The sequence below is a fragment of the Elgaria multicarinata genome, chromosome 4 (assembly GCF_023053635.1).
Source record: "Elgaria multicarinata webbii isolate HBS135686 ecotype San Diego chromosome 4, rElgMul1.1.pri, whole genome shotgun sequence".
Taxonomy (NCBI): domain Eukaryota; kingdom Metazoa; phylum Chordata; class Lepidosauria; order Squamata; family Anguidae; genus Elgaria; species Elgaria multicarinata.
The window spans coordinates 127,940,396-127,998,029 of record NC_086174.1 but is presented as its reverse complement, the minus strand read 5'-3'; the positions used below and the strand labels follow the sequence as shown (position 1 = coordinate 127,998,029).

Sequence of the window (57,634 nt, the reverse complement as noted above, 5' to 3'; positions counted from 1 at the left end):
CAGGGGTTTGGAATAGATAACCTCCAAGAACTCTCCAAATCTAAAATTTTATTATTCTAATGGTTCCAGTTATTTTCATATTGTACTAGTGAACATGAGAAGTAATAGGGAGTCTGAGTAGCAGTGACTAGGAACAGGAGAGTATACAAAGATGTCTTACCTCTTGGCTGCTATTACTAGGTATTCAAGCAGAGACTGGGCAGCCATCTTTCAGGGATGCGTCAAACTGGATTCCTGCAATGAGCAGGGGATTGGATTCAACAGCCTAAATGCCCCCTTCGAATCTTTTGATGCAACCCTCATACAGTGACCTCTGGATTCTAAGCAGGAACTATTTCCACATCTTTCATAATGCCCCCCTTTGCCCCCACAACTATGTGAACTTAGAAACATTTTAACAACAACAACAACAAAAAAGCTGAAATTGTTCAGGACTTCATAGAAGCATTAACTATTCCATCGTCCTAAGATTGTTTAGTCACATCTCTGTTGATTTTTGGACCCTGGTAACGAAAATTCTACAGATCAAAGTTAAGCAAGCACTGTTCTTTGAGACCAAAGTTTTTGCAGGACAGTTCAAACTAGACCACTTATTTTGCTTGGCAACAATCTTTTAAAACTCACAGTTCTCAAAAGTGACAGTGATATTTCATTTTTATTTTAAGCATTAGCATGAAGACGTCTTTAAAAAAAAAAGTGTTTCAACGAGACTATAATCAGAAAAAAATGTGGAGGTGGGGGAATACACACAGTAGAAATTAGAACTATCACTAAAGTATATCCTGTCTACCAGGTCACATGGCAGAAGTTTTAATGCCAGTCAACCCATTAGAAGAATGCAAACATAGTCAAATGAGCTACAGCTCTCTGCCTCATGATATGTTTCCAGAGTATCTCTTGATGCTGAACAAATTCCCTCTCCTCATACTTCAAGTATGAAGCTTTCTTTGGCATCTTGAGCCAAGAGATGTTCTTTATTAAAAGTGCAGAAGGTTGTAAAAGAGTTCCCTTAAATGTTGTGCAGGTGGGGATTATTGCTGATGAAGCAGTATGTGCCTTCCTTCCATTTCAGTTGCTTGCGCTCTTGAGCTGACACATTTATGAGAATTATTTATTGGTATTTATTAGAGACACTCAGTACCGGGGTGCCCCTGTAAGACACCTCTGACCTCAGGAGTGAGGTTGCGAACGGCAAGGTGGAACACATAACATGTGATGCACACCCTCCTGTTAGGCAAATTGTAGCTGTAAAACTTTCATGTAAAATTTAAAATGAGCCTCTTGGGGGGGGAAAAAACCCTTTGATATTGAAGGCATGTTATGTTGCTATGACTTCTGAAGGGGCTGTCAGTCCCTGTATGTATTGGCACACTTGCTTAAGACTAGGGATTGGCCACTTATGCCCCCTGCTGCCCCACCAAATTGGAGGGGAGGATTAGTGGTTTTAGCACTTCAGAGCACTAAAAGGGTCAAATTTATATTGAGTATGTCTTAAATTTGACCCTTTTAGCATACAGTAATGATTTGCCACTGAATGTGTGCAGCAGGCAGGGGAGACGTGGAAATGGCTCCGGAGGTTGGTACGGTTTTGACGCCTCCAGGCTATTCCTGCCATAGTGCAGAGTGAAGCGACCTGCTTCAGGGATGGCAGTGTGAGACAGGAAGGAGATGAAGGCAGGATCTAGTGTCTGAACCATGCAGCATTACTTCCTAATGTAAAGACTGAGCACGGTTTTCCGTGAGCTGTTAACACCCGATTTAGCATAAAAACCACAGTAACGTATAAAACAAAACCTTAACTGTTGCTACCTACCTACTCGCAGGTAGGGCCTCATGCCCTTCATCGTGGTTCTCTCTGCATCCTTTTGCCAAAAGATCAGAACTGGCGGGTTGGGGGTGGGTTCTCAATTATAAACCTGTTTTCCCGCCTTTCCTTTCACCCTCCCTCTTCCTTCTTGGTGCCAGGGCCTTTGTGATGCAGACTTGGTGCATATCAATGCTAAACAGGATTACCCTTCTGACCTCCGTTTCACCCCTCCCTTGACTTCCAGTTGGCCAGCCAAGGTTCTTTGACATTCAGAATTTGTATTCACTGATATCAGGCTAACTACATAACTCATTGGTCTTCTGCTCAGCGCAGTCTATCTGTTTTCCTATGGACCCAAGAGGGCAAGACGCTGGTGGGGTTGAAGGGAAGAATTAGACTAGGGGTGAAAGGAAGCTAAGAAGGGTAATCCTGTTTAGCATTGATATGCACCAAGTCTGCATCACAAAGGCCCTGGCCGAGCCACCTGGGGGGGAAGGAAGGGCAGACAGCGTTTTTTTTTTTAAAAAAAAAAAGGCGGCAAACCTTGGCATCAAGAAGGAAAGGGGAGGGCGAAAGGAAAGGCAGGAAAACAAGTTTATAACTGAGAACCCGCCCCCAACCCTCCAGTTCTGATCTTTTGGGGTTGGCACAACTGAATCTCATCAGACATTACTTCGTCAGTCTGGTGTGAGCTGCTGTGCAAACGTCAAGGTGGTTAAGAAAACCAAGTGCTACAAGACCAAGCGTCTTTGCAACTATGTCAGGGGGTGGACAAGTTCTGGCTCACCAGATGTTGTTCAAGTCCCATGATCGATCGCCATTGGCTATGCTGGCTAGGGCTGATGGGAGTTGCAGCCCGACAACATTTGGAGAAACACCAGTTGCCCATCCCTGCTCAGCACATGTCCTACCTGAAGTTAATGGTGTGGAAACCACCACTGATCCCTACTGCAACTGTATTAGATGTATTCTAAAAGAAGTAGTGTCACTGAATACATTTACAAGCTGATGGATTTTCGTCCATTATATGTCGGAATGAAAAAGTACAGGACAATGTACAGCTGCAAGTTTTGTTTTTACTGCTGTCGCTGTGTGTGTGTTGTACTGTGTATAATAATAATAATAATAATAATAATAATAATAATAATAATAATAATAATAATAAAAAATAATATAAATAAGGACATCATAGTGGTTAGCTTAACCACAGATAATGCGAACCAGGCTTCCCTCTTTACAATGTCCTCATTTATTTATTTTTAGCAAATCATGGTGAATGGACAACCTGCTTAGTATTACTCAGAATTTTATGGGTTGGTAGAAACTCATACAAATCAACCTAGCTCCATTATGGACTATGATAGGAAGGTTTTGTCCCTTGAAAATAAGCCTTATTTAGTTAAAATAGGGTGACCATATTTTGGAAACCAAAAAGGAGGACAACATGGTCGCCCCCAAGGGGGCGTGTCCAGTACCAAGGGGGCGTGCCCATCCGAACATAGCCTTGGTCACATGTCTGATTTTACAGCACACATTTAAGACAAATCTGTTCTACGTAACATCTTAATCTTAAAATCACTGAAATAAAGAACAAGTGAGAGATTCAATGTATCTGAAATTAACTTCACTCACTCCTACTTTTGTAGGTTTTGCTGTACTTTGAAGCTTTTGCTATACTCTGTGTGTTACATTCTACCCTTCCCTCAAATATCTTTTCTGACTGTATCTTCACTCATTGCAAGCTGCTGTTGTTGTAGGGTTTGCTACTGGCCCCAGATCTGTTTCAAATTTGGTATGGCTAAAGCTCTCCCTAAAAGCTATCATGGTGCCAACTTTCAGCTCTTTATCTTTAAAAATGACAGCTTAAAAAATAATAATTTTAAAATCTCATTTTTTAAAAAAAAATCCTAAAAAAATCAATGGATGAACAGATCTGTTTCGAATTTGGTGTGGCTAAAGCTCTACCTAAATCCTATCATGGTACAAAGTTTCATCTCTTTAACTTTAAAAATGATGATTTTAAAAATAATAATTTTAAAACCTCAATTTTTAAAAAATTCCTAAAAAATCAATGGATGAACGGATCTGTTTCAAATTTGGTGTGGCTAAAGCTCTACCTAAATCCTTTCATGGTGCAAAGTTTCATCTCTTTATCTTTAAAAATGATGATTTAAAAAATAATATGTTTTAACTGGCCAGATGATGAACAGTCCCGCTCTTCACAATGTCAGTGCAGCCAGACGCTGCAACCAAATAGGATGACTTTGAATTATTCCTTATATACAATTGGATAAATGGGACATAAAGGCCTAATAACCATCATAGCCCTTTATTGTCATATAGATCAATTTCCGTTTTAAGAGTTGTGTTGTGCCTGCTATTTTTTTAAAAAAAGAGCTGAGCACATGTGTGCGCCAATGAAACGTGAGGTTTTTTTTTAAAAAAGGCCTGATGCCGCTCCCCCACACCCCGGTTTCCTCCCGGCCTGGTTCCTTCCCTCTCCTGATCCCCGCTACTCACAGGGAGGAGGGAAGAAGCTTGGATGGGTGGCCACACCTCCCACAGTCTCGGGACGATCCTGAGACCGTGGGAAGAATTGGATTTTCCCAGGGAGTAGTTATCCCTGGGAAAAACCCTCCTTCCTCCTGGGAGTCCCTGTGCATCATTTGGACGCACAGGGACTCGGCCGTGACCAGCCTGCATTTTCGGGCTATTGTAGAAATGGCCTATGTTGGCTAGGGCTGATGGGAGTTACAGGCCAAATATCAGGACAGCTATATGTTGCACATTCCTGCAGTAAAATGGGTTGCCTTGCTATTTAAAAATTGTGGTTTTATGGATGTGTATATCAAAGGGCTCTGATGGTGTTCCTTTATATATATATATGACTCTTTCCAGAACATTAGCTTTTACCCAGCAGCATGCTTATCAAACAGTGAGCAGGATGCCGCTTTGTAGTTCCTGATCTTGTGCATGCTGTCGGATACTTGGAGCTTTGTGCTTAAGACATTTCTTCCCCCCAAACCCTCAAGCCATGCGCCTTCAGATCTACATGCAAGGCGAAGGAAAGGCACCACTTCTCTTTCCCTGACATTTGCTAACTTCTCTTTAGCTGCCTCTTTTCCTTTTCTAATCGTTTCCTTGGTGTGGATTATCACCCATTATCTGCTTTAATCCAGGTCATGATTAATTGGTCACAGTGGTTCTGTAACCCAGAAAAGCACGGGGCTGGTGGACCATGTGATGTTCCATGCACCACGTGAGGCTGTTGTCCAGTGGCACACCCGCCGCTCGCTTGCCCCACTTAGATACGGTTTGGCCACCTTGCACTTTGGTCTCTCCTTGGTATGGTGACTAATTTAAGCAGCTTAGGGTAGGAGGCCAGGAAGAAGCTATCAGGGGAGAGAGACAGAGAGAGTTTTTTTGTGAACTGTTTGTAAGAAGAACACAATCTCAGATGAACCTTTCATTTATATTTTTTATTAAGATTTTTCAGACAACAGATTTCTTGGTTTTAAAATACTTTGATTTCTTGAATATTGATCTATCAGTGATGGTGAATCCCCCCCACCCCAGCATTCAAGTTAAATTCTTAAGTGTTTATGGGCAGTATCTAATGCTACCAGGACGCAAGCAGGGCCCACTGCTACGTCTGTTCCATGAATGGCCAGAATTCCCTTCTGCAAAGGATGCCCATTGCTTACAGAACAGAGATTTAGTGCTTCTAGGGGCAAGCCCCCAAACGAGTATTTCTGGAACAGGGTAGGTCGGTGGAGTTCCGCCAGCTTGCCTTATTCCAGAAATGAGGTTGCCCCTGGAAGTGCCAAATCTCCACTCCACAAGCAGTGGGCACCGCTTGCAGAAGGGATTTGTTGGGCCCTCCACTAGTTGGTGGTCTCCACTGGATATTGCTCTATGCGATGCCTTCAGCTGTGGTGAAAGGATGCTATAGCAAGGTGCCCTAGGAGCAGCAAGTGTGTTGAAAATGCCCACATCAGACCAAGAATTCGGTGTATTACCTTCTGAAATATCCTCTGCTTAGTGGCATCAGAGTTAAACTTCTACTTGGCATTCTAAGATCTCATGAGTTTGCTTCTGGTGTAGAAACAGTCTGTTGTTTGCTGTCAAGCATGGATGTGACAAGTACCTATAGTAGTTTGCACTAAAAGAAAAGAAAATCAAGCAAAATTTTGTTAGTAAGTTGGAGATATCTGAGGCCTAGAATCCACAGTGTCCTCTATGCATATTTTTCTTAAAAAACGTTTTTCCAGTTACTTGTATTTTTTGAGGTGATATTAATTTTATCATGGTCTGTGTTGTCTTGTAGTCTTCCCCTCACTGCTAAACATGTATTTTTGGGTGTCAACAATTCTCAGGTCTGCGGCAGCCCTTTCTGCATATCCAGTGTCCTGCTCTGAACTCTGCCTTAGTTCTGGATGACTAGGGTGACCATATTTGGGAAAGCAAAAAAGAGGACACCTAGTGTGTGTGTGGGGAAGCAGCTTTCTGAGTCCTGCAGAAAGTACGTTATTCCCCCGCCACCTTAAAGAGCCCGATTGGAGTGGAGGAGGGGAAAGGATTTCATTCTGCACCACCACCATCCACTCCAATTGGGGCCTTTTCTATATTGTCCACGAATGACCCACTTTCCCCTTTAAGACCTCAATTGGAGCTCGGGGTGGGGGAATGACGTGCCTCAAGAAAGCATGTCATTCCCTCCTGCCATGCTAATGGCAGCCTTAAAGAGGAAGGTGTGTCATTCCAGGACATTATTGAAAATTATAGAAAATCCCCCCTGACACCACGGAAAGAACAAAAACCAGGACAAATCTGGGGAAATCCTGACAGTTGGTCACCCTATGGATGACCATGTTGATCTACAAACTTTTATACAGGTTCCTGAGTTCTGTTAGATGTCTGTCCTCTTGTTCAGTCTGTTTGGATTATTGGGTACACTTGTCTTTCCCCTCTGCATAGCATCCTTTTGCATTCAGGAGACACTGGTCTGGTGTGCACAATCACTGCAGCCCACCCTGGCTTGTTAACTATATGTGGCACCCCCAGGTGCTAGGTTGGCGGTCCAACCTAGCACCTGGGGGTGCCACATGCCACAGCTTCTTGTTATGTGTGAACCCAGTGAGGGTGGATTGTTGGGGTGGTTGACAAGCCACTCATAACCAATGGGCTGTTTTAGGGTTGCGGGTGGCTCTTCAACCATGCCGCAACCCACTCTTGCCAGGTTCCTACGTAACAAGAAGCTACAGTGTGCTCCCACCATGCCTCAGATATTCCAAATAGTTGGGGAGAAGCCTTGTGAAGAAACTCACCCATGATGTCTTCTCATTATGTGCGAACCGAGCCACTATTTGCAAGCTATTAAGGAGCTAATATTATTTAAACCTGTCACTTGAAGCTCTGTCAGGGCTTAAAAAATTTTTTAAATCAAGTGCAGGAGGGATTGGGGCCACAGCACATGGGGGAGGGGAGGCTTAGCCAGAATCCTAAAAAAAAAAAAAAAGCCCAAAACATGTACCCCCCGCCCCACGCAGCAAATAGCAATAGTTTTAACAAACCCACAAACACCTCCCTTTGTTGCAGTGGGAAAGTGGTTTTTCTTTTGCTATTGCTGTTTGCTGGGCAGGATCATGCTTGGTTTTTATTAGGGGGTGGGGAACACCCCGGACGTTGCTTCAGGCAACGCATGTGAATTAACGTGTAGTTGGGCCCAGTATCCAGGTAGCTTTCCTATTGTGAGTAAGTCAATCGATATCGCAAGAGCGTGAGGTACCACTGAGGTCTAGTGAAAAGCTAAGCTTGTTAAACTTAGCGAAGTTATTAAACATCATTGATTTTTCTGCTTGTTAGTTCTGAGTGTATTTTGAGTTCCGAAAGTTCAAAATAGCCCTGAGGCCTGGCTGCTTCCTTCCTCGTGGTACGCTATCACAGTTAGACCCATATCATAGTCACTTGAGCTGGAATCTGTGAAACCAACCCTAGGTAAAAATAAGTTTGTTAGCTGCCAGGCAATGTTTTGCAATGTGATGAATAAGCTGTATCCTGACAAAACGCTCCATCACATCTAGTCAAACGCGCGGCTCCCGTTGCTTCTTCTGACGCCACTCCCACGTCACTTCCTGAAAACAGGAAGTAATTAGCCCTATTCAGTCCGGCAGGAGAGAGCAGCAACCGGACCTAATGAGGGGTGGGTTTTTTGCAGTGCAATAATGGCCAGAAGGAGCAGAAGATGGGCGAGAGGCAGATGACGTCATGTGAGCAATCTGTGAGGGCCCAGTAACGAGTGTCCAGTAAAACGCTCATCAGATGGAGCTTAAAGATTCCAAGCATACATTGTTGTCCCAGAACTACAATTTTTAATTTTTTAAAATGTTAAGTGCCCATCATGGTTTGAACATGAAGAGTAAACCCAATAATTCTCCATTCCCTACATTGCTGCAAACTGAGTGTAAGCCAAATAGCTTCTCCCTCCCCTGTATCTAGCGTACATCTGAAGATGTTCAGGATAAAATGAGAGAAGGAAATATTCCTCTCCAGCCATCACTCAGGTCTCTGTTTAAACTAGCTTACCTTTGAATAAACCCCATTGAACAGAGACAAACTTACTAAAACGGGGTTTACTCAAAGGTAAGCATGCATGGGATTTTAGTATGAATTGGATGTAAATGCTGTTTAAATCAATGGGATTTACTCTTGAGTAAGGGAACCAACAGATCGCTATTTTTTAAACTTGGAAATGCACAGCTTAGCATGATCGAAGGATCGATCCTTCGCACTTGCGGACTACGAGGAAAAGGGTTCAAGGGGGGAATTTAAAAAATCCTAAAATATCAATGGATGGACTGACCTCATTCAAACTTGGCATGCTGAAAATGCTACTTAAGAGCTATCACTGTGCCAATTTTTATATCTTTATCTTTAAAAATGAGGGAGCTGTGGGCAAGAAGGGTGCATTTTCCACATTTCTTTTAAGGTAAAAATGTACTCCTGGTCATGCCTACTCAGGAATAAGAACATAGAGTTAAAAGGGACCTCTCTCCCTCCCCCTTCATGGTTGAGTGGAGAATCGCACTGCCCTCCTCTTTTGTTAGCGAGACCGCCTTTAGACACACGCCCCCAACAAAGAACGGGATGGTCGATAGAACGCAACCACAGAAATATGCAAGAGGGAGGAGAGCATTTATTTCACAGAGCGGGAAAATAATCCGGACTTTCTGCACTCCAAAAAGAAATGAAACACGGTGGGCAAGAGTTGAAATGAGTACAGGATGTGGATGACGTCATGTGGGTATCGGGCTGCTAAACTGCATACCAGGCATGGGGAGTGTGTGATAAATCGTTGGTGTGATGGAGCCCCAAGTCTCCCTGTTTTATTACCAGCACAGATTGTCCACTAGCCTAAACCAGGAGTGAGATTGTAATGAATCTAAATAAGCTATACACATTTCTTCCAAAATAAAAACAAAACAATTTCTTAAGTGCAAAGTTCTGTCCAGCCTCCCCTCCGTATTGCCATTTGGGATTTCTGGCATTACATTGGACTTACTGTATAACTTTGCATGTGAGAATCCACCATTAAATCTACATAATTGCAAAATCAATCTTTGAAGACAAGCAATTCTGCCTCTTGGCAAGGAAGGAAGTAAAAACCGCAAGCATAAAGACCATACCCATGTATGAACTTTAGAGCTCCCACCATAATTCACTGTGTGATATTCCAGTGAAGTCACACTTTAACTTGTGGTGGTTGCTCAGTCATACTTGGTAATAGGTTATAGTTTTGTAAATTAACCAGTTGACCAAGGATGGACTGCCTCCTTTCATCCTTTCCATTTTTATTAAGGATGGGAGTCAGTCTTGGTAATTCCGTCCACTCCTCTCTGGGAAAAGTACGCTGCTTTTTTTTAAATAAAAAATCCTTTGGAGAGGTGTCTGTGCACTGAGCTCAAATAACTTTTCATTTTATTTTATTTTATTTTATTTTATTTTATTGGTTAGATCCCATGAGGTAAAGTGGTGGCAGATATCTTATTTACTAGGGATGTGCTCCGCTTCTAATCGGACCGGAGAAGCAGGAGCAGAGCGGGGGGCTTCGCCTGCCCTTAAGGCGGAGGTGAAGAGGATTGAGGTGAAGGCGGATCCTTCGCCTCGATCCGGAGCTCCGCCGGAAAGGTAAGTGGGGTTTACCAGGCCCTGCCGCTGTCGCTGTTGCCCATGCGGCGACAGCAGCAGGGCCCAGTAACCCCCCCGCCCTCCTCTCCCTTACCTGCCTCCGTCCGCGGTCCGTCAGCGTCTTCAATTGAGCCCGCGGGCTCAATTGAAGACGGCGACGGACCGCGGACGGAGGCAGGTAAGGTCCCCCTCTCCCTTGGTCCCTTACTGGGCTCTGCTGCCGTCGCCGCATGGGCGGTGATGGCGGCAGGGCCCGGTAACCCCCCCTATGGGGGGGGAACGGAGCTCCGATCCGGATCCGGAGCTCCGAGCGGAGCAGAGTGGGCACAGGCAGAGTGGGGGCCGGGCGGAGCGGCCCGATCTGAAAATGGCGGATCTGAAAGTGAAGCGGAGTGGGGGGTCCGTGCACACCCCTATTATTTACCTTGTGTTGATTTCAAATCTTTCCTAATAGAACAATATTTGAAACAATGACTATATGAATCATTTTTTTTAAAAAAAATAATAATCAGCTCCCACCATGGAAATAGGTAGGCTAGAATTTCACCTGTCAGGCTAGGATTTCATTATGCAGACAAAAATGGGCAATTCAGGATGATTTAGAGCTAAAATTAAGTAGGAAATGTTTTCAGATTTTTCTTCTGTGATGTGGATTCCCTCCCCACCCCCCTGCCCCCACCATGCAAAATATCAAGAGAAGAAGAAAAATATATGAATGCATGTGGCCTATGTTTTGGGGTACTTATTAGGAAACTAACCCAGGCTTAGGCAAAAAGTAAGAAGCACTGGGGAAATTGGCAATTTTGGTGGTATCAGGTTTGCTCGGTTGTCCTGAGTTTCAAACTAGACATGTCATTAGGAGAGCTCTGAATTTGTTTTTAAAAAATAACTGTAGATGCCCCAAGTTGGGTCAAGGTTACTGCAAACAGCACCTTCAGGGGAAATAGCAGCAGAGGGGAATTTATTTATTTATTGCATTTCTATATCACCCAATAGCAGAAGCTCTCTGGACAGTTCATAAAACCATCAAATACAGTTCAAAGTATAAACAAACAACAGTATAAAAACACAACCAGAATAAAAACGAGCAGCAATGCAGAGATTCATACAGATTTAAAATGCAGATTTAAAACAGCAAAGTGAAAAGACTAACACACTGGGGGGGGGGGAAGGTCTTCACCTAGCATAGAAAGGGTATAACATTGGGGCCAGGCAAACTTCTTTAGGGAGCTCATTCCACAGCTGGGGTGCCACAGCAGAGAAGGCCCTTCTCCTGGTAGCCACCTGCCTCACTTCCTTTGGCAGGGGCTCACAGAGAAGGACCCCAGAAGATGATTTTAGGGTCTGGATGGGTACATATGGGAGGTGGCCTTCCTTCAGATAACCTGGTCCCAAGCCATTTAGGGCTTTGAATTGGGCCCAGTCCAGGACTGGCAGCCAGTGAAGCTGGTAAAGGAGTGGCATAATGTGGTCTCATTGGCCAGTCCCTGTTAATAGTTTTTGTGTGAAACTGGTGCAGAACTCTGATCCAGATTAGGAACATGTTCTGGGTTTGGAGCCCTGTGGCTGCTTTTTCTTCCAAATCCAAGTTGTCACTTTCATCATACTTTTTATAAGGAGTGAATAATAAAGGATGTGGGTAATTCTTCCTGCCTTTTTTCTTAACAAACTTGTTTAGTTCTACCTGCTTTGATGCACTCTCCACATCCTATTTTTGGCCTTTCATAACCCTTTTCTTATATGGACAACATACTGTTTTGGTTTTTGGTATGGTAGTGCATTTGATAATTTGATCATTCTAAATTGGCACACCTCTGAGACAGGCTTACTACCTATATAGAACTTTGCCTATGGGTTGTATTCAACAATGACCTTCCACCAACAGAATGAATGCCATTGGCAGATCGAATTTCTCCTCCCCACTGCAGTTCCCTGTACATCCCTCAAATCTGTTCCAGAGGATTGGAGGACCCTCCAGAGCAGAAGTCCTACTGTGCCAGCTGGTCCACTTGCATAGAATTAGATTTAGCCCTAGGTCAGCTATCATTGATGTAAAGAAAAAAGACTTGCTTTTTGTTCAGGTAAATGTTTCTCGTTTCCTTTAGAAATAATGCCAAAGGCGTAATAGTTGGAAGGGAATTTCAAGGAGACACATCTGCAGGATGTACAAATCGGGGAAGAACCTTAAACTTTGGCAATCCTATCGGAAAGGATGATGGTGATGGAGTGCATGTGTGTGTATGTTTTAATTAGGTAAGGAGGGAGTCATTTCTCAGTTCAGCTGGGATTGTTCTTCCTTTCTCAAGATGTTTCCACATACCAAGTGTGCAGGGAAGATAAGTGCATTCCATGATTTGATGGTGGTGATTTCCAGCAAGAGGTCAGAGACAAACAGCATTTCTTAAAAACTGGTTCTTAAAACTGAAGCTGAATTAACACACCTGCCTGTGGTGATGTGCAGACAGAGGAATAGTAGCGCCATCAGGAATCAACATAGAATCTGTACTTCATAATGACCACATGAGTCCCAGATCCTCACAAGTATCTTTAGCCTGGACACTGAACTAGGGTATTGCTTGCCACCATCAGAAATGTCATAGACATTACATGTTACATTGCATGGTCTTTTGGCCTCTGTATTTCATACATCTGATAAAATGGCCTCTATGGACGTTTACACCACAATAGACATGCCAGGCTAGGGCTCCATCACACCAGCAATTTATCTCACTCTTGTCATTTAGGAGAACATTTTGGGGTCACATTCCAAGGGTGGGATGGGACCCAAATCCAAAATGGGAGGGGCCAAAAGCAAAAGGGGTAGGGCCCAAATACCAACAATATCAGCATATTGTAGCGTAAAGCTCTTACCGCCAGGAACGAAGCCTTAGGGGTGGGAGGCATGGGCATCTGAGGAATCCTGGATGCATGGATTGCAACTCCAGGCAGGCTGGATTTCTGCACCCCATGTCTGTCAGGGACTTCGACCTGAGTAGGTTTAGCACAGAGACAGATGTACTTTACTACAGTGACCCTATGGAAAGGAGGCCAGGGCGCCTGCATCTTTAACAGTTGCATGGAAAAGGGAATTTCAGCAGGTGTCATTTGTATGCATGCAGCACCTGGTGAAATTCCTGCTTCCTCACAACAGTGAAAGATGCAAGAGCTATACTAGAGTGACCAGATACAAAAGAGGGCAACGCAAAAGGAGGAGGCAGTAGTACATTATCCCCTGGCCTGTTACTGACTTCCAGACTATAGTTTGGAGGATTTGGAACCTGATGCCCATAGCTGAGTTGCTGTGAGATAAAACATACATGTCCAGTTTATATGAAAAGGATGTGGATGACATAGCCCATGTGAATGTGCCAGCATTATATTTTGAGCACATACTGGTATTATATATTGTCTGTGTCTGTGTTGTTTTTTGCATTATTGCACTTTGCATTTTTAAGAGCTTTTCTGCAGGAGGCTATTAACCGGCTGTTAATCAGTAGTATCTACTTTTCTTTTTGTCACAGAATTGAGATCTGAGTACTACATGAGGCGCATTTCCTTTCCTGCTTTTCTGCCACATAACCTCTAGGTGGCACTGTGGTATGGTGGGGTAGTGCAAATATGTAAGTGAAAACACATTTTCTTTCACTTTCACAATTAAATACTCCATTTTCTCTGCTCTAAAAAAAACAACTTGCCAAAAGTCCTGGTTAGACACAGAAGCGAAACTGGATGGTCAGGATGTCTAAAGAACACATAAACAACCATGAGTACAGAATGAGGAGCACATGATAAATGCCTCCTGTAGAAAAGCCCTAGTTTGTTTATTTATTTATTTATTTATTGCACTTATATACCGCTCCCATAGCCAGGGCTCTCTGGGCGGTTTACAGAAATTCTAAAATTAAGATTAAAACGAGTATACAAAATTTGAAATTCTAAAACACAGAACATACACACATAAAGCATTAAAAACCGTTAAAAAACTAAACATGTGTGTGATTAAAATGTATCGCCATAGGCCTGGGCAAAGAGGTAAGTCTTAACCTGGCGCCGGAAAGACAGCAGCGTTGGCGCCAGGTGAGCCTCATCAGGGAGATCATTCCATAGTCTGGGGCCACCACCGAAAAGGCCCTGTCCCTCGTTGCCACACTCCGAACCTCTCTCGGAGTAGGCACCCGGAGGAGGACCTTAGATGTTGAATATAGTGACCTGGTATATTCACGTCGGGATAGGCGTTCCATCAGGTATTGTGGTCCCAAGCTGTGTAAGGCTTTATAATTCTGTGGCTACATGTCATGAATCTGAATACATTTTAGATTTCTCCATTCTAAAATCTTGAGATTTTGTAGCCTTTTTTACTTTCTCCTGAAAGCTCATTTTTCTAGTGAGACCCTTCTCTTTTATTCCCCCCACCACAGGTTGAGTAACCTTCAAGACTTTTCTTGGTCTTATTTTATTTCATCCTACAAACATACAGTGTGTTTTACATAAGGTAAAACCATGCCTGTAGCCCAAAATGGGGTGATGATGGCAGGTCCTAAAAATACAAAGCGTGCATCATATGTCAGTACAAAACTACAAGCATTAAATATGTGTAGGCTTCAATTTTTTTGAACTCACTGGGAGTTATGGTTTGAATAGAAATGTATAGGTTTACCCTGTTAATTGACTTAAATTAAAGTAATAAAATTAAGTTATTATAAAGTTTTAAAATAACTTTCTATTGCTTGTCAGTTATTCTCCAGGACACTGGATGGCGGAAGCTGGTTTACTTCTTACTGAGCAGAATAATGCCTTCATTGTTTTCCTTTTATCACTATAAATACATAGTTAGTGATGGGTTGGCATTTGTTTAAAATGAAACCTGAACATTTCAGGGAGAGGCTTGGAATGAATTTGTCTGTCTATAAATGATCAGCCAACCTTAAATGAAGCATAGTTTAATGTTCTAATTTAAACCTTAAAAAATATGGTCGATGAAAATTAAAGAAGAGAACAAATATTTAGGAACAGAAAATGAAAATGAAGTAGTTCCTTTAAAAAGAAGATTGAAAGAGCAATATTTTGAGGAAAGGCATTGCAGGTATGCAAAAGTAAGAGAACCAAAGATATTTAACAAAAGACAAAAGTACCTTGAGCCTATAAAAAGCAATTGTCCATACTGGAATACAGCAAGACATCAGATGGTAGTCTAAAGGCCTTTGGCAACCTTAAACAAGTATGGCATAGCGTGTCATGTGAACCATGATTTAGTGTGTTATGTGAACTATTCCAAACCATGGTGGCTACATAACCACAGTTTAAACATGCATTTGTTGCATGTTTTGTTGCAAAAGGGTTAGCAGCCTAACCATGGCTTAGTGTGTTGTTTGAACAGGCCCATTATGGCTTAGCGTGTCGTGTGAACCATTCCTAACCATGGTAACTATATAACCACGGTTTGAACATGCTCACTAACCATTTGCTGCAAAGGGGTTAGAGGCCTAACTATGGCTTAGCATGTTGTCTCAACAGGCCCACTAGGTCTAATGGGAGCACATTAATTTTGCACACTGACATTCTTGGTAGACACATCCCATGGAACAGACGTGTGTGTGTGTTTTAGCCCAACTATTTCCTTATGCAAGAACCTGAAGAGCCAATCAAACAATTGATGCAAGCTCCCTCCTAGTGCTCTTCACTGTCACTTTCCTGCAAGTGGCTTGATCAGCTGTTTTGTATTGTTCCAGTTATTCTTTCATATGAAACACTGTTATGCTTTAGGACAAAATACAGTGGCGCCTCCAGTCTGACTGCATTTATGCTACTAAAAACAGGACCGACCTTAAAATTCAGCTCCAGCAGAAGTCTTTTGAAAAATATAGCGAATTTGCTGTCTACTTCTGGTTAATGCTTGATTTGCACTGTTGTTACTGCGCCCCATAAAAAGAGCTTTCTCTATCACAACATTTCTAGATACATAAACAATCACGACTCACTTGTCTGAAAGTTCCTTGCGCTTGAGACCCAAAATACCCTTTAGCCCTTTTTGCTTTGATCTCATGCCTGGAAAAAAATCTTTTCCTTGAAATGGGTGAAAGTTATTACAATTCTAATAATGCATCAAAGCCAATACAGTATGTAGTTGAGCCAAACTTCAGGATCTCTTTCTCCTTTTCAGTTTCAATTTCTTGTTTTCTTTTCGGCAAATTTGGTGAGAGACTTTTTATGTCTTTTGATGCTCATGAAAGCGAAAGATTAGGAACTCTTTATAGGAGCATTCAGCAGCCATGGATGCTTCCTTGCGTGAGTTTGCCAGGGCTTGTCACCCATGGCGTGGAGAATTTTGGGACTTCTCCCAAGTACTGATGACTTCTCCCTTTTGGTTGATGGAAGAGCCTTAGGGCTATGGCTCTGACTGAGGCTCTTGAGCATGGATTGATCTTCCCCAGGGGGCTGTCTAAACGCTTGGGAAGCCCCAGGGTGGGTGCACGGTGGTGTGGCGCCGATTATACACCGCCGCTGCAATCATGCACCCACCCCGGGGCTTTCTGCTGAGGCTGTGGAGAAAACAAGTCGGGGACTTAGCCCGACTTTTTTCTCTGGAGTGAGGACGCCCAAAACAGCCCTTCGCCTCACTCCAGAATCATAGCGGAGGCATGGCTGGCCAGTACCTGGTGGAAGGCGACTTGCGAGTGCTCCAGCAGGAGGCTGTACAGGAGCGGCCCAGGCACTTGCCCTCCCCACTTAATTGGGCCTACTCAGGCTTGAAAAAGAAACCACTGCCATGATTTCCCTTGTCCTTGCAGAAAAACGAAAACTACAACTCCTGGCATGCCTTTAGCCAGGTCAAGACTTTTCTGTTCTCCCAGGCATTTAGCAATATGTAATGAGCCTGGGTCTGTTTTTTTGGCTCATCGTTTGTAAAGTTGTTATAGTGGTTTTAAATGTATATGCATTTTGCATGTTTTTGTGGTTTTAAATTTTTGTACATTGTTTTTAAGTGTTTTTATCTTATGTGAACCACCCAGAGAGCTTCGGCTATGGGGCAGTAAACAAATGCAATAAAATAAAATAATAAAAATAAGAGGTGCTTTGTGTGATGATGCAGGGACGTGTGCTCCTCACCATGAGTTCATTGGCTCTTTCCAAGTTGTGCGCACTACGTGGTTATTGTTGCCAGGATAGCACAGGGTCTGATTGGTGGCCTTTAGAGGGGTTTCCAGGGATGTTCTGTTTGTGTGTGTGTGTGTGTGTGACATTTTTACACTGAATTCTGATTTTCTGTGATGTGTGCTTTCCACTTACAGGCTGAGATTAGGATACGGTACACATTCCCACCCCCTTCAGTGTAGCAGCAATTTCCCCACCCCCTCCCCAGCATCATCGGTGCATTCAAAGATTGTTCAGCAAATGTATTATTGACCCAAGAATGGTATTAGTATTACTTACTAACACAGAGTGAAGTGAGAAAAGCATAGCAAGAAATGAAAATGATAAAGGAGATGGCAAATATTCATTCAGTTATGAGTTATGGAAAAACAGAACGAAAGAACAGTGCAAATGACACGACCAGTCTTTGGCTGAATATGATGCCGCTTGAGTTTTGTAAATTGGTGTTCTTGAGCTGCTCTTGTCTCATTGTTATGCTGGGATATCTGTGGTGCCTGTTGAATCGTGGACTGTGGGTCTAGTGGAGCAGAGAGATGATTAAGGATGTGAGTCGCTGTAAGGCCAAACAGTGTCCCACTGGCTCCAATTGCTGACCTGGGGACTATACTTTGCCTTGTATTTTCTGAGGGTTTAGTAACACACTAGACAGTGACCCTGATCTCTTCAAGCTGGCTCCTGATCTAATCTGTGTGCAAATAGCTTTCTCGTAAGTGGTACAAACAGGCTTATGTTGCACTGGAGCCTGCTGTTTCTGGAAAAAACAGGCTGGATTTGGTGGGTCACAAGAGAGCCAGTCAGCTCAAGATGGGGAGGGGGGTTCTTAGGAATCGGCCAAGTGACTCACCACCACCAGGCTCACAGAAGGCATTTGGGAAGGTATCAGATCATATTGATTCCTGCCGTGTGAAACACATTTTAGTCCATCAGGGGGGAAAAGTTGAGCAATACTTTTATTAAGACCAACCAATATGTCTCAAAAGAGTATTCAAGTTTTCGGGTTTTCTGGAACACTTCATCAGGCTTCATGAGGGATGGGGAAAGAAACAAAGGGGTCCCCAAATTAGGCTAGGTGCTGCATCCATGACATTATTATTATTATTATTATTATTATTATTATTAATAATAATAATAATAATAATAATAATAATAATATAGTACCATCAATGTACATGGTGCTGTACATAGTAAAAGAATAAAACAGCAATATCCTGCCACATAGGCTTACATTCTAATAAAATCATAATAAAACAATAAGAAAGGGAAGAGAATGCACCAAATTAGCACAGGGGACAATAAAACTAACAGTCTGAAAGTAAGAACAAAGTCAAGGTCTAAAAGTTGTAGGAAAAAAAGAAAAGTTTTCAATTGAGCTTTAAAAACAGTAATTGAACTTGTGATCTGCAAATGCTCTGGAAGAGAATTCCAGGCATAAGGGGCAGCGAGAGAAAATGGATGAAGCTGAGCAAGAGAAGTAGAGACCCTTGGGCGGGTAAGAAACATGGCATTCGAGGACCGAAGAGCACGAGCGGGGCAATAATGTGAGATGAGAGAAGAAAGATAAGAAGGAGCTAGATTGTGACAAGCTTTGAAAGTCAACAGGAGAAGCTTATTTTGGATTCTGAGGTGAATTGGAAGCCAATGAAGGGATTTCAGAAGTGGAGTAACATGATCAGAGCAATGAACCAAGAAGATGATCTTAGCAGCAGAGTGGTGAATAGAAACCAACGAACTGATGTGAGAAGAAGGAAGGCCAGTCAGAAGAAGGTTACAATAGTCCAGCTGAGAAATAACCAAAGCATGAACAAGAGTCTTGGTGGAAGAGTCAGACAAAAACGATCGAACCCTGGCAATATTATATAAGAAAAAACGACATCTGCAGTTTAGTTTCAGGGTGGTTCTAGATGAGGCTTTTATTGTGCAATTGTCCTGCCTTCACAGAATTTTATGGGTGTCCAGACAACAACATCTTCTATTCATAAGCCTCTGCGTTTTGCCACTGGTTTTTCCAGCTTTTCTCTTACCACAGAAAATCCATTAAGGAAGAGAAGACAGAATAGCTGCACAATGCCTTCTCGTGGGTAGTGCTCTGAGCCCCACATCGGGAAGCATCCCAATTTCATAATGGAGCTTGTAGACTGAATTAATTAAACACTAGTAGAGCCTGTAGGTATCAATGTACATCTAGTAGTGTGGGACAAAGAAGCAATGACTGACTCCCATTCCTGAAAACATAAAAGGCTGGCGGTAACCCAGATCTGTCTCTTCCTTTGAGTGAAACATACCTAACGAAACATGGCATTAAATATGTATTTGAAAAAAGTGGGTTAGCACTACTACTTTTTATTTTATTTTTTTGGTGTGGGGGTGGGGAGCACAAAGCAGCTAGGGTGAGGAGAGGCAATCAAACCGAAAACAGTAAATAGCAACCTTTCTTCATTTCCCTTGCCCAGTCAGCAGAGAGCCAGTGTGGTGTAGTGGCTAAAGTGTTGGAAGATCCGGGTTCTAGTCCCCACTCGGCCATGGAAACCCACTGGGTGACTTTGGGACAGTCACAAACTCTCAGCTCAACCTACCTCACAGGGTTGTTGTTGTGAGAATAAATCAGAGAGGATGAGGTTTATGTATGCCGCCTTGGGTTCCTTGGAGGAAAAAAGGCGGGATATAAATGCAATAATAATAAATAAGGCAGCATTACATTAACCCTGTAAAGTAGGTCAGGCTAAGATAGTACGACTGGCCCAAGATTATCCAGTAGCAGTGTTGACAATACTGGGCTAGATGGACCAAGGCCCTTTGCTCCTATGTTCCTATCCCACCAAGGAGCCCAAGGCAGGATACATGGTTTTGTGTTCACAGCAACCCTGTAAAGTAGATCAGGCTGAGATAGTGTGACTGGACCAAAATCACCCAGTAGCATTGTGGCTGAGCAGAGATTTGAAACTGTGCCTTCCCAATCCTTGTCCAACACTCTATCCACTATACTACACTGTTTCTAAAGTTTTTTTCTTCTTAAATGAACTTTAAAAGAAAAATACACAAAATGGCATGGCCATTGAAGCCACTCATCATCAATGGCACCATGATAGTTACTCAAATGTGCCTGTGACACACAGACAACTATGTTTTATATGGTGCTCACTGTCGCTACATAAAAGCAAAAGAAAAATCTGAATATCCATGCAAGGAAGGTGAAACACCGATTGGAAGAGCTCCAGACAGTGGCTTGGTTAAGACCCCGATTATGTCACTGGCAGGGGCCCGCCTTGGGGCTCCAGCTGGGGGTATTCTAACATCTGGACCAAGTATGGTCCCCCACCCCTGCTTTGAGAGTGTGTGGTGAGTAGGCCCATCTTCCACATCACCCAGTGAGATAGGGTGAGTGAGCAGGCCAAATCCCTGCTTATATTTTGCCTCACCTTCCTGTTTTTTTGTTTCCTGCTCCCCTCCTTGTCTTGCTTCCTGAAATGGCACTTTCTGGCAAATGAGGTGGCAGTGCAAAGCATGGGGTGCAACAGGGGAGAGGGGCAGACACTACCCTACATGGATTTGGTCCATGGCTTGCTAGTTGCTGATCTTTTGATTAAAACTATCCTGTAATTTTGCCATCCAAAATCCCCCAGTTCCAAAAAAAAGTAATTATTGGGTCCTGTATGAGGTGCTGAGGAAAACATGAATATCTGTTTAATTGGGTAGTGTCTCATCTTTTCTTCTCCTCTAAACAAATCAGGCTGCATCATAACTTTATAAGGATGAAGACAGAGTCATTGAATACATGCAAATAGCAAATGGTACAACATTTAAATTTTATTATTTTTGTATTATTATCAGGCTAGATGGATGGATGAGTCAAATCAATTTCCTATCTGGGCTTGTCTTCTAGGTTAGGCAAGGTACAAAATATATACCGCCCATGCTTTGTACTTCATTAAGAATGTAATTACATATTTTGGGAGGTTCTCTGGCCTCAGGGGCTAAAATCATATGAACTTTACAACATCATCCCAGTCTGCTTTCATAACTAAGTAGTAATACCGTTCTAGACAGTGGGCACAAGGCAACCAAAATCAAACTTTTTAAAGCCCCATTAAGTTTGGCAGAAGCATTAAGCACATGCATAAATTCCTCTCACAAAAATCAATGGGATTTACAGCACAATCCCATAGATTTTTACTTAGATGTAAGTTCCACTGAGCTCCATGGGGCTTACTCCGAGGTAAATGGGCACAGGATTGTTGCTTTAAAAGTGACTGGATCATGTCACAGGGTGACCAACTGTCAGGATTTTCTCAGATTTGTCCAGGTTTTTGTTCTATTCTGGGTGTCAGGAGGGATTTTCTATAATGCCTGGAATGACACACTTTCCCACTTAAGGCTGGCATTAGCATCGGGTGGGTGGGATGATGCCCTTTTTTATATAGAAAAGGCCCCAACTGTGGGGAGTGTGGGGAGATGACATGCTTTCCTGTCCAATTGAGACCTTTATGGCCCTGAATGGCGCGGAGAGCACACTTTCCAGGAGCTCCACCAACATGGCGGGGTGGGGAATGATTTACTTTCTGGAGGCCCCAAAATGCATGCTTTCCTGCCGCCCCCACACGGCTTCAATCAGAGCCTTTAAGGTCCCAGTCGGAGCAGGGCCCCCAGGAAAGTACATCATTCCCACCACCACTTGGTGGTGGTGGTGGGAATGATGTGCTTTCCGGAGGCCACAAAAAACCGCTTTCCCGCTCCCACTGGGTGTCCTTTTTTTGGTTCCCCCCCAAAAAAATATGGTCACCCTAGTGTCCAATATTTTTACATACAGTAGTTGCACAGTTGTTACACTTTTGCTGCACGTGTTCTAGATGTGTGGGAACAGGGGCTGCATTTTTGTAGTGCTCAAACTGCATTTTATTTATTTGTTTCTGGAATAATCCCCGCCCACAGTTTTTTTTTAGCTGGTATAATAGCGATGATGAGCGCCATATGAAACATAGTTGTCTGTGTGTCACAGGCACATTGGAATAGTTACCATGATGCTACTGATGATGAGCAACACAACTCCACATCAATGGTCATGCCACTTCATGTATTTATTTATTTTAAAAAGGTTGTTTTTTTTACGTGGAAAAGCCAGGAATTGAACCTGAGACCATCTGCATGCAAAGCATCTGCTCCATAACCCTTTGAGAAATAAGTTACAAGGGAACACCAGCAAGGCTTCTCCCTCTCCCACATCAACGCCTTGCTGGTCAGGACTGGCCCTGCCTTTGGCCAGGATGAGGCAGTCCATCTTGAGTAGCCGTTTTGCAGGTTCCGTCAAAGGGCAGCAAATGATTAATTGTTTAGTTTATTATATTTTTCCAAGGTCTAATGTCATTTGGCTTTTCTGCTTCAGGCATTAAAATGCCTTGAACTATATCTCCGTTGTCACTTTATGACTCCTCTGCTTTCTTAAAATGTAGGTATTTGAATGTTGTGGTGCACACAACTCCCTTGATTTAAAAACAAACAAATTGGGACTTCCATTTTTTTTTGTCATTGTTATATAATCAAAGTTAATCAAAGCTAAAGCTTTAACTCACTGATGAATGGAGATGAGATTAAGGTTGCATTCCTATACATCAAGTGTGGCAACTTGTGACCATCCAGATGTTTTGGCTTACAACTGTCATCAGCCCTAGCCGACATGACCAATGTTGTGAGACAATGGGAGTTATAGGGCAACACATCTGGAAGCCCTCAAGTTGCTCATCCTTGGTATACATCACTTTACCTGGGAATAAGTCCCATGAAATTCAGGGGGACTTACCTCTGAGTGGACATGCATAGGATTGCTCTGTAAATTCCCTGGTGGGGAGAAGATAGATCTCCAAATGTGTTAGCCTTCAACTCCCAGAAGCCTCTGCCAGCATGAGCAATGGTCAGGAATGCTGGGAATTGGTCCCAAACATCTGGAGATCTACCTCCTGCCCTCCCTTGCACTAGGAAGGACCATATACAGTAGCAGCCACTAGCAGAGTCGGAGGGGGGGGGCATTATCAGCGTGCCAAAATCAACAGCTTCCTACATCTGATGTAGGATGGAAAAGAGAGGTGTGCATCGTTGCCTGGAGTAAAAAAAGAAAAAGAAAAAAAGTAAGGGATGATAACATGAACCATGTCTGCACATCTACAAGTATGCATCTACATCAAATATTCCATGATACTTCAGAAACACAATGTGGAAGGGAGCCCTTGTCCACATGCCCTCATCCACGTTTACTGGACCCTTCTTTATTTTATTGTTCTATTTATGTTACATATTTATTAGTAGCTCTTTAGCTAAATAAGCTCTTAAAGTGACTTACAAAAACAAAGCAAAAACAAAACCAGAAAATACCTTTATTAACGAACGTAAGTTAAAATTACTAATTCTCAGCAGCATCAGATAGCCTGTTGTTGTGTACATATGAGAGATGCTGTTGTAGTAGCGCTTTGAGTGTTGGTTCTAGTCCCCACTTAGCCATGAAGCTAACTGGGTGACTTTGGGCCAGTCACTGACTCTCAGGCCAGCCTACATCATGGGGTTGTCGGAGAGGAGGTCCATGTGAAAGACCCTGGGTTCCTTTCAAGAGGAAAAATGGCAGGATATAAATGTAACAAACAAACATGATTGCAGGTGTGCAGACCCTGTTCACGTGATCATTCCTGACCCCCCCCCCTTCTCTCTTCTGAAAGAGAACTATAATGCAAATTGAAACTATGTGCAGTGCCCAAGTCACACACACTGACCCTGTTCAGACAACACACCAAGCCATGGTAGTTAAGAATTTTGGGCTAAGCATTATGGCTTAGCGTGTTGTCTTAACAGGCTCACTACTTCACATCTGTCAGCAGGAAATAGGGGTGATTATATGCACTCATGCATCGTGAATGCTTGGGCAAGTGATTGTGTGAACCAGCCAGTTTTCAGCACACACAGTTCTTATAGATTCCCTACAGACATCTCAAGCTATAGGACCTTGTGCTTATCCTCAGGACTAAATCAAAGGCCTTTGGTTTTACTCAACAATAGATTGGGCTACCAGTGTTCATCTGGAAAACTGGTGACACGTCTCCAGCACGCAGCCAGACAAGTGCCTGCGAAATTGATAGTGTTTCAATTTAAGCTGTGTGCTGTGCTTAAGTACCATTCTGTTATAAAGGACTTGAGCTAATTTAATTGTCTCTGGAATGTTTAGTGTTTTTAGTGTATCAGTAAAGCATTGCTTTTAGTAAAGCTATAGCATAGGATCTGTTTCCCTCTAATTTTTCATTCCATGTCCCCCGCAAAAAGAAAAAAAGGCTGATCTTGAATATAATAAATCGTGCTCAAAATGGATAGTCCACGTTTTTCAGCTATTTCTGTCATGCCTTAGCACTCTGGCATTTGGAAGCTTTTGATGCCCGTTTTCTAATACAAATTGCAGCACATCAAAGAGGCGCCTACAGTACACAGAAACCATCTTTTGTGATCCAAATGGTGGAGATGTCGGCCAGACAGACTGGCAAGCAAGCAGGGAGTGACAGCTTTTTTGTTCTATTAAATTCTGTTGTTACAACACTCTCCCTGCTCACAATCAAGCCTTATTTTTAGTTTTATAATTTTTACCCACCTTTGAATGTGTTCTGTGTGACTTGTGTATGCAGGGGTGGTATATATAGAATTGCCCTTAGTTCTAGGAACCACAGGCTGGGTTCTTCGTCATTCATTGTAAAGAAAGGAGTGATTAAGGGTTTAACTAGAAGTTGGCTCCAGACTGGGCTGGTGGGGGAGAACCACGTGACAGGGCTTGGGCAGTATGCCCTATGTGGACCCACCTCCTTGCCACTTTCACCACTGCCTGACTTCTTGCTCTCTCCTGCTGGTCCCAATCCACAGCACCACTGTCCAGAAGGAGAGTGCAAGACAGACAGTGTGGTTTAGCAATTAGTGTTGGACTGGGACTTAGAAGACCCGGGCTCTGGTCCCCTTTCGGCCATGAAGCTGACTGGGTGACTTCAGGCCAGTCATTGACTCTCAACCTCACCTACCTCACAGGGCTGTTGTGGGGATAAAATGGAGTGGAGGAGGGCCATGTAACCCACCTTGAGCTCCTTGGAGGAAAGACGGGATATTAAGGTAGCAAATAAAATAAATACTAAAGGTAACTGGAGACTGCTCCTCCTTCTCCTTGCTCTTGTCATTGTTTGTAAATTTGAAGAGGGAAGGTCACAGGCAGCCACAGGAAGGAGACAGAGTGGCAGGATCAGGGAGTTCAGTAGTGGACCCCCTGCTCGGGTGTGGGTCTCAACAGATGCCCTTTGATGCCAAGCCCCTCTAGCTACATTTTACAAGTGGCACAGAGCTGTGCCCCCCTGTGTCTCTTTCCCCCTCTATCTAGTAACATCTAGGTAAACATCAGACATTGCATCCAGTTCTGGGCACCACACTTCAAGAAGGACGCAGACAAGCTAGAGGGGGGATCTACACTACTGCTTTTAAAGCGCTTTGAAAATGTTTTGAAACCTGTATATGCAGTGTGTCCTGGGCCCCAACAGTTGTCAAAACTGTTATAAAGCGCTTTAAAGCGCTTTAAAGCAGTAGTGTAGATCCCGCCCTAGTTCAGAGGAGGGCAACCAGGATGATGAGGGGTCTTGAAACAAAGCCTATGAGGAGAGACTGAGAACTGGGCATTTTTAGCCTTGAGAAGACTGAGGGGAGACATGATAGCACTCTTCAAATACTTGAAAGGTTGTCACACAGAGGAGGGCCAGGTTCTCTTCTCAATCATCCCAGAGTACAGGACACTCTGGGATCAAGTTACAGGAAGCCTGACAGGAAGCTGGACATCAGGAAAAACTTCCTGACTGTTAGAGCAGTACAACAATGGAACCAGTTACCTAGGGAGGTTGTGGGCTCTCCCACACTAGAGGCATTCAAGAGGCAGCTGGACAACCATCTGTCAGGTATGCTTTAAGGTTAATTCCTGCACTGGGCAGGGGTTGGACTCGACGGCCTTGTAGGCCCCTCCCAACTCTACTATTCTATGATTCTATGCTGCCAACAGTGGATGATGTGAGGCAGATAATGATACCAGAACACACACTGCATTTATTCTACAGCAGCCTCCCCCCAACTTGATATCCTCCAGATGTGTTGGACTACATCTTCCATCATCCCACAGTCTGGGTGATTTTGTGTTTGAGGGAGGTTGTAGTCCAACAGATTTGGAGAGCACTAGGTTGGAAAAGGCTAGAGTATACAAAGCCATGATGGGAAGAGTGCCGAAAACTCTGTATCTCTTCTGACCTCTCTAGTTAAGCCCTTAGACATCTTGATAAGTGAGGGAACACACACACACAACTGAGAAGGTGGAAATTTAAGCTTCCACAGTAATAGGAAGTTGTAGATACAATGACTCAGAAGCCAGTGTAAGCCATAATGAATTAAACCCAGTTAGAGGTAGGATTGCAGCAGCCCTTGGGTATAGAATTAAACTCACCCACCCACACACCAGCAGATAACACTATGAATGGATGAAATGAATGGATGGCATGGGTACTTGAAAATAATAATGACTGGGGTAACAGATGACTGAAAAACCTGATAGCAATATTAGATCATGAATCAGTTTCTGGAATAGATTAGAGACCCAGTTTAATAATAAATGATTTAACACATTTTCATAGTACCTGAAAATTCCTATTTTTCATATAGCCACCAATGTCTGCCTCTATGCTGGAATATCTTCTTATTCAAATGCTAGACGTCCTCAAGTAGCCAGCAGATGTGGCAGTGTAAGATCTCTCTGTGACACCCAATGAATACACTGCCTGCCTGCCAGGCACAGAGAACTCGGGAGTTACATAATGTATGATGGTAAAGAGTGAGTCATGGTCACAATCATGGAGAAACCACAACTGATAAGAAATCATTTAAAACTAGATCGCACAATGAGGTACCATACCTCAGCCTTAGGAGAACCACACCCACATTCAGACGTACTCCCCACCCACAACCATGCAGTTGCTAGAAGAGTATTCTTTGTCTAAGTTTGCTTACAGTTTCCCTTCCGTCAGACTGATCAGTCCCAGCAAATTCAGCTCTTTTTACAAGAGGTCTAAGTGCCTTTACGTCTAATCAACAAAGCATTTCCGGTTTGGCAGATGTGTTCAAAACAAGGGCTGTTTTCTTGCGTTGTTAGTAGTTAATGCAGAGAGTGACCTGCTCTTGATCCTTTCATTTGTTCTTTTGTTTATCTTGCGCATATAATTCAAAATTGAGAGTTTAGTTGGTCATCCCTTTTTGACTGCCTTCCCATTGACTGAGACCACAGCTAGACCTAAGGTTTTTCCTGGGATCATCCAGGGTTCACCCCTGCCTGAGTACTGGATCCCCTGTGTGTCACCTAGATGAACAGGTTTGACTCCTGGACGATCCAGGGATAAACCTTAGGTCTAGCTATGGCCTGATTCTCCTGAAACACACTTCGTTGGAAAGCTCTTGACACAGATTCCATGAATAACAACAGTTTCTAGTATAATTCACATTAGGGAGTTTATGTCCATGAAGCTTTTTTTTTTTTAAGAATTAGGTATCTTCTGTAACAATGTACTATAATCTTTTGTTTTTAATATAAAAAATGGCAGGTATAATAATTAAATATTCTTTCTTGAAGGGGCTTCCAGACGAGGCTCTTAATGTGCAATCCCACTGCCTCACTGAGGTCCAGACATTGTTATCCCCAGTGTGTAGCCTTCCTGTGTTTTTCTGGCGCTTCTTCCATCTTTTTCCTTACTGCAGAAAATCTGTTTAGCGCTGGGTGCCCTCCATTTGGAAGCACCCTTAGCAGCTCTCGCAGCAATGGAACTGCAATGAGTAGCCCTGTGGTCAGCATCCTCCCGAGTGCCTCTGTTTGAAACTTGCACATCCCATTTTTCCAGAGGTATTGCTTGAGAAAAAATATGGCCCAGCTTTAGTTCAAACATCCAGTGTAATGTCAAGAAAATTAGCAGCAATTAACTGTTCACTTAAATCTCATAAACGTAAGAGCCATGTTGGAACGGACCAAAGGCTTATCAATTCCACATTCTATTTGCACAGTGGCCAACCAGATGCCTACGGGAAGCCCACCAACAGAACAAGAGTGAAACAATACCCGCTTGCTTATGAGCTCCATCACACCTACACATTTGCCCTCGAATTATGTGCCTTCATTTCCATAGCATTTGAAAGCCTGAGCACTTACACCTTTGCGCTTTTACGTTTCATTCATCTTTACACCTCTCTTCTCCTGCGCACCAGCGTATCGCTGTTGTTCCATTGAGATGCACTCTCAGATCTCCTTTGTACCTCCCCCTACAGTTCATTGGTTGGTGGTAGTTGGACACTCGCCCTCCCTAGTAATCAACATGGGGAACTCCTGGTCTTGCACTGCTTTTTCCTACGAAGTAGCTTCTCTTGTTACTGATGTACTATCGTGGTTATTCCCTGTTGCCTAGCCTACGGCAGTTCCCCTCACCCTACCTGGAGGCTTTGAAGCGTGAACTGGAGAGGGCTGCACGGTTGTGTAAATCCCATTGATTTCAACTGCATTTACATCCAATTCATACTAAAATCCCATGCATGCTTACCTTTGAGTAAACCCCATTGAACAGAGACACTTACTAAAATGGGGTTTACTCAAAGGTAAGCATGCATGGGATTTTAGTATGAATTGGATGTAAATGCAGTTGAAATAAATGAGATTTACTCTTGAGTAATGGAACCAGCAGATCGCTATTTTATAAACTTGGAAATGCACAGCTTTGATCCTGCAGACTACCAGGAAAAGGGTTTAAGGGGGAGAACTTTTAAAAATCCTAAAAAACCAAGGGATGAACCAATCTCATTCAAACTTGGCGTGCTGAAAACTCTACTTAAGAGCTATCACTGTGCCAATTTTGATCTCCTTATCTTTAAAAATGAAGGAGCTGTGGGCAAGGTGGGTGCATTTTCCACATTTCTTTTAAGGTGAAAATGTACCCCTGGTCATGCCTACTCAGGAGTAAGAACATAGAGTTAAATGGGATCTCTCTGTCTTCACAGTTGAGTGGAGAATCGCACCACCCTCCTCTTTTGTTAGTGAGACTGCCCTTAGACACACACGCCCCCAACAAAGAATGGGATGGTTGATAGAACGCAACCACAGAAATACACAGGAGGGAGGAGAGCATTTATTTCGCAGGGAGGGAAAATAATCCGGACTTTCTGCACTACAAAGAGAAATGAAACATGGAGGATAAGAGCTGAAATGAGTGCAGGATGCGTACAACATCATGTGGGTATCGGGCTGCAAAATTGCATACCTGGCATGGGGAGTGTGTGATAAATTGCTGGTGTGTTGGAGCCCTATATTCCCCAGCAACTGGTATTCAGAAGCATACAGCCTCTCTTACTTGAGGAATATATAGCCATCAGGACTAGTAACCATTGATAGACTTACCCTCCCCAAATTGATCTAATCCCCTCACAAAACCATGCAAGCTAATGGACATCACTACCACTTGTGATAATGAATTGCATAGTTTAACTATCTGCTTTGTGAAGAAATATGTCTGTCCTGAATCTTAAACGTTCACCTGGATCACCCTGAGCTTTAGTATCATGAGATATATCCACTAGTATCTCCTTTCTCCACACCACGCATAATCTAATAACCTCTATCATGTCCCCCTAACTCTCCTTTTTTCTATGCCATAAAGCCCCAAGTGTTGAAATTTTCCTTATAGGGGACTTGCTCCAGCCCCTTTATCATTTTGGTTGCCTTTTTCTTCACATATTTCCAACTCTACAGTACTATTATTTTAGGTGCAGTGAACAGAACTATACACAGTATTCCAAGTGTAGTCGCACCATAGATTTGTAGAAAGGCATTATGAAATTGGTGGGTTTGATTTTTGGTTCCTTTCCTAATGCTTCACAACAGCAGCCACATACAGGGTTGGCATTTTCATTGAGCTATCCACCAAGATACCTTTTGTGGTCAGTCACTGCTAACAATGGGCCAGTCAGGCCCCATCATCATATATGTGAAATTAGGAATTTTTTTTGCCCTAATGTGCATCGCTTTACACTTGCATATGTTAAACCATATTTGCCATAGCATGTAATGGGGAAGGCCTCACTTCCACATTCATGAATGCCTCACTGGAGTGTAGTTACATCTATTAAATTAGCTTATGCAACTGTTATTTATGCCTTACTTGTGGGTTACTGGAAGCATCTGGCTGACCACTGCTGGACACAGGATACTGGGCTAGAAAAGGGCTGATCTTCCAAGTAAAAGTAGGTGTCTACAGAAAGGAGAAACCTAATCCCCTGAGCTCAAGCTCAGATTTCACCATTATTTCAGTCTTTATTATTTATGAGTTCATTTGAATTTAATTACAGCACTTTTATATTTATATGCTGTTTTATTTTATTACTATTTGCTTGAATGAATTAATCACCTATTAATGTCTTATATTTTCAAAGGTTACTTGCCCCATTAAACAAGTTAATAAGCTGCATTTGATTCCCTGAGGTATGTGCCATTCAGCAGTCTGTGGACACCTTGGGTGTGTTACTTTCCAGACACATGCATGCTGAAGGGCATTTGTGCCGACAAGGTATATTTTTCACCTTTCCGTACCATCAGGTTCTTTTTATCTTGGGAGAGGTGAAACCTTTTTTGCAATCCACTGTGATAAGCAGCCATGTGTGATTCTGTGCGGTATCACCATAATTAAGGGTCCGCTCCTATGCATGTTTAGACAGAAAAAGGCCCTACAACTTCCAGAAAAACCCAGCCAGCACTCCAGTATATGTAGATTAATCTGGAGCTTCCTCATTCTCTTCCATTTAAGGTATAGTTCTCCTCAGGACAAGCCCAAGACCTTTTGCTACCTGAGACAAAGAACACGAGGATGCCATCAGTTTACAAAAGCTGACAGGAATCGTGGTTAAATGTTCCTTCAACATTGGCATATTAAGAGGTTGGGAAATCCAAGCTAGTCTGCTTTAGGGGTGCAGAAGGCATTGTGCCACTATTCCATCTTTTTCTCCTTAAAAAAAAATCTTCAGTAAGAAAAAGGTAGAAGAGTCAAGAGAAAAATACAGGAGGGTTACAAATGGAAGATATTGTTGTCTGGGTTCCACATAAAATTCTGTGAATGAGGCAGGGCAATGTTGTCATAAGAGCCTGGTCTATTGGAACCATTTCATACCCACTGGGCCTTTTTGCATGATCATGGCAGGCTAAACAAGCCACGGTGGTTTGTTTAAGCAGCGGGACATGGTGGCATGTGCTGAGCGTCACTTACCTAATCACCTGCCCTGGTGCAGCTTGTCTTGTCATCTGAACCTGGGCAGCGTGCGTTGTTTGAGGGGGAAACAATCTTCAAATAACCCAACAACAACTCATTGGTTATTTGAGACTTGTTTCCCCCTCAAACAAGCTGGGCTACCCTGGTTTGGATGACACAATAAGACACGCTTGGGCAGGTGATTAGGCAAACGTTGCCTTGCATGAGCCACCATGGCTGGCTTAGCCTATGATGATTGTCCAAACATGGTCAATGTCTCCATCCTCTTGGATCAAGTTGCCCCATTTTGTCCATCAGGTGTACAAACATTTCCTGGATATAAAGGGTGTTGCTTCCTCGCACTACCGATTAAAAGGCTTTGTGCAGGTATTCTTTTTTTCTATTTAGGCTTCGAAAATAAAAACATGGAGGTGACATGATGACACGTGCGCTGGTTCCACCCCCTCCACTCTGACCTCCCCGATGTTCATGAGGAACATTGGAAGAGACACTGTGACTGGGGGTGGAGGGGACAGGGCCAACACGCATCGCCATGTCCCCTCCAAGCTGACAAGCTTTCAAATGCCTAAGTAAGGCTCTTTATGCCATTTGATATTCCATTGGAGTAGGTGCACTCAGTCAGTCTCTGATGCTTCCCATTCAGACAAGCAAGCTTTGCTGTAGACATATATATATAACAGTGAACAGAGTTTGTTGTCCGCTAAGGCTAATTGATGGACACAAAGAGCTAATGGCCTAAATCTGTTGTCATCTGTAGAATGGAACTACTGAATGTGATCTCATTCTGAGATGAATATTATAAATACATATCTCATTGCATCATCACAGAGAGTTCATGATCAGTAAATGACTAAACTACAGTGCACTGGCTCCCTGGCAAACCCATTGTTGGATGTCTCCACCACATACCTGGATCACTGTATGGAAGATGAATTTCTGGGGACACAGCCCTTCCTTTAAAGCAAGTTCTACTGAAACTAGTGGTATTTGCTGTGTCGTAGATCACCTTGTTTGAGAAGAACCTGTTGTGGGAGCAGTAAAGGAACACCATGTGCTAACTTGTTGCTTTCCCTTTAATTTTCACCTCAGCTGCTCCCGCTGCTGAACCACTGACCTGCTTTTTAAAGGAAAAGTGATTTGACATGTCAGCTCCAGGTAGTGCTTTAGGGAAATTCAGAACAAAACTTGGCTGCGCACATGCAAATGTGATGTACGCAAGCAATGTTTACACTTGTGGTTATATCCTTGGCTCATACAAGCTGTATGAGCTAGTACAAACTTTATTTTTCATATTTTCTAGCAGAACAAGGAATAGGATTTTTAAAAATAAAATAAAATGGGAATCTGCTTCTAAAAATGTGATGTTCCCAAGAAATTATTTACGAAAACAGGCATTTCAAAAACTAGCAGATCTTTAAAGGAGAAAAGGGGGAAAGAACTAGCTGTTATTTTTATATATATATATATATATATATATATATATATATATATATATATATATATATATATATTTAAAAACCTCAACATGTATCGGCCATTGCAATAAATTCTACCTCGTTATGCAATATAATCTTAGAAATTCTTTCACTTTAATGCTTGGAATTCCTCTCACCTACATTCTAGGGGTGAATCTTCTTGTTCCACTGTTGGGCTCTTGGGAAATCAAATCACTGTGAATTTAATGCTTTTTAAAAGTTTTAAATTCTTTCTCCCCCTATTATTGTTAGCAGTAATAGTTTACATAGCTTTCAGTATATTAAAGCTATTATTTCTATTATTATTATTATCACTATTATTTCTTAGAATTTCATCCTGTTTTTCTGTTGAGGGGTGGTCTGAGCCTAGTTTTCCCAGTACAAAACCCTCAATGACACCACACTGGTTCTCTGGCCTTACTCTGTTTATCTTCACAGCAACTCTGTGAAGGGAGAGATAACAAGCATCATCACATGGGGGAAATCATGTTTCCTTACCATCGCTTCTCCACCCCTGCTTTTGTCCCTCATTACTTCCTCTTTCTGCCCAGAGGGGAAAGAGGAATTAAACAAAGACCACGTGGTTCATTCAGGGGCCGTTTGTATTGTACCACTTTTCCTGCACACAGCAGGAGATCGTGGCACATTCCATTTTTAAAGAAGTCAGATTGCAAAAAAACAATCATTCAAATAGTCCCTTAGTAGAGGCTACCACAACAATTATTTGATGCCTTCCTCAGAAGGCTTACCTGGTGCTTACTTTTTGTCTTTTCGGCTTACAGTGACAACCTTTTTATTTTCCCAGGCCTATTAAATTTGCTGCAGTCTTTAAAAATGTATTATTCTCCACTCTTTTATTTTTATACTGTGCCACATTGTATTGAATTACTCATTTTATTGTTATTGATTTTATCCTGCAAACCACCCAAAGAACATCTTGTTATAGGTTGGCCTAAAAAGATTGCAAATAAATCAATAAACTGTTGCAGCTCTTAACCCTTAATTATATCACAGCTAAACCTTAAAATCCAAAGGTAAAGCTTTACTGAATGACATTATGAAGAAATGTTAAGATAAAAGGCAACAGATTAATAAATGCTCCTGTCCTGAGCATCAAGAAAATCCTGTTTTATAAGTAGAGACAAAATGGATACTAGTGGGGGAACTCCTATGTGCAAAATACCACATAGGGCTCCATCACACCTATTTTTCCCCTCTGGTTTGTCTCCGAGTTTTGTTTTGCCTCTGTTTCACAAACGCTGCAAGGGCTCCCTACACACGGTCCCTTTCACTGGGTTTTCACTTGTTTGCTCTTCCATTCTATTCCACCCCACTCCTTCTCCTTCCTCCTCCAGTTCATTGGTTATGGTACTCTGATGGGCTTGGGCGCTCCCCACTCCCTGCTCTGGGTTTGTCATCTAGCAATTAAAGGTTTCATCTGGGCTCCATTTCTGCGGGCAATAAGGGAGGGTGGTGGTTGGAGCACTAAGAAGTTCATTCAACTGACTAACAAGTCCCTATGATGACCTTGCTGAAGGAGGAGAACCACCCTGCCCTCCCCTGGGGGACTCCTGTTCGACTCCTTGGCTGTTGGCCTGTGGAGTCCCTCAGTGCTCTGTTTTGTCCCCCATGTTGTTTAATATATACATGAAACCGTTGGGAGAGGTTGTCTGGAGTTTTGGGGTGCGGTGCCACCAGTACACTGATAACACCCAACTCCTTTCCACCCAATTCCAAGGAAGCTGTTTCTGTGCTAAACCGGTGTCTGTTGGCAGTAATGGATTGGATGAGAGTGTACAAATTGAAGCTTAATCCAGACAAGACAGAGGTGCTCCTGGTCAGTCGAAAGGCAGATCAGCTTGTGCTGGATGGGGTTACACTCCCCCTGAAGATACAAGTTCGCAGCTTGGGTGCATTCCTGGATTCAGCCCTGAGCCTGGATGCCCAGGTTTCAGCGGTGGCCAGAAGTGCATTTGCACAGTTAAAGCTAGTGTGCCAACTGCGCCTGTTCTTTGAGATGTCGGATTGGATTACTGTAATGCACTCTTCGTGGGGCTGCCTTTGATGACTGTTCAGAAACTTCAGCTGGTTCAAAGAGCTGCAGCCAGATTGTTGACCAGGGCTCGTTACAGGGAGCATACAACTCCAGTTAAAACAGCTGCACTGGCTTCCTCTCTGTTTCTGGGCACAATTCAAAGTGCTGGTTATCACCTATATAGCCCTCTACAACTCAGGTCCAGGTTATCTGAAAGACTGTATTCTCCCTTATGAGCCTGTCCATGCTCTGAGATCTTCTGGAGAGGCCTTTCTCTCACTCCCACCAACATCCCAGGCATGCCTGAGGAGAGGGCCTTCTCGGTGGCTGCTCCAGGGCTCTGGAACTCCCTTCCCAGGGAGGCCAGGTTGGCTCCCTCTGTGCTACAGTTTCGGAGGCAGGCAAAAAATTTTTTGTTTCAGCAGGCTTTTGGAACTATACTGGACTTGTGTTAATGTATTGGATCCCCATCTTTTAACCTGTTAGTTTAAAAAAAAAACATGTTTTTAATTTTACTGTAGGTTTAATTGTTTTAACTTTCGCAATTTATATTTATATGTTTTAATTGTACATGTTTTAATTTTGTAAACTGCCTTGAGTCCCAGTACTGAGGAAAAGGTGGGATATAATAATAATAATAATAATAATAATAATAATAATAATAATAATAATGTTTCCATTAGTACAAGCCCCCAACAAAGGAAAAAACAAGAGGGGAAAATAATCCACTTTCCCCGCACCAAAATAAACCGCAACAAGGGGGGGACGGGGCAAGATGAGTGCAGGACAGGGATAAAGTCATGTGAGTACCACGCTGCAAATCCACATACCAGGATTTGCAGGAATGGCGATTGTGTTATAAATTGCACCCATTGGAAGGAACGTAACTGTTCTAGCTCGTGGAAAAATCCTCTCTGAAAAAAATAACGTTGGGACAAAATTTCAGAACCTTTAAATCCATGATGAAACCTGAAGAAGGCCCAAAGCATTCAACATAGCACCAAACCCCTAATCCCTAACACACCTAATCCAGATCAAAAGCTGAACCATATGTTCTTCTGTGGTTTCTAGACACAAAAGATACCTGTTGGCTTTAGACAGTTAAGACTTCAAGATGCAAACAACATGCAATGGATTCACTATCATTTAAGCTGAGCTTATGAGTTGTATTGTATTCTATGCCAGGAAATACTGTTCTATTTGGTTATTTCTCATGTATTTTGTTTTAAGAGATATTGTGATATCTTTCTACAAGGCTGAAGGATTCTCAGAGATAAAAGTGCATCATATGGCACAGCAGTTGCCATGGCAAAGACTTTGTGCTATTACGGGACCTTATTCTGCCAGAGGATTAGAGGAAATGATGTCAGCGGTGTGCCTACCTAGAGCTCCTGTATCATCAGTGTGTGCTGCCTGTTTAGTTCAGCTGAATGTAGCACTCTCTAGCTTGCTTTAAAATTAATAGAAAGAGCCTACTTTTTTACGAGTCTGTACATGTGAAATCTGAAGTGCTGAATGAATCTTGGCAAACAGCAGGACAGGTAAATGCACAGCTAAGAAAGGTAGCTCCAAGCATCTCTCCATAATAATACTTGCTTTTTATTTTTTAATTATTTTTATTTGGGGGCAGATGTGTGGGAGTTTAACTAATATTCATCAGTTATATAAGTTCTCTGAACTCCTAAGATAAAAAGGTTCTATAGAGATGCAAATTTCCATTAGTAGTTAATGAACCACCAAAGAAGAGCAGTTAGGTTTTGCTTCAAGGCATACTATAATCTTGTGCTGTGCACAATTGCATGAGAAAATGACCAACAATCAGGGTTAGGGAAGGTGCTTGTCATCCCACTCACAAAAGCTCCAGTGATTTAACACAAGAGAAGTACACGGTTTGGGCAAATAAATACATGTGGTCAAACTGGCGCCAGTCCAGTTAAGAGAATCCTCTGTGGAAAGCTTTTTTTTTTAATCAACAGTGATAGACATATCCTGATGCCTGAATACCTCTGCATAACATAACGTATGTCAATGGTGAGCCCTCAAGATTTTTGGCCTTCAGCTCCCATTAGCCCTAGTCAGCATAGGCAATGGTGAGAGATTACGGGAGTCGTAGGCCAACCCTTCTGGCCACATTGCCCACCCTTGACATATCTCCGACTTTATAAGGCCTGTCTACCCCCTCCTCCTTACCCACATGTACAGGCCAACCCCATCCATTTTTGTTCTGAAGATACAGGTACTTGTATCTTTTCCACATGGAAGAAATAAAACAAAAAACAAAAACAGTTGTGGAGAGGGGGGAAGTTCTGAATGAAAAGGCAGCCAGAAGTGGTCAAGTTAAGCTGCTGATCCCCCCCTTCTATCATCCCCAGAACAACAATACTCACAATCTTCCAATGAAATTTGTGGCCTTAAGAAAGTACCTTTGGTTTTTAAAAAATGTTGCTTCCTTACAGATGCTCCTAACGTTACCAATCAAAAGACATTCTGCTGTTGTTTATTCCTTAACTTTTTTTTTTTTTTGGTGGAAAGAAAAAAGGCTGAAGAACCAGTATTTATTTATTTATTTAAATATATTTCAGGACAGAAGTCTTCACAAGGCGGCTTACAACAATAAAATACATAAAAACAGTTAAAAGCAGTAAAACCATAATCACAATAAAATAGCAATTAAAAACAATAAAATCAACAATAAAACCAGCAAGAACAACAATCACAGCAAGAACAGAACTCACCATGGAAAATCCATGGTAAAATAAAATGTTTTCAAGGCCTTCTTAAAAGCCTGCAAGGGTAGTGCATAGTGGACCTGCGATGGGAGTTTGTTCCACAAGTGTGTGAGGCCACTGCTGAGAAGGACCTCTCCCATGTGATTACCGACCTACTAATACTCCCCTACCAATACTTGGGCGATCATCCCTACCAATACTCAGGTGGCCACATTCTGCACCAGTTGTAGTTTCTGAACCGATTTCAAAGGCATCCCCACAGACAGCGCATTACAGTAGTCCAGCCTCTCCAGATAGGGCTGCAACAGACAGATTGCACTCCTGGACACTGCAGCCACCTGGACTTCCCCAATTCAGAGGAAAACATGGGAGAGTTAGAAGTGGAAGATGTCATGTCCCCCCCCCCCCAACCCGCCACTTGCCTTCAACCCCCCTGTAAAATTCCATGAATGAGGAAGGGTATGATTAAAGTCTCGTCTGGAAAAATCCAAAAGATACACGTTGCTGCATGTCATGTGGAGTTTGGCCCTAAATGCCTCAGAGCAGCAGCCTCAAATTATTGCTATAACCTGAAGGGAAGATTCTTTAGCTTCTCGTGTGGCTCAGTATGGTGTTGCCAATCTGAATCAAAACGGAGCCTTTCTCAGAAAAGCTAGTTCAAGAATAAAAAAAAAAAATACCTGTAAGCTTCGCTGCTACTGAAGTGTTTTAAGTAGAGGTTTCAGTTACCTCTCAGTTGTTTGATCTGCAGGCTTCCAGTCACCCACTGGCAACTATTGCAGTTTTGACAAATTGCATTTGTTTCACAGTGAGTGTGTGTGTGGGGTGGGGACAGTTCAAACATGTTAATGTGATGGGAAATGGGAGAAAAGTTTGGCTCTAGAGCAGCCTTCCTCAACCTGGGGCGCTCCAGATGTGTTGGACTGCATCTCCCAGAATGCCCCAGCCAGCTGGCTGGGGCATTCTGGGAGTTGTAGTCCAACACATCTGGAGCGCCCCAGGTTGAGGAAGGCTGCTCTAGAGGGATTTGCGTATTTTAAAGACTGACAGGGTAATCCTGTACGTTATGGGGTGGGGTGGGGTGGAAGCTCTTTCAGCCGGAGAGCCAAACTCCATTTTGGAGAAGCTCTGCAGGAAGCAGGAACATTCCAGTGATGGGTGGGGCCAAAGACAAAAGGGGTGGAGCCAAATATACTGTCAGTATATTAGCTTTAGGGGAGGCATTTCAACCATTTTAGAATGGAGGGGAAATGCCACAAAACTAAGCCAGGAACACACTAAACAGTCAGTGGTTGAGGAAAGTGGTGAGGCCAGGACTTAGCTATCTGGAGAATGTCAGCTAGGCTGGATTCAGAACCTAGGCATGAGCTTCTGCATGCCTGCTATACATGTTTAGTCAGAACCAAGCCCAACCAAGTTCAATGGGGTTACTCCATAGTAAGTGGGTTTAGGCTTGCAGCCTGAATATTCTCATTGCTGTATGGGCAGCACAAGGAATTTCCTTTCTAAAAAAGCCAAAAATCCCAGTAACTAAGTAATAACAGGCACTATAGTAATATAAGACAATATAATATACTATAATATCTAAGATAATAATAACAACAACAACAATATAACAGGCTAAGTAATTATGGATAGCTCTTAGCGCCACCGATCAAAAATGATGGTGTAGCTACTCTCTTTTTCCCTTCATAAAGGATTTTCTGTGGTAAGAAAAAGGATGGAAGAAGCAGTGGGGTAACGTTGGAGGATTATAAATGGAAGACGATTCTGGAGGTACCTTCAATAAAATTCCATGAATGAAGGAGGGAAATTCCATGCTAAAAGCATCATCTGGAAGCATCCAGAATCTCTCAGCATAATTACTTCACGGGGTTGATATGGGTATATAAGGCATGTGTGTGTGCATGTGCGTATCTATGTATGTATGTGTGATGGAAAAGAACCATGCATTGTGTGGCATACTTTGACACTATGATGTACTTTGAGGAAGGTACAGATAAACATGAAATAAATAAATAAGTTTATGAAAAAGGCTTTTGCAATGGTCTTCAGGCAAACTGAATTCTTGTACTGATTGCCCTACATGAGAATGTTTGACCCAATTTCCTCCAGAGAAACTGGCCCAGTTATAATGTGTCACCTCACCTACTGGGTTGTGTCTTCTGTGACAAAGAGGCAGTCTGTCCTCTGAAACTCTTCTATAATGAAGGGAAGATCAAGTAACAGTGTAAATGCAGACAAAAGGCAAGTGACGGTCAGGACCCACTGACCCGCATTTTAATTTTACATCAAGAAAATCCAAATAATACAAATCGCAAAACAGTGTGGAAGCTAAGCACACATTGATGTATTTTATATTGTTTAGCCCACTTCTAAAAGCCAGAAATTGACAGGAAACAGAACTCCATCAAATTAGGCTCTATCTCTAAGCCAATTTTCTCCTTAGCTGGACTCCCTTATTGCCTTAAGACAATAGTGAAGACATCCTTTTTTAATCTGATACCCCAGACCTCCATGTCCAGTATGTATGCTTTGGGAGCATCTACATGGAGACACTTTCTGAAGCGATTTTGTTTAAATCTGAATTTAAAAACAAAAACAAAACACTTTCCCGGGGCAAATGGCACCTGCACCTGCATTAAAGGATAACAAAGAAACAAGTGATTTGCCGGAATATGTTAAGAACGGGCATAGGGTCTGGATGGTTTGTCTTAGATATGGACAATATTTCAACCATGAGTTTCCTTTGGAAAATGTTTTATCACCCTTGTCCTGATGAAATAATACAAAGTATTGAATACTGGAAGTCAATCTAAAGATGCCAGCAAAACTTTTGAGGAGCAGATCCTCATAGAATATCTGAGATCGTCATGGATTTTACCTTTATCCTGATGGAGACCCCCCCCCCCACACACACACAAGCTACTATCTAAACACAGCTCTTATCCATGTGCTCAGACTGCATTATAAAATCACGGACACTGCCCTTTGTGGCCCCACTGTGGTGCAAAAACATAATTGCAAGCCATGGGTCCTCATGATTTTATGTGTAGATACTTCATTCCCACCGTCTACTCATATAAGAAATATGTGCTAATGATAGTACTGCAGCAGTTATGGCTACTGTGCTTCATGGGACCCTTCTGTAAAAATCCTGAATCCTGATGATCTACATAGGTCACAAAAATCCAGTCTTATAATTGTTAACAGCTGCTTCCACAGATGTAATTATTAAAAAATCATCTCATGGTGCAAACTCACATATACAAAGCATGGATCCTCAGGATTTTTATATGGGGATACTCATCAGTTGATCACAGACCCTACCTGTAAACATGAAAATCACGGAATCACTTGCCTTGAGACCTGCCATGGGACAACGTAGAGTATTTTGTATTAGCCAGGTCCTAGATCTAAGATAAGGAAGCCTTGTCGATGCATCAAATCCGTCATCTAATCATAGCTTACATCCATGCCCACAGACTGCACTGTGGCGCAAAAGCCGACATCCAATGTGTTCTATTATTAGAAACTGGATTTATGTAGCTTGCCTGTAATAACCATGAGGATCTGTGCTTCACATCTAGCTTTTTGCTCCGTGGCAACACCTTGAAAAACTGAATCTGTGATTTTCATGCAGACCTATAAAACATCTGGATCTTTCTCTTTGTGCTAGGGCAGTACTATGAAGTGTTGGGGCCATGATTTTTTTTACTTTGCATTTCACAAGAGCTATGAATAGACAGTAGATTTTTGCAGACTCTGTCAGAAATTGCAAAAATTCAGAAGGATCTGCAAATCCAACTAGCCCCGGCTCTGTGACTGCTTTACCCAGGGGAAGTGGTTTGAGGCAATCCAAGGCCCAAAACCAGATTTCTGTCCAGCAGTTCAGATGAAAGTTTATATTTGACAAATATTATGTTAGTTGCCTTGTGAGCTTTCAAGTTACACAAAAGCTCTTTTACTTTCTTATCTGAAAAAAGTGGTTTGCAAAGTGTGGTAGCAAGTATTCATCTTGCAAAAAACTGGTTCCTTTGTAAGCTTCCAGACACACCGCTCCCGGTGCTACCAATCAAAACGTATTGTGCTGTTATTCCATCTTTCCCTCCATAACAGATTTTTTGTGGTAAGAAAACACACGGAAAAAGAGGTGGAAAAGCAAGGAAGGGTTATTTATGTATGTATGTATTATACCTCACTTTTACACAAAGGAAATAGTGTTCAAGGCATCTAAGAATAATAACATTTAAGATAAAAATATTTTAAATTCTAATATTTATAAATACAAATAGAAGGTAACAACAGTTGGAGCTCCCCCCATCTGCAAAATTCCACAATTTTTCACTCAAGGTCAAAGTGGAGAAAAGACTTCTGTATAATTTGTGTAGTTTACAAATTGCAGATGTGGTCAATTAAAGGTGCCTTCCCAAAAGTTTTGGATTCCGCTTTTTTAAAAAAACTAAAATAAAATTGATTGTTTGGCGAATAATCACGGGCCAAGGAGCAAATCCTTCAAGGCTCATGGCCTGCTTGTGCCAATTTGAGGTTGACTTGGCTGGCTTTGCTTTAGGTCCAAACCAATGACCCTATTTCCTGCCTTTGGAACTTATGGCATGACTAGCATCTTAGCTGAAGAAGTTGAAAAGAGGCTGTTGTGCAAGGAGCACATTAAAAGTTACCCTGAAGTGCTGCTGCTTGCATCCTTCCTGTCATGCCTTATTTCCATTCTGGGGGTCTGGGTGGTCTCAGTAAAAAAAGACATAGGAAGAGCAGCAGTTTGAGACATTGCTATGGGATAGGAGGTGTGGGGTGTATAGCCTGCGGGGGTGGGGAGAAGAGAAATAAAACAAAGCGGCCTAAGGGTTCTCTAGGACTTCCGGTTCCCAATTAGAGTTGGTAGAATCATCCATGTGCGGGGCAAAAGCAGTGGCATTACCTAGGAATGCATGTGAAAACTCAAATAAAAAAGCAGGCAGGGCCAGACGTTTTTTCTTTTTAGTACTTTGAATTTAGTCCACTCTGCCCCCATCCCCAAAATAGCAATTAGCTACCTAGGCATTGAACCTGGGAGAGGAGGGCAGCTTCTGTGCCTGTAGGCTGTGTGATGATTAGCAGAAAATCCTACACATGCAACACACACACACACATATCAGGGCATGGGAGGAATGTTGCACTATTTGAATGTCTTCAGTATTCTGCATCCAGAGTGAAATGTTGCTTTAATAATAATAATAATTTTTAAAATGCCACTCACTACCTGGACAGCATCACCGCACAGAGGCCACTAGTCTTGCTCTATAGTGATCCTTCCAACACACTTGTTGCGCATGTGGAAAATGCTAACGGCAACTGGAAGTGAGGGCTGTGTAAAACTCTTTCTTCGAATACGTCTCTTCGGGGAGGGGAGGGGAGGGGAGGGGCGGATCCGATCGCCTGACGCCCGGCACGCCGCACTCGCGTTCGCCACCTCTGCCTGACGTCATAATAGCGGTTGGCGAAGGCTGCGGCCCGGTCGGAGCCGATCGGGGCTGGTTTGAGCTGGTGCGTTGTCATGGTGACGCGGCCGGGACCTATAAATAGAGGCGCTGCGGCGTTTGCAAGGCTTTGTCAGGCGAAGACGCTGAGACGGACACAGCAGCAGCGGCCGCTTACCTGCGCGGCGTCGGCGGTCGACGAGCTCCGGCTCTCTCTCCGACAGTAGCCGGTTCTTTTCCAAGCGAGGCGTGAGGGGACGGACCGATCCGCTCGTCGACCCCCACCGGCTGCCGCGCAGGGTAGGAGAGGCTGCTGCTGCTGCTGCTGAAGAAGAAGAAGAAGAAGAAGCCGCCGCCGCCACTGCTACAGCGATCTGAGGTAAGAGGAAGACTGGGCCAAGTAGCCGGCCGGCCACGTGGATCAATTGATCGGGTGGGGTGGCAGGGAGAGAAGCGAGCGAGCCAAGCCGATGGCAAAAGGAGTGAGGCGGCTTCGAAGGCGGCAAAAAAATTTTTTAAGGCGAATGCAGAGTTCAAGGTGGAAGTAATTATTACGAAACGCCTGAAATAATTAACATGACACTCGATCTCTCTTTTAACTAGTGGCTTTTAGTCATTTATTTTTAAAATTGCTATGTGTATATTTTTATTTTTTTTTAAAAAAAGAAAACAACACCTCCCATTAAAATCGACCCTTTCCTGAATGACTTCACCAGCAGACGTGTCCCGTTGTGTTGGTGCTCTAGTGACAAAACTCGTCAGAAATACCTTTCTTCCCCCCACCCCGCCCGCCAAAAAAAAGTCACGTTTCAGGGTCTGATTGACTCGACCTAATGATCTTCAACGCGACGAAGGCTTTTTCTTAATCGGGTGTTGGAAGTCCAGCTTTTAACCCCCATTCCCACCCCCCTCTTCTTCAGTTGCCACCATGCGGCAAAGAGGATGAGGTTTCGGTGACGGCCATTCCAGCTGATCTGGGAGGAGGCAGCCTGTTAGCTTCCCCCGACCTGGCGCCTTCCAGATGTGTTGGGAGTACAACTCCCAGCACCCCCAGCCGACTGGTTGGGTTTTGTAACTTAACACATCCGGAAGGCTTAACATACTGTCTTTGAAGGGGCTAACGGCTCTTCCTTCATTTTGAGGCAGAGAGAGGGAAAACCTACAATGGTTGCGTTTTTCAGTTTTCAATGCAGCAAATATGGGGGCGGGTCTATTGAGGGGCGAAAACGGCTGGTAGCCTGACCAGCTGGTGATCAGATGAGGTCTCAGATCGAGAATGAAACGTTGGCTAGTTGTGTATAAAAGGTATTTCTGCCCTAAAAATTGCCACTCTTAATGGCATTACATCAGAAGCTGGTTGGAACTGGGTTACTGAGCGCCAGGGTTGGCTTGTCCTTCTCTCTCTCTCTCACACACACACACACACATGCGTGCGCACGCACACACACACAGGAGGATGCGGATGCATTCTTCTTGATCTCTCTGCCCCACCCCTTACCACGTTGGAACTGATGTGCTACACCCTGCCATAGACATCTGTGTCAAGTTGGCAAGGTGGGGGGGAGGGACGCGGTTGGGCGCCTTTGGCAAAAGGGAGAGGAAGAAAACACTGAGCTTCCTGAACAGCCTTTGCTGCACAATCGGGTGATGTGGTGACAAGACACACATATGCCAGTGAGGCCCTTGTTAGTTTGCATGAGTTGTGTGTGTCTAGTATGCTGCTGACATAGTTGCTTGCTGGAAAGGAGATGGCTAGTTATGCGTATGTAAATAACATGATTTAACTGTGAATGCCCTAAGCTTATTGTTGGCTTTACTCCTTCAGTCTGAATAGGGCCTCTTTGCTATCTTTATTCCTGTGAACGTATATCAATTTAATTGTGATATATTCTAGTTACAGTTAATGGTTTAACAACATAGGGGCTGCTGTTATTTAAAGCTTCCAAACAAGTATAAATGACACTACTTGGCTGATTAGGAGAATCTATTTTACTTTGGCTACTTTAAGGAATGCATCTTAATCTTACAGGATGGATTTGCTTGAAATATTTTATCTAAAGCACTTGCTTCTGTCCATATTTGGTGTATACACACATATTAATTTCTGTTGCTGTAGCACAGCAAAAAACCTAGAGCTGAATTTACCTTTAAGAACCCAAGATCTATAACAAGCAGTGATGTGTTCAGCTTACTTTGGATTTTCCCACTATGGGAATTTTATCGGAGTTCAATCTATTGCGATGATGATAATTTATTACAAGCTCTCTAGGTGATTTACAAAGATTAAAAACATATTATACTTGCTTTCACATTTGCCTAGGATCAGCAGTTTAAGAGTAAAACTTTAAAGAGGCTTTATAATTGATGCAAAGTTAGCAACAGTAGTAATGTAGAGGCATGTTTAAAATTCTGCTTACCTTGCCTTTTTGGTGAAATTATTGGTTGTTTTTTAGTATTCTTGGTTGCTATGAAACACTTTCAAGATATGGATCAAGTGTTGGAAAAGTCCTGTGCATTTTATAATTTTAGCTACTTCTGTTTGGCTCCAGAGAGATGACAGGAAATATGTTGTAAAATCATTTGCACATATGTTGTAATGTTACTCGGGTCTATCTGCAGTGCTTTTTATTCCCATCTCATACGTAGTCTTACATGTTCTCCCCACCTGCTAATGAGGGTTTCAAATGTGATTTTGGGCCAAGCAATAGACTGAACAGCCTGAAAATAAGGAATTCAAGCACAAGTAACAATCATTCAAATAGTAATCACCACCTTGCTGGTCTTTGATAATAGATGAGAATTAAAGTGTCATATTTTAGGCATGCACACATTCTTGTAGTCTCCTTGAGGCTCATCTCATACAGCCACGACCCTTTCATAAATGGTGTGGTGGATTCTAACATTAACTTGATCCTTGTCCAGTGGGCTGAACTGCACGGCTGCACTAATTGGTGATGCTGGTGCAAACAGGTGGTGATCTCTGTATTGCATTAGCTTCCTTGTCCCTAGTTGACTTGTGTATGCCCCTGGGATCTCTACCTCTGCCACTTGTTTTATTGTTAAGGGCCTGGAGATGTTGGGATGGGGGGACTTAGACATTCTGTTATTATGCCCTGCAGGCTTTGAGGGAGGAAGAGTGTTCTTGCCTCAAGCTAGCCCAAAGGTTTGGGCTATTTAATGCTATCTCATAGTTTTGCTCTTTACCAGCAAGCTGTGTGAAAATATGTACTGTTACTCAGCATGACAGAAGGATTGCACCATGTACAGCCTGCTCCTTTGCATATTTACTCAAAATAAATCCCACGTTTCAATGTGGGGGTGTACTCCCAAGTATGCATAGAATTGCAACATTAAGTTTGTAGTGCTTTGTCACCTCTAGTGGTATACAAAATTAGTGCATATGGTTGCTGCTTCTTGATCTTCATCCTGTAACGTCTACCAAGTGCAAGTGCCTGCCAGACAGTTCTTTTCCTTCTTGCCTGGGTGTCTGCCAGGAGTATATTTAAACTCCTTCAGAGTGACCATTGTATGTAGTCTGTATAGTTCGCAGTTGTATTCTCAATGTTTTACATATATTTATGCATTATCCATACTCTTGACTTCCCCTTTTATTGAATCAAATTGCATCTTAATTGAACTGTGAGAATTGGCTTGTTAAGCTCCTGTATTTTCCATTTTGCTTGCCAGTCTGTGATAGAAGGGAGAACTAAAACTTTTTCCTATGTCCCCACAGTCTGAAACACTGGAAATTATCTTGGTGGAATAACTGAACTCCGAGCAAGATGAACGGCTTCAATGGGGAAGAATTCAATTTTACTTTCCTTGATGAAGGCTTTACTGCAAAAGATATTGTAGACCAAAAAATAAATGAAGTTTCTTCCTCGGTGAGTATGTTAGATACTAGGTTGTGAATGTCATCAAAGATGATACGTTTGTACTAAACTTATGCTTAGTGCTCTTGTAATGTACAATGGTAGGCAACTACATATTGACTGATGAATGTTTTCCTTCTCCCCAGGATGATAAGGATGCATTCTATGTTGCAGACCTTGGGGATGTTCTGAAGAAGCACTTGCGATGGCGTAAAGCCCTCCCTAGAGTATCTCCTTTCTATGCTGTCAAATGTAATGACAGCATAGCTATAGTGAAGACTCTTGCTGCACTTGGGGCAGGATTTGATTGTGCCAGTAAAGTAAGTGGCTGCCTTTAAATGGTTTGGTTAAGTACTTGTGTATTATAAATTAAAGCGATGCTGTGCCTTTAATCCTTGTTAACCCAACCGTTTCTAGTGAACAGTGTGTAAATTAATAAATTATTGTTTTCCAGACTGAAATTCAGCTGGTCCAGAGTGCTGGTGTTCCTCCAGAGCGTATAATATATGCAAATCCATGCAAGCAAGTCTCTCAAATTAAGCATGCTGCAAATAATGGTGTGCAGATGATGACTTTTGATAGTGAAGTTGAGCTGATGAAAGTTGCAAGAGCCCATCCAAAAGCAAAGTAAGATATCCACGAAACAAAATAGTTTTCAGTCTATGTTTTTTCTCTGTAGGTAACTCAGATAAAAGATGCTACTAATTTGGGAAACATGACCAGATGTCCACAATTTTTTTTTATGGTAGTTCTATTGATACAGAAAACTAGGTAGCTTGATATGCAAAAAAACAAAAAATAGCTTAGACCAATGTTAAGTATAAAATTCTTATTTTTGGAATGCAAGTGGATATGCCTAAGCTTGAAAACATTCTCAGGCTGGTTTCTAAAATGTTTTCTAGGATGGTCTTGCGCATTGCAACAGACGACTCAAAGGCAGTTTGTCGCCTGAGTGTTAAATTTGGAGCAACACTGAAAACAAGCAGGTTGCTGCTTGAGCGAGCAAAAGAACTTGATATTGACATTGTTGGCGTCAGGTGAGTAGCAAAGCTATGTCGAAGAAATGACACATTTGCTAGCTCTTAACTTGCTTTCATTAAGAAGATTAGCAACACTCAACTCAACTCATCTTTTCTAGTTTCCATGTTGGAAGTGGTTGTACAGATCCTGAAACCTTTGTGCAAGCTATTTCTGATGCTCGTTGTGTCTTTGATATGGGAGTAAGTACATTTTAATAATAATTCATATAGCACCAATTCATCAGAGTTTAAACAAAATGGCTAGAATGTCTCCGACATCTTAGTTCTGGAATAGAAAATCTTAAAAGTAGAATTAGTATCTCTACATTGGGAAACAATTAGGCTAGCCTGCAGGCTTGGATTATGCCAAATATTCCTGATTTATAGGGGGGTGTTCTTTTCATTATCGATTTACTACACAACAGTCCATAAACCATTACTGTTCACATTTAGTAAAACTGATTGTTACTACCAATAATAATGTTAGTGAATCAATATTTCTTCATTTAGAATGAGATTGGTTACAACATGCACCTGCTTGATATTGGTGGAGGCTTTCCTGGCTCTGAAGATGTGAAACTTAAGTTTGAAGAGGTATGACCTTAATGCCTGCATCTTAACCTTGTACATGATCCTTTAGTACTTCCACTTGACATGGAGAGGGGCTTTTATGATTTTGTTATTTGGCCAAAGATTTTTTTTAATTCATTTTTATTTAAAGTGATACAAAAATAAGGAATACAAACCCTCTAACAATTCGTATCAAACCATCAGTTATGCGAATATGCATAATATACAAAAAGGAAAAATAAAAGTTGATTGATACAGCTTCTAGGGGAAGGAAGCTTAATCAAGGTAGAGAGAGAGATGTATGCATGAGAGTTTTGAATTAAGCACCGTATTGTTAGCGAGCTCACTAATTTAACAACATCTTGCATGTAATAGCAAATAAGACTTTTAATCTCGTTATGAAGGAAATTTTACTTTGACTATGTACAAGATCCACATCATAATTTTCAAGTTGAAAGAAGTTGTTATGATTTCTGTGCTGCTAAAGTGGCAGTGCAACCAATGTTCAGCTTGAGAAAAAGTGTTCACAGGAACTATGTACAGCTCTTCAAGTTTTGCTGCTTGTTGTACAAAATACCAAGCCTTGAGTTAGCTGCTATAAGTAGATAAGCTGTTCTTATGCTCCAGAATGGTAACACTAGTTGTAGTGGATGTAGGGTGTTGGGTGGTAAATCCATCTTTCTCCATCTGGGTTCATTTGAGCAAATGAAATATGGGAGAATTTACATAGCTGAAACTGATGCAAAAAGACTTTTAAATTGGAGACCAAATTACTGGATCTGGGAAGACATTCAGGAAGATGATGATGATTATAGCACCATCAGTGTACATGGTGCTATACAGAGTAAAACAATAAAATAGCAAAACCCTGCTGCATAGGCTTACATTCTAATAACTGTATTCCACTTGAGTAAGTGCACTTAGTCTCTATCAGACAAACAAGCTTCACATTAAGTTCTCCCAAAGTACCTACTCTTAATTTGGCTGATTATTTGGCACAGATCTTAATTTGGCTGATTATTTGGCACAACTAACTCTTCTCCCCGCCTCTTTTTTTTTTAAGATAACAAATGTAATCAATCCTGCCTTGGACAAGTATTTTCCTTCTGATTCTGGAGTGAGAATTATTGCAGAGCCTGGCAGATACTACGTTGCCTCAGCTTTTACTCTGGCTGTTAATATAATTGCAAAGAAAGTTGTAATAAAGGAGCAGACTGGATCTGATGGTATGTAACATTTAAATCACAGTCTGGAGTGTTATATGTAACTATGCTCATTTGTGTACGTGTGTTGTGGGGGGTGGGGGAATGTATGAATTGCAGACTCCTGGAAGATGCTGTGGATCTTCTGAGCATACTCTGTACTTGCCTACAGGATTTGTGCCAATAGGGGTTGGACCGTGCAGTCTCGGGTGGAGGACAGCTTGTGCTTTACAAGGATGTGAATATCAGCTGTTCATTTATATAGGCAAAAGTTAAGCAGCTAGAATTAGGGCAAAGTTCCCAAGGAATACCAGCCATGAAGAATCATATCTGCGCAAGTGGAGCCCTGCAACAAAACGTCAGAGTGTTAGGTGTGTTATTTGAGCCTCTTTGGTTGAGGAAGTTGAAAAATAAGATCGGATCAAACAGGAGTCCCTTCTTGAACGGGTATACTTGATAATGCATTTCCCCCCTGTTTTAAAATGTTCAAAGTTTAGCCAGTCTGCAAGCCAGCCAGAGGAGCATGAGTCTTAAGGTGCAATTAAGTAGCCCTACCTCTGGCCTGAAATAGAACAGTGAACTACACTGCAGTGTTCTTCTATACTACTCACTTAACCCAACCTACAAAGTTAGGATAAAAACACCACATAATATTGCAGGGCTGTGGTAAACTACTCTTTCAGCTTCAGCCCAGCCTTTAGTATGGGTCGAATACCTCTGGACAATACAGTACTGTTGTAAGCCATTCAGAGCCTGATTTGCATTCATCAGTGCACACTACACTGCAGGGCTGTAGTAAGTCACTTCCAACTTAGGGAGGCAGTAAGTTGGGATTTTCTTTGAAATTCGTATTAGCAGGGTTATTTTTAAAAATATTTTACACTAAAGCATACCTGAATTAGAAAGAGCAGGAACTTTTCTCTTTGCTGCCACCTTTGGGGTTTTATTTGTGTGTGTGGCGGGAGGCCCTATCCTCCCACCTAAGTGTTGGTTCTCTCTTCCCCCCCCCCTTATTCAACATTCAGTGCCGTTGAGTTATTATGGGCTTGTTTTGTGGGGGGTGTTGTGGTCCATTAAGGTTTTTCCTGTTCCTTTTTTTCTTTTTGTATTCTGTGGTGTAGTTTTGGCTAATTAAGCCTGAGCGCAGAAGAACACAAATTGGTACTAGTATGGATGATGGTGATAATAATAATAGTGATAGTGCTAATCCTAGGTTATGTTTCTTGGTAATGCTGAAATGTGATAGAATGTTAGGAACTGTCTTTTCTCTGTCTAATTTGTGTTCCAATATTCTCCCAATAGATGAAGAAGAACTGAATGACAAAACTCTTATGTACTATGTAAATGATGGTGTATATGGATCTTTTAACTGCATCCTGTATGATCATGCACATGTTAAGCCAGTTTTGCAAAAGGTAAGCTATAGGATTGCAGGGTAGAGGAGCACACACACTGTTTATATAACATTTATATGTAAAAACATATTTTTAAGCTTCAACCCATTCTTGCGCTAAGTAACTACTTGGTCTCTTATCAATGCCAAATTCCAACAGAAAAAGAAAATGGGGGGAGTGGCTTTCGTAGAACTGGCATAATATAGATGTCTAATTGAACTCTGCATGATATAATCATACGTTCCCAAGACCATATTATGAACAATTGTATTACTGTCAGCTCTGCTGTGGCAGTGTATATGAATCGTTGCACTAACTGCTTTAATTTTAAACTGTTTTTAGAGACCTAAACCAGATGAGAGATACTATTCCTGCAGCATTTGGGGACCAACTTGTGATGGCTTAGATCGTATAGTTGAGCGCTGTGGCATGCCAGAGATGCAGGTTGGGGATTGGATGTTGTTTGAAAACATGGGTGCCTACACTGTGGCAGCTGCTTCTACTTTCAATGGATTCCAGAGGCCAACAATACACTATGTAATGTCAAGGCCAGCATGGTTAGTAATTCTTCCTTCTATGCTTTTAATTCTGCCCGAAAGGGTTAGATCTGACTCGAGTAAGGTGTGAGTAAATTCTTTTTGAGAAAAGCCGAAGATGGTTACTTTGCTAGAGCTCAAGTAGGTTGTGACTGCATTCCAACAACACGAGTCAATGGTGGGGTAATAATCAACTTGACAGTTGTTTAGGGATGCTCCCCACATGACACGATAATAATCAACTGGTGTGGATTAGGATCAGCATTGAGTTGACTGACACATCCCCCACCCTCTCTCCTTGCCTCAGTCCTCCTGCTAGTATCCCATCAGCCATTGTTGCCGAAAATCTATCCTGCCGGCTGGACTAGAGCGGCAGTCTCCGCTTTGACAGCTCTTGCCGTGCAACTCTGTGGCTGAAAATAACCAACAGTGGCCTTAACACATCATGATAACCAACAGTGCTTCAAATAGCCAACTCTGCACAATGTTGGTTATTTGTGTTGGTTATTTCAGCCAAGTAACCAACTGTTGGTTATAAAACTCCTGCCACACAGCATGATAACCCATGGTGGGTTAAATAATCAACCATTGACTGTTTAAACCACTGTTGGTTATCGTGTTGTCTGAACCTAGTCTGTGGCTCCTCACAATCCAGAATATTTGTCTTCCTCTGACAATTCCAGCTTGCACACTGGGATTCTTATTCAGGCTTACTCAATTTTGCAGTAGTCGCTTCCCTAGTTCAAGTCACAATGCTTTGGAGAAAAACTTTGTTTCTCACTAGCATTCTTTCTCCAGAATTGGATGATCCGCAGGGGAAACAGTGCAGTGTTGGTTGTTTCCCCATGTGTGTCAGCTGCACAACTGGGATTACACTAATTACCTGCACCGCACTGTGGGTTGCCGGTGCACAGTGTGGGCATAGTACATTTTTACCCAACCTACAACCCATGGCTTGCAGTAGGAGTTGTAGGGTGGGTGAAAATGTGCTATGCCTATGCTGTGGGACAGGTAATTAGGGTAATCCCAGCAACTGTGTTTGTATTTGTGTTGTACCCTGCCTCGATCCAGAGGGAGAGGCGGGTAACAAATAAATTTATCATTATTTATTCAATTGGCACGGTGTGTTGTTTCCCCACCTGATTGTCTGAACAACTCCCTATCACATGTAAGTGCAGAGGCATATAATAAATTCAGTGTAAAATTCAGCTTACTCAGCTTCTTGGATATCTCTGCATGATATTAAAAAATCTCAAAATGGGAGCGATGCCCAGTGAAGTTTCCGTTGCCAGATATTTGCAAAATAAGTGCCTGGAGACTGTCTGGAGCACTTTGTGCTTTCCCATAGCTAGGAAGAACAGAATTATTTATGCAGATTAGTGATGAATTTACATAGGTTCCAATCTGGCTTTTCTTGGTGCAGAACTTTGAGTAAGAGATCAGCTCAGAGTGCACACAACCATGTCCTATTACCAATTCCCCCCTACTCCCATAGCAATTGGGAGCTACTATGAATACTTAGAAGCTGTGGCATCTTACTGGAGACTGATTTTCATCTAGATTACTCATTCATTTTTCCCTCCTTATTAGGCAATTGATGGAACAGATAAAGGAGCAAGGGTTTCGAGCAGAAGTGGAAGAGCAGGATGTCACTCTGCGACCGTCTTGTGCCTGGGAAAGTGGAATTGAACGCTATTCAGCAGCTTGTGCTTCAGCTAGCATTAATGTATAGATACGGTTTTAGCTAACCTGCAAGTTTAGGAATGGATTTTTTAGGGCTTTTTGGGACCATTAACTTAATTCTTGCTAGAATTTTTAAATGTTTTGAAAGACTAGGGTGTGCGTAAATGTAAAAAAATAGACAATTAGACGGGAGGTCACATTTATCTGTGTTCCTATGGAAACTATTTGAATATTGTTTTATATGGATTTTTATTCACTTCTCAAATATGCTACTAAAACTGATCCTTGACTGTCAAGCAAGCATTTGTAGCTTGTATATTTGGCAGAATGGTCTGGACGTAGTATTGTGACCTGACTGTTTTACAATAAAGTCTATTGAAATAATTGGGTAGCAGTTCTTTGCCATATGTGAACAAAACCTGGTTTAGATAGTTAAGATCTTGAGTTGTCACTTGCTATGGATTGAACATACATATGTGCGTGTGCATGAACCACACACTCTCTTTGGTTATCTTTTCAAAAGTTGCCAAGTTGGTTTCTTTTCATGGTAGCTTTTAATGCTTGTTTGCCTCTGCCTTTATTATAAGACAAGAAAAACAAAAGGACTCTTGAAATAAAACTTGCATTGTTGTAATTATGAAATCCACCTGTAACATCCCACTTAAAAGTATATCCAGTATTTTCCAGTTCTTGGCTATCTAAATTTTATCAAATGCAAACTTGCTTCACTCAAATTATAGGAATGCCCATGGACTACACTTTGCATACAGAAGTTCTGTACTTCTAGGCATGTAATCTTGTATGGATTAATTTGGTTTGTTCTATTGAACGGGGGGAAAACTTGTTCTCTGCAAAGCACTGGTGTGGCAAAATGGCCAGTATTTGGCATTTAGCTAATGTTAAGACTTGGAGAAGATGCTGAGTTGCTTTTGCAGGGATTTTTATTGTATAGACTGTAGCTACATATTGGATTGCATTTTTGTGGCTATTTCAAAGAACCTTTTTTGGGTGGGGAAATTACATGATAGAACAACGTAATACCATGGCAAATTACTGAAGGGTTGTAAATCAGCTGATCATAGTTCAGGATTGACTTTTGAACCAGCTGTTTTGTGACCATTTGATTCTGTGCAAATATTCTGTGGTGCTGTTGGACTGTATCTACTTTGAGTCAGTACATTCTTGACAGTAATTGGGGAAAACCCATAATCATAACAGTTTTTAGCATTGTCAGTACATGTAAACAAGTCCACATTTTACAGGAGTAGTTAGGCAGAAGAAAAGCCTATTCTGTGAATCCAAGCATAGCATTCTTAGTTACCAAGTCAGTACTGCTGGGGATTAAAAGTTAGCTTTTAAATATCAGAGTATCTGGCTGGAGTGTGGTTTAAATATGGGACATACATTTTCATGGAACAGTAAATTCTATGAAGACAAAGTAAATATTAGGATGAATATCCACTGAGTTATTAACTCTTTCAAGCTAAGTCTAATGATAATTAAAACACAAAAACATACCATTAAAATAACTAATGAGCCTTTTCTTAGCATAGTTGGGAGCTACATAATATTTCCTTCAGGGATTTATGCCCTGATCTTCAATAAGATTTCCATGGCAGCTTTGTTACATATGTTTATGGGCCAGCTTGATCAGCTTCCATGTATATCACATACTTGACATGGCTACTTTCTGTTTTGTCTTAAGTAGTCTGAGGATCTGGCTTTTGAGCTACTTATTTCAGCATAATACATTAAAATAGGATTGCTTTCAAATGAATCAATTTACTCTGGACTAATTCAATCCATTTCAATAGCAATAATGTTAATCTTTAACGCATTAATTTATATTCAGCTACTTTCCCGCTAAAATATGCTTAGGCTGAAATCCTATACACATTTACTTAAGTAGCAACTTCAGTGAAGCTTCTGAATAGGATTGCATTGTGATGATAACAGCTGCAGGATTGTAGTAAAGAGAAAAGTCATTTGCAAGCTAGATAGCTGCTGGTGGTTTTGTCTTGGCCACAGTTTGAATGACTGCAAATCTGGATTTTCTTGTATGCCTCACCCTCTCAGTATTTGAGAAAAGTAATTATATTACCTGCTAGGTTGCTTGTGCTGTAAACAGGAGGAGGAAAAGCCTGATACAAGAATGTCATATTGACCCAACAAACTTCAGTACTTATAAGCACAGGTTGATAACTTTAAGATTTATAATCCACTTGTTTCCATTGTTTCTAATGATACATAGAAATAATTTTTTTAAAATTACAGTACCATAGTTTATGAAAGCCAAACTGAGAACTTCTATGGGAATCCAGTTAGCATCTGAAACAGGTGCAGGCACAAACGGCTCCCATTGCTGGATTAGAGAAATTTATTTGTTTCAATTCTTGACTTCTCAAGAGCTCAAGACAACCTCCTAAACCCCCATAATCTCTGGCTATTGGCCATGCTTGCTGGGGCTGATGAAAGTTGTAGTTCAAAACATCTGGAGGTTATCATGTTTGGAAGGTTGGTTTAGAATAGCAATTTAAGAAAAAGCAATGCTACAAAAACAGTCAGAAATTAAGGAAACAGCCTTTGCTTTCTGAACGGGCTGCTGAATGTTAGTCTAAAATCTACAGTACTTTGGGAAGGTGTTCAGTAGGGCTGCAGATAAATTGTCATGGCTGGCTGCGAACTCGCCCTTGGTCCCTGTTCCTGGCCTTTGCTCTTTCTGCCTGCTTGGTCTTCCTCTGTCCTAGAAATAATGGTTGAGGAAGCAGGGGCTGTGAGCTGCCTGCATACTTCTGCTTGCTCTCTCTGGTGTGCAGGGGGAGGGCTCTGCAAGTGAGTGGGCAGCAAGCAGCCACTGCCTGTTCAATTTTCTTGCCTGTTTCCATCTGAGGATGTGTAGACAGTCATGAGGAGGTGGGTGCTCTGGGAAAAGGCTCAATGGAACTGGAACTGGCGTTCAAACTTGGATTTTGTCTGGACCTGCAGGGGAACAAAGGTCAACAATAATTGGTTATGCTTGTTCAAGTTAATGTACAAATGGTGTTCAAAAAGATGCTCTTGTTTGATTTTAAAGGGCATGATGGAGCAAAGAGAAGGAGGTATATAAGGCCCAATATATTGGTCAAGATTACTACCTTGAGTTTTAACCTAGATGATAATAGGAAGCTTTCAAAGATATGATCATCCCCAAAACTAGCTGCCAAGTGCTTGTATAATTACAAGCTGCTCCCCATTTTATGTAACTTTGGGGAGGGGGCATAGCTCAGTGGTAGAGCACCTGCTTTGCTTGCAGAAGGTCCCGGGTTCAATACTGGGCTGCTCCAAGTAGATCGGGGGGTGGGGTGGGAACCCTGCATGAAACCTGGAGAGTTGCTGCCATTCAGTGTTGACAGTACTGGGATTGATGGACCAATGGTCTGACTCAGTATATACGGCAGATTCTTGTGTTCCTAACATTGCAGTACCCTAGTGATGGTCTGAGGGAGGATGTATGTTCCAAACACTTGAACTGCAATGTACACAGTGTCACGGCTAGCTTTAGCTTCCAGGCGTGTGTCTATAGGAGCCATGTTTAGGTGTTGAAGTAAACATGGATACTGAATACCTGATGAGTGAGGCCAGCAAACTCCAATCACAGTCTATGTGTGTTTGTTTGAATACCTGTATTTGAGACACACACCCCAGCAACATCTGGGAATAAGGGAGTTCTGGTCAGGCTTTCACATCAACGTCTGTAGATTGACTACAGAGCTCGCCACCACGATCTACGTGTGTTCAATATTCATGGATACTTGAATGCCAAAAAAGGACAACTATGTCTGAGGACATACATCTTCTCTCCACACTTTATATGATTACCATAGCACTGTGCTGATGTGGTACAAATCTTGCATCGCCACTGGAAGTTACTTGAACTTTTGGAAAGGAGTTCTGGAGGTGAGGAATCAAGTTAGTCACAAGGATGCTTTCCTATATATCTTCTTTTGTACTTGTAATCATCCAAGGTGCCCCTCCACTACCTCTTGAAACAATTATTGACTTGCAATTGAGTTGACTACCACAGTATCTTGCAACAGCAATCGCTCAAGGTTAGCTAATGTAAAGCAGCCTTGGTTTTTTATTTACTCTCCCCGTGGCTGAGCATAGCATTTTTTTCTACCTCCATCTCT

At 42.2% G+C, this 57,634-nt stretch overlaps 1 protein-coding gene across 1 annotated transcript; it reads left to right on the top strand.

Moving 5' to 3' along the window:
• Positions 1 to 43,357: 43,357 nt before the first annotated feature.
• On the top strand, positions 43,358 to 53,849 carry ODC1 (ornithine decarboxylase 1). The gene is made up of 11 exons (XM_063125160.1): positions 43,358 to 43,568; positions 46,923 to 47,073; positions 47,208 to 47,381; positions 47,516 to 47,688; positions 47,964 to 48,098; positions 48,200 to 48,281; positions 48,591 to 48,674; positions 49,714 to 49,876; positions 51,155 to 51,267; positions 51,589 to 51,803; positions 53,373 to 53,849. Exons 2-11 carry the CDS (start codon positions 46,972 to 46,974, stop codon positions 53,512 to 53,514), a joined length of 1,383 nt encoding a protein of 460 aa, XP_062981230.1. The 5' UTR covers positions 43,358 to 43,568; positions 46,923 to 46,971; the 3' UTR covers positions 53,515 to 53,849.
• The last annotated feature ends 3,785 nt before the right edge of the window (positions 53,850 to 57,634 follow it).

What these genes read in the sequence shown, in the direction of transcription:
- ODC1 (XM_063125160.1), top strand. Translation starts at nt 46,972, where the DNA reads ATGAACGGCTTCAATGGGGAAGAATTCAATTTTACTTTCCTTGATGAA. An exon ending in GTTGTGTCTTTGATATGGGA is followed by an intron (nt 48,282 to 48,590) that starts GTAAGTACATTT and finishes TTCTTCATTTAG; the next exon opens with AATGAGATTGGTTACAACAT. An exon ending in GTAATGTCAAGGCCAGCATG is followed by an intron (nt 51,804 to 53,372) that starts GTTAGTAATTCT and finishes CCTCCTTATTAG; the next exon opens with GCAATTGATGGAACAGATAA.